Consider the following 67,517-nt stretch of genomic DNA (forward strand, 5'->3'; position numbering starts at 1 on the left):
CACTTGAGTTGAGGCAAAGGGGAATCATGCACATTGGCACACATTTTGTGATAAATAGGGATTTAATCAATTGTTGTAAATACATAAAATTGGGATTAATTCGTTATTGTAATTGCTGTAAATCAAATGTTTATATTGTATTGGGTTCATTTGATTAATTGCAGATCGAACCATCATCACACGTTGCTACAAGCAAATGGTATCGTAATAAAGGGTTGGACATCAGTAAATTTTGTCATTGGTGAAAATATTTGAGTACACAAGTCACATTAAGTTCGATAACAGCGCTATAAAGAGATCTGCAATGGAAAATCAAGAAGATGATATCAATCCAGAAGACTCGGTGAGTCAGTGCAGCGTGAGTACCACCTGCACGTCTGCAAGCAGAAAAGCCAGAATAAAAGTCATGGCAAAAAAGGCTGCACTTGCTGCAGAATACGCAGCTCTGAGTGAGCAACGACAGTTGGAGCTACAAGAGTTAAAACTCAAGCAGAAGAAGGCGGAGCTCCGACTCGGCACCAGAATCTGTTGTTATGAAGCAGAAGAAAAGGTATACGCTCAATTTGAAGATCAGAAGTCAACTATTAGCAATAGTCCTTCACTGCAAGCTCGCCAGCCACTGCAAGCTGAACATTCTTATGAAGAATCAGCAACATGCGCTACCGAACATTCTCAAGAATCACAAGAGAAGCAATCCACCTCTGAGCCCGTCATTGAATTGTTACGTCAAGCAGAAAGACAGCAGAGAAGTCTGATAGAGACATTGCAACTACCAAAGGCAGAGTTGATGTTCTACGATGGAGAACCCCTGAAGTTTTGGGAATTTTGGAGAGCCTTTGAGACAAATGTGGACAGCACGTCAGTAGCTGATGCTGCAAAGTTAAAGCCATTGGACCCTTTCGGTAAACAGTGTTGTCCATGGCCCACACTTTGTGTACCACAACTTCTATATCAAATAACAAACCTGTGAAAATTAAGGCTCAATCGGTCGTCGGAGTCGGGAGAAAACAACGGAAAAACCCACCCTTGTTTCCACGCGTTTCGCCGTGTCATGACATGTGTTTCAAATAAATCCGTAATTCTCGTTAACGAGAATTTATATTGTTTTGCTGTTTTCTCAAATAGTAAAGCATTTCATGGAATAATATTTCAAGAGAAGTCTTTCACCATTGCCTTCTGTAAACCCTGTAAGTTATTTGTAAATCTGTGAACTTTATTTTTTTTTTCTGAACCGAAAGGGTCCAATGGCTTTAACCGGGCTGTTGCACTACTGCAAGGGAGATGCACGTAAAGTTATTCAAGCATGCTCAGTGATGGATTCCACTCAGGGCTACAAGAGAGCTAAGACGCTGCTGAAGGAGCGTTTTGGAAACAAGCATAAGGTTGCAGATGCCTGGATTCAGAGGGTGACTAAAGGTGTAACCATCTCAGCTCACAACGGCACTGCTCTCAGAGAAATGGCAGACGAATTAAGAGTTTGCTATGAAACCCTACTCGCTGTGGGGTTTGAAGGTGAGATGGCACCTCAGAGTTTCTTGAAGAGCATCGTAGAACGACTGCCAAACTACCTTCGCTACAGGTGGATCCGGATAGTAAGAGAAATTCAGAAGAGGAACGATAGAATACCAGACATGAAAGACCTAGTCTCCTTCATAGAAGATGTGGCCGAAGAAGAGAATAACCCAGTTTATGGATCAGTCAGCTCGAAGAGCAACCGAGATGTGCCACAGAACAAAAGTGATAAGCAGAGGTCCAAAGGCACTTTTGCAGTTACCATGGAAACCAATGAATTTGACACCAAGAAGAATGAATTCGTCACTAGGAAGTGTCCTCTGTGCAAGGAGGAGCACACACTGTTTGGTTGTCAACAGTTTAAAGGAATGAAACCTCAAGACAGACTGAACTATGCAAAGCAGGAGAGATTATGCTTTAATTGTCTCCGCAAGGGCCATATGACAATGGCATGCAGGCTGAATAGAACATGCTCCGTCGCTGGCTGTGGAAGAAAACACACGAAATTTCTCCACATTCTGCAGCCGCAAGAAGAAACAACTCCGTCAACTACCCAACCAGAGGCCCAAGTTCAAAATGGCTATATCGACTCAGCCGAAGACACAAGCTGTAATAATATCACAGGGGCCAGTAGCAGAAGCGTCCTACCCATCGTACCTGTGAGGGTTCAAGCCGCACGAGGTTTGTGCGGACCTACGCATTATTGGACACAGGCTCTACAAACACTTTCTGCACCGAGCAGTTAGCTCAACGTGTTGGAGTGAAAGGGACCAAGCAGAAACTCAGCCTGACAACCCTTGACAAGATAGACAGTACAATCCATACGACTTTGGTGAGCTTAGTCGTAGACTCTGGTCCGACTACAGAAAGACTAGAGATGACAAAAGTGTACACGAAACCAAAGATCAACGTTCATGGTACACACATGGCAAAAATGGACGAAATATCAGGATTGCCTCACTTGAAAGGTATTGATCTGCCGTTTGCTGGAGAGAAGGAAGTTGGGCTCCTGATAGGACAAGATGTTCCAAAAGCACTGATGCCGCTCGAAATAGAGCAGGAAAAGAAGGACCATACGTGCTAAGAACAGCCCTGGGATGGTCATTGCATGGTTCAGTGAACCAAGTGAGCGGAAAATGACAAGATTTGACCGCTTGATCCAGCTTCATCCAAGGAGACATCTGCCTTGAAGAACAGTTAGATAAGTTTTGGAAACTGGAAGCATCAGATTGCATAAGTGATGAAAGAGGCATGTCAGTAAATGACCAAAGAGCGCTGAAGGTTTGGAAAGATGGAGTATGTATGGAAGGAGGACATTACCAGTTACCTGTGCCATTTAAGAAATGTCCACCCAGTTTGCCAGACAACCGATGGCTAGCTGAACAAAGGTTGCAAGGTCTCGCAAGAAAACTTGGCAAAGATGATAAGCTGCATCGTAAGTACCAAGAAGGAATCGAGGACTTACTTAAGAAGGGATATGCTGAAGAAGTGGAAGGGCAAGAATGTAAGCCCGATGACAAGCCTGTGTGGTGTCTGCCTCATCACCCTGTATTTCATCCTATGAAACCAGACAAATTGCGCATTGTGTTCGATTGCGCAGCCATAAGTGGAGGCGTGTCCCTCAATAGTGAAGTACTACAAGGACCAGACCTAACAAACAGACTGATAGGAGTCTTATTGAGATTTAGACGGGAACCAGTTGCCTTCATGGCAGATGTAGAGGCCATGTTCCATCAAGTTCGCGTGCCTGTAGAAGAGCGAGATGTGATGAGATTTCTATGGTGGCCAAACGGCAAAATGACACAACAGCCCAAGATATATCGGATGTGTGTGCACCTGTTCGGCGGGTATTGGAGTCCAAGTTGCTGCAATTTCGCTATGCGCCAGACAGCCGATGATAACCAGGATGACTTCTCCGCTGAAACTGTAGAGATTGTGAAGCGCAATTTCTACGTTGACGATTGCCTATAGTTTCAGTGGAGACCGTAGAGGAAGCTGTGAAATTGTCATCCGAGCTCAAAACTCTACTGCAAAAAGGAGGGTTCAAGTTGACCAAGTGGTTGAGTAACAGACCAAGCGTTCTGAAGTCCTTCCCCATAGAAGAAAGGGCTAAACAACTGAAAGATCTTGACCTAAACCATGATGCGCTACCAGTTGACCGAGCACTGGGTGTCAGCTGGGATGTTGAAAGAGACAGTTTAGGATACAAATTGGCAAACAAAGACAAGCCAATAACAAGGCGTGGACTACTTAGCATTGTGTCATCAATCTACGACCCCTTGGGATATGCAAATCCATTCATCCTGAGAGCGAGACTACTGCTGCAGAAACTGACTCGTCTCAAACTAGGATGGGACGAGCCGTTACCAGAAGTGCAGAAACAAGAATGGGAAAATTGGACAGAGGAGTTACCTCAAATGAAGGAATATGAGGTAAATAGATGTGTAAAGCCACACGACTTCGGAACAGTGACAGAATACAAGCTGCACCACTTCGCAGATGCCTCAGAATTGGCTTACGGGGCGGTGTCATACCTTGTCATGAAAAAATTACATAGCAGCATTGTAATGGCAAAGTCACATCTTGCACCAGTAAAAATGATGACAATCCCTCGACTCGAGCTGTGTGCTGCAACGTTAGCAGCTAAACTAGATGTCATGCTTAGGCGTGAGTTGGATCTACCCATAAGTGATTCAATATTCTGGACAGACAGCATGATTGTGCTTCAGTACATAAGAAATGAAGATGGAAGATTTCATACCTTTGTGGCTAACAGGGTAGCCAAAATCCACAATGTAACCGAACCAGCTCAGTGGCACCATGTAGACACAAGTTGAAACCCAGCCGATGAACTATCAAGAGGAATGACAGCCAGTGAGATAAAGAAAAGTTCGAGACGGCTGAAGAAGATGGCTGAAGAAGATTGGCCTAAAGAACCAAAAGTAATGGAGCCCCTGAAACAAAGTGATCCAGAGCTGAAGAAACCGAAGGAGATTGCACAGACATATGCTGTAGAGTTGGAAGAAAATAGTGCCACAGCCAAGCTGATCAAGCATTATTCATCATGGCATAAGCTAAAGAAAGCCGTATCATGGGTTTTGCGTGTGAGGAGCTATCTTTGGAACAAAGACAAGTATAAGGAAAACAACATGAAGAAACCACTAACAGTAGACGAACTCGACAAAGCAGAACAAGCAGTAATAAGATATGTGCAAGGGCAATCCTACCCAGATGAGTACAAAGCACTGCAAGTCACAGTCAACACAGTAAAGAAATCAAGCCCTCTCCATCGACTAGACCCCAAAATCAATGAAAATGGACTAATGTGTGTTGGGGGGTCGACTGAGGAATTCTACAATGCAGGCCCAACCGAAGCATCCTGTAATCCTACCACAAAATCATCACATTGTGGTACTGCGGGTGAGACATTTCCATGCCATGTCAGGTCACTCAGGAAGAGAACATGTTATGTCATTGATGAGAGAGCGATACTGGGTGATTGGAGGAAGAACAGCAGTGCGCCAGGTGTTGCGAGATTGTTTCATTTGCAAGCGTCTGTCTGCTTCTCCTAACATACAGAAAATGGCTGATCTACCAAAGGACAGGGTGACCCCTGAAAAGCCGCCGTTCAGTCACGTGGGAGTGGATTGTTTCGGCCCATTTTTGGTCAAGCAAGGCCGAAGTCAAGTCAAAAGATACGGGTGTATCTTCACCTGCTTAGTGTTGAGAGCAGTTCACATTGAAGTGATCCATTCGCTGGAGACCGACTCCTTCATTAACGCTCTGCAGTGACAACGGCACAAATTTTGTTGGTGCTGAGCGCGAGCTGAGGGAAGGAATCAATCGTTGGAACAAACAGAAGATTGAGGAATATCTACTGCAGAAAGGGATTAGATGGAAATTCAATCCACCGGCAGCATCACACATGGGAGGATCATGGGAGAGACAGATAAGAACAAGAAGAAAGATTTTGAACACATTTTTGAAACAACAAGTGCTCTATGATGAAAGTCTTTCAACTATGATGTGTATGGTTGAATCTGTGATCAACGGTCGTCCACTTACTGTAGTTTCAGATGATGTGAGGGATCCAGAACCCTCGACTCAAAATCATCTTCTTCTGTTGCGTCCGAGCAATGCTTTCCCCGCAGACGTGTTTGACAAGTGTGATCTATATAGTCGTAAACGATGGAGACAAGTCCAATATTTGGCTGACCTATTTTGGCGCAGATGGATCAGGGAATATCTACCCACCCTGCAGCAACGTCGAAAGTGGAATGAGCCAACAAGGAACATCAGAGCAGGAGATATCGTGTTGATTGTTGAAGACCTCCCCAGGAACCAGTGGACCATGGGAAGAGTCGTGGAAACCTATCCGGGTGATGACAACTTAGTCAGTACTGCTAAGGTGAAGACTAAATCATCAACACTTGTTAGACCAATTCACAAGTTGTGTCTGCTGGAGTCAGTGGAAGGTCTAGAGAGCACCAAATAGCAGTTGGATGTGAACCACAACAGGAGTGACTCAAGTCTATGGACTGCAATCTGAGGAGTGCTCATTATTTGAGCTTATTTGATATTTGGTACAATATCGTGCATTGAGGCATGATTTGAGGTGTGAGCCAAGCGCCTTCTCCTTGTGCTAGTTTAATGGAGCAGTTTAGCCAGACCTCTTGTTACCATGGCAACTACTTTGGACCGTTGCGGAATGTGAACATTTATCGTTGGACATTCTCTGCAAACATTGCATTTGTGATATGAGTTCACAGATGAACACATCTTCATGAACAGTTTATGGATTGTGAGAACACTAGCTTTGCCAAAGGTTTTGAAGCTTATTAGAGTTCAAGTTTTTTGAAGTTTGCATTATCAGTTCTTGTTACCTGTTGTTATGCGTTTTTTGCTGGTACTGCATTTTTCTGCGTTTTGGCCAAATTGGGATTTGATTGTAAAATTGAGTGTTAGGTAAATGCTCATAAGGACTATGCCCATTTAAGGGGCCGGGATGTTGCGGGCTAGGCAACGTAATTTATTCATGTGTGACGTCAGAAGCGTAGATTTTTCTTGGTCAAATGAGGGCGCTGTTTTGCATCTTTCGCCAGGATCGATCATAACATTCGTCACTAGTTAGTCATACTTTCGCCAATGTTTTGTTGATTTTGGATGCGCCCAATGAGTACAAAATTAGTTCAATCAAGTTTAAGATTATAAGTTTAAGTATACTCTGCATCATAATAAGCGGGTAATCAGTGTAAAATTTTGATTGTAAAAGTGGTTGATTTTCTAAGCATGTCGTCAGTTAGATTCACGTGGGTTGCATGTACATGTATTGTGTACGTTGGGGTATTGTGGCATACAGAACACGGTAGTGTGTGTGGATAAAGGTTAAAGGTCAAAGTTGGGATAAAGTTTTGAGATTAAGTTAAGTCACTTGAGTTGAGGCAAAGGGGAATCACGCACATTGGCACACATTTTGTGGTAAATAGAGATTTAATCAATTGTACAAAATTAGTTCAATCAAGTTTAAGATTATAAGTTTAAGTATTCTCTGCATCAGGGATTGTTGATAATAAGCGGGTAATCAGTGTAAAATTTTGATTGTAAAAGTGGTTGATTTTCTAAGCATGTCGTCAGTTAGATTCACGTGGGTTGCATGTACATGTATTGTGTACGTTGGGGTATTGTGGCATACAGAACACGGTAGTGTGTGTGGATAAAGGTTAAAGGTCAAAGTTGGGATAAAGTTTTGAGATTAAGTTAAGTCACTTGAGTTGAGGCAAAGGGGAATCACGCACATTGGCACACATTTTGTGGTAAATAGAGATTTAATCAATTGTTGTAAATACATAAAATTGGGATTAATTCGTTATTGTAATTGCTGTAAATCAAATGTTTATATTGTATTGGGTTCATTTGATTAATTGCAGATCGAACCATCATCACACGTTGCTACAAGCAAATGGTATCGTAATAAAGGGTTGGACATCAGTAAATTTTGTCATTGGAGAAAATATTTGAGTACACAAGTCACACCGGGCATTAAACATGTGATGATGTTTCTCTGATTGATAATATTATTACAAATAGAATTGATTTAGGCCAGCTTTGTTTATTGTCAAAGCTGACTTGTCTGATCATTTTATTTCTTTTTATGCTTTTGAAAATAGTCCTAATGTGCGTTATCCTACTAGCGACCAAAATTAGTCAGTATAAGAATATTTAATGAAGTCAATCGTATTGCATTCCGTAAAATACTTTCTACTTCTGATTGGCATTCAGTTTATACCACCCATCATCTTTTTGACAAGCTGTCTGTTCAATAATATTTGGCAACCAGCCTTTGATTTAGCCTTTCCTCTTGTTTTGGTAAAAAAGTTGTATGAAAATAAGATATCCCGGGATGACAACAGGTTGGCTTTTTGCCATAACAAACAGCAGTATTATGTCAGCAGGGAAAACAATAATAAAAGTCTTGTTTTCTACACAAAATATAAAAATTTATTCAATAAAATAAAACGCATTGCCGATTTTGTTTACCCCAATAAGTTAGATGAGCTTAGGGGTAACGCTAAGGAGACCTGGCGTCTTGACTATAAGAAGCCTCCTGGTAAAACTAGTAGTTTTATTTAAAGGCAGTGGACATTATTGGTAATTGTCAAAGTCTAGCCTTCACAGTTGGTGTATCTCAACATATGCATAAAATAAGAAACCTGTGAAAATTTGAGCTCAATCGGTCATCAAAGTTGCGTGATAATAATGAAAGAAGAAAACACCCTTGTCATACGAAGTTGTGTGCGTTTAGATGGTTGATTTCGAGACCTCAAGTTCTAACCTTGAGGTCTCGAAATCAAATGCGTGGAAAATTACTTCTTTCTCCAAAACTATAGCACTTCAGAAGGAGCCGTTTCTCACAATGTTTTATACCACCAACCTCTCCCCATTACTTGTCAACAAGAAAGGTTTTATGCGAATATTTATTTTGAGTAATTACCAATAGTGTCCACTGCCTTTAAAATAATGAGTTGCTTTCTAACAAGAAGGATATTGCAGAGGCTTTCAATCAACACTTTTGTTTTATAGGTGACGCAACCACTGATTCAGTTCCACGATCTAATAATGATTTTTACTATTACGTTAACTTATAGCTATACCTCGCCATCCAGTTTGTTTTATCTTACACTACTAACTCGGAGGAAATTTTTACAATTGTCAAAAGAAATATCAGAATAAGAGAGGTATAGTTCTGGTCCAGATGAAATTAGAAATATGGTATTATATTATAAGGAAGTTATTGACTGCGTTTGTGACCCCCGGCCTTATCTGATATTTTCAATGCTTCCTTTAGACAGGGTATTTTTCCTGATGTGTATAAATTGGCCAAAGTGGTACCTGTTTTTTTTAAAAAGAGACAGGGTCTATGTAACTGCCGTTCGATATCACTTTTGAATATCCTTTCTAAGTTATTCGCAATGTCTAACTTTCTTGATTCTCCACAAATTCTTTCTCCGAGTCAGTATGGTTTTCGTTCTGGTAGGTCGACGGGACACTTTGTTAGATTTTTATAATAATCTTTCAGACTCTGTTAATAAAGATCCATCTGAAATTTCTTAAGGTGTATTCTTAGACATAACGAAAGCTTTTGAAACTGTTAATCATCCTCTTTTGCCGAGTAAATTAAAGTACTATGCAGAGATACCAACATACACGATTTGGGCGTAGCAAATACGATTTCGAGCCGTGACTACGACGCTACGATAATACTCAATAAAACACGCTAAACAAGCCGCCCAATATAATTTTATTACATCGTACAATACATGCAAACAACTAATGAACTATTAAGTGGAAATAAAAATTAAGAAAAATATCAAAACAATTGTAACAGAAAAGAAATAAACACTTTTAATTTTAGAACGCAGTGTTGAATAATAGCGGCGAATTCACTCGAACAATGTACTCGACATAATGATTGTTGCGTGCCCTCCCCCGCTGGCTGGCCGGCTGAGTGTGCATTTTTTACGCTAGTGCATTTCTGCAAGATCGTACCCATTGATCTCTATTACACGATGGGGAATAGTGCACACGTGCGTGGGGAATGAGGTTGTGTGTGAGCTAACGTGTCACAGTAACCTCATTCCTCATGTATCCACTATTATTGTGCCCACGCTGGCTGTACATGTACTTCATCGAAGCTTGGCAAAAAAAGTACGAAATAATGGCGACAAAAAAAGGAGACCATCTGAACAAAAATACCTTCAACTGAGTGGCCTGTGAGGTCTAAGCTAGACAGTTTCCATGTTTTCCTACCAGTAATTGTAGCGTCGATGTCCAGACAATGCCCAAAATACGGACACGTATTTTTTGCCCAAAATCCGGACACGTTTTTTTTTTTTTTTTTTTCTCTCTCTCCCAATAGCTTGTTGTGGCGTTTCTGATCATTAAAACAAAAACATTTAAGGAAGACCACCCTTTTTTATGTTACATTTAAGTAAGGCCACCTTTTTTAATGACACATTTATTTTTGAAACATAGTCAGAAGATGAGGGAAATCAGGGTTTTTTCAATTTTTTTTTCACTGGCCACTACATGATGCATACAGGTAATTGTTATTTCACAACAATGCCTGAAAATGAGCTAATTAGCATTGTAGAGAGTAATAGAAAGATCGGTATAGGGAGCCCAAGCTGCGCTCGCCCTAAACATTTGGGAGATGCTACTCTTTTTTTAAAATCAATGTTGGCATCTCTGTACTATGGTATTCATTGAATTGCGCATGCTCGGTTTGCTAGTCATTTAAAAGACCATACAAAGTATGTAGTTTTTGGTGGAGTTAAATCTAGTTGTCAAGAAATCTATTGTGGTGTTCCACACAGGGGTCATATTTCAGGCCCTTGTTATTTTTTATGTACAGTATATAAATGATGTGCCCATGTGTTGTACCAGCATGCTTTAACCATGAAGGTAAACCAATCTTTTATGCTGATGACACTACTTTGATTGCTTCTGATGGGTTTAATACCTTAGCTGAAGTTGTTAATTCTGAACTGTATAGCAAATATTGTTCTTAGAAAAGTTCCTTCCACTGTGTTTCTTGGACTTGAAACTGATAAAAATATGCTATGGAAGGAGCAAGGTGTGTAAACAAAATTCTAAAGCTAACAATTAATTATCAATAGGACGAAACATTATTTGAGGCTGAGAGATAGTTAAGCAATTTATAATACTTTGGTTAACTCTCATTTAAATTATGGAATTTTTGCGTGGGGTGGCATGATTAAAATTTACCCCTCATAAATATAGAAGGCTTATCACACAAAAAGAGTGCATTCGCAATGCTGGTCATGTCAAGTATAATGCTCACACTACACCTCTGTGTTATAAGCATAATATTCTGAAACTGGAAGATTTTTACAATGTTCAAGTACCAACTAATTATTTTGATTATCTGCACAAGTTACTTCCAGAAAATTTAAGCAATCCCGACATTTTTTATATGAATCAAGATTATCATTCTTGCTCCACTAGACAAGACAGTCTTCCTCATGCTTTTTACATTAGTAGTTGAGCAGAGATTTCTTCATCCAAATCGCTTTTCTCTTCCAATCATTTATAAATTATCTCCTATTGAACTTAGAGAAGGTTTTTTAATGTTCCTAGGAAGCGCTTGGTAAAGAACTGTGAAAGACTTGTATTTAATTAAGTATACCCAAAAGATTGTTTACAAATTTGACATGCCACACATAAAACAAGTGTGTACAATTTCATAAAGGAACATGTTGCCTTGATTGGCCGAGTTGAAGCGTTTGCAACCGTTTGTTATAAAATGCAAATGGTTGGAAAGATGTTTATTTTTTTTAGTTTATTTTTTATGCAAGTCGCACAAAACAAGGCTTAAAGCCACCCTTGGTTAAGGGCTACAAGGAAGAAAACATAGACATGCAGAAACTCAGTGGAGCTAAAGGTAGGAATTGACATTTCTCTTAAAAGATGGCAGATCATAGGATGAGGGGAAACGTGCACCAGGCAAGGAGTTCCAAAGAGATGCAGATACGAGGGAAAAAGCTACTGGAGTAGCTCTTTAATTGTTCTACATCTCGGCACAGCCACAGTATATAAGGATGAGAACAAGCAGAAAGCCTGGTCTCGCGCTCAAAAACCCTGATGACAGGAGGAACAAAGTTGGATAGACTGGTGGAACATTTACCATGGAAATATCTGTAAAACAGGCAAAGGCTGGCTACAGACCTTCGGTGAGAAAGGGGTTGCAGTGTAGTTCCTAACTCTTTTCCAAACAGGTTTATAATACGCTTCTGCACTCGATCCAGTAAAGATAGAAGGCAGGCAGAAGCTCCAGCCCAAAAATGGCAACAGTACTCCATGAGGGGACGTATAGTTGTCTTATATACAGGTAGAGAGTAGGCTCAGGAGGTAAGAACTTCCGAACTCGATACAGACAACCTACTCCCATGGAAGCACTCTTGGTGTCAAGTCCAAGCAGGCACAAGTGCGAAACCTCAGGTAGAGGAACCCATACGAATGGAGGGAAATGTACCATCTTTTGAGCGAGAAAGGGACAGTAGTTTAGTTTTCTTTGAATTGAAGGTTACCAGCCAGTTGTTTCCCCACTTCAGTGCATTCTCTAAATCATTATTGAGTGAGGCACTCACCCCACCACGAGAAGTGCTAGAAGAGTTTGAGGAAACACAGTAGAGGGTTGAATAATCAGCATACATGGCTAGCTGAGACAAAATTATATCAGGTAAATCGTTTATGTACACAAGAAAGAGAGAAGGACCCAGGACCGGGCCCAGAAAGAAAGAAGGACCAAACACGCGCCCTGGGGAACACCTGTATTGATAGAGCGAGTAGGAGAAGATTGACCCTGAAGCACAACCTGACACACCATAATAATACTAATAATAATAAGACTTGTAATGGGCACATATCCACCCTGCTGGGTGTTCATGGAGATGGTGGAGCAGGCCATTGTGCCAAACTTTGTCGAAGGCATTTGAGATACACAGTAGTACAGTTAACCATGATCATACTTAAAAAGCAGGACAGTTCTTTTCGGAACTGAGAAGTCTCCTGAACCCCCGAACATCTGCTCCGCAGTAGTAGAATATAGCAAGACAGTTGTCTAATGAACAAACTCTACCTGGCAAGTAGATACACACATTGTGTTACTGCAAACCAAATGTACAATCTTGACATAACAATAGGCATTTCATCTGGAAAGCCGAAACCCCTAAAACAAAATTGACAAGAAAGTAAATCAGTGTACACTTGGTTTTAATATATGAATTACATTAAAAGAACAAAAATTAAAGTTTAGGCTTCATTCAAATCTTAAATGGTTAAACACAAAGCAAAAAAACAAACCCCGATACATTTCACTTTGAAGATGCTAGATCCGACTCTTGGCTGATTGAACCCGAAAATTCTGATTTAAATTCCAAGTAGCTATTTTGCAAGAACATTAAAACCTTTCAAATGCATTACTTGAAGACCATCCACCAATGGTAAGTGGTAATTTATTTAAAATAAACACAAATGAATTATTGATGACGGATCCTGATGGTGTTATCTCACAGCAATCAGCCCTACAATTTTGCAAATTCCATGATTTTGTTCATTGCTCGTGTGACAAGTGCATATGTTAGTGTCTTTTTCCTTTTTAATAAGTATGATCTGTCAATATGTATTTAACACAAATTTATTTGTAAAAAGATAAATATTCTAAATAATCATTTGGCGAACAATAACTTGGCCATGCAACTTTAAACAATAATATTTTTATTTTATTTGACACTATTGGTAACTACTCAAAACAATTGTTAGCATAAAACGGGCAATGGAGAGCTGTTGATAGTAAACTATTGTGAGTCGCGGCTCCCTCTGAAGTGCATGGTTTTTGAGACAGGGATTTTTTTTCCTCAAATTATAACACACTTCAGACCTGAAGCCTCTTTAGGCATGACTGTGAAAGCACACCAATTCGAGCAACAAGGGTGTTTTTACTATGATTATTTTCTTGCTGCTTCAATGACCAAATTGAGTTCAAATTTTCACAGGTTTGTTGTTTTATGCATATGTTGGGATACACCAGATGAGAAGACTGGTCTTTGACAATTGCCAAACGTGTTCAAACGCCATTAAGACTTCTTGTCAAAATTACATAATGCATACTTTTATACATCTAAGAAACGATAAAAGAAAAGAACCAAAATGGCAGGGGAAAATTAAAAACGGGGATCTTTACGGAGAACATTAAAAAGGTACTTCAATGATTTTTTTTAAAGACACTGGACACTACTGGTAATTGTTAAAGACTAACCTTCACAGTTGGTGTATCTCAACATATGCTTGGAATAACAAACCTGTGAAAATATTAGCTCAATCGGTCGTTGAAGTTGCGAGATACTATGAAAGGAAAAAACACCAATGTCGCACCATGGTCACACGAAGTTGTGTGCTTTCAGATGCTTGATTTTGAGACCTCAAATTCTAAATCTGAGGTCTCGAAATCAAATTGTGGAAAATTACTTCTTTCTTGAAAACTACGTCACTTCAGAGGGAGCTGTTTCTCACAATGTTTTATACTATCAACCTCTCCATTACCCGTAATCAAGAAAGGTTTTAAGATAATAATTATTTTGAGTAATAACCAGTAAGTGTCCCCTGCCCTAAGAGAGAATGCTATTTTAACTTGTTTACAATGTGTAATATTGATTTGTACACTGTCATAATTGTCGATCAAAAAATGAGACACCAACTTCAAGGTTTTGAAAAACTAGAAACACTTCTGCCGTTGACGGCATGCCTCAAAACTACAATACTTTGACGTTGTGTGGGAGTTTGCTTTGCTTTACCTCCATGCTGCAACAAACGGCTTTACAAATTGGAGCTCCCATATAATGACTTTTTAATCTACTTAAAACTGCACTCTACAAACATATTCAAAAAAAATTGAATACATTTTTTTATATAAACACAAATAACATGTATAATTATAAATAAGTTGGAAGATGCTGCATAATATCAGCTACGATTACTGCAACAATTTTATGCCAATAAACTGTGTAAGACTCGCGCACAATCGAATTGAGTTAACAGATCAAACAAAGAATAAAGGTTTGTTTTCTGTAATAAAATCTTTGTTTTAAAATTGTTAAAAAAAAAAAAAAAAAATGATAAAATGTTTTTTTTTTTTTAGTCATTACAAATAATCTAGCAACTATTATTTGAGTTTAAGACTCGGGCACAATCTAACTGACAAAACAGATCAAACAAAGATCATAGGTTTGTTTTCTATAATCAGACCTTTTTTCCCAAAATTCATATTTCAGAAAGAATTCTAATGTTGAAAACACTTTTGATAAAATGTTTTTTTTTCTTCTTTTTTTCGTCAATACAAATAATTTATAAACTATTATTTGAAACAACATTAAACCTCTGGAATAAGGATGCTTATTTCATCGTAACTTGTTAGAAACAACTTTTGAACAATCCACACATGAACTTGTCCAACCATTGCAATAGTCTTGTCGATAAGGTGTGAATTTGACCATGACACAGTTTATAAAGGACACTGATGCCCCAGCAACCATGGATGTAATGAAAGGCAATAACAGCGATTGACGATTATCATAGGGTGACCAAAGAGAGTGTTAACAAGTTTCATGATCAGGAAGGTTCAAAATTAAAAAAAATTTTCAAGCAACCGAAAGCCTGTTTCAAGATTGATTCTTGATTTTCTTTTGTTATTTCGTGAAGTGATTTTACTACTAATATTTTCTATCACAGGATGATCCATCAAGGTTACATGTGCTAGGTACTGTTTCTTCTTATTTTCTTTTGCCATGGAAATTACACAGTTTATCTAATTTCAATGGCAAAACAAAAACATTAAGAAACGGTACCTTGCCCACGTAAACTCCATATGGATGGGGGAATAACCAGGCAGTTCAAACATGCGCAAGACTTACACAGTCTATAAAACAAACTAACTGTCTCTTTTGTTTCTAGGGGTGAAAATTATGTAAGAATACGAATGATAACTACACATTGAACAAACTCTAGGTGTGCGGTTCCGGGAGTAAAAAACAAATGCACCTTGCTTTGTTCTCAAGATTTGTAATAATGATCAAAATTGCAAAAATTGTAAAAACAACATGATGACGTTATGACGTCATTTCGAGTTCAAGAAGTTTAAGTTAATATTTCGTCAACCATATCAGCCATTTAGACAATCTATACATTTGGTGAACTTTTCTTGACTTTTTTGACCTGTTTAAACCGGAAGTTACTGTAAAATGATTTGAAAAGGCCAAACCGATTGCTTGCTTTGATTGGTACTTGTTTTATTGTGACTAGTAAGTGTACACACTTGTCAAACAACCCCTTTCACACATCCGTTCCTGAACACCTACACTTTGTTTTACAAACTCTAAATTTGGAGTTTATTTGTTGTTTCATTTGACCATTTCCTTTGTTATTATTATATTTAGTGTTATTTTTGTTTCACTATCTATTCATTCTGGGTGTTTTTATATATTTGTATCTAATTTGTTTTAATTATTGTTATTACTTTACTTTATTTATTTTTTATTCATTGATTTATTTATTGTTACTTTATTTATTTATTATTATTATTTTTTTTTTCTTCTTTTGTTTATGAGGGCGCATATTGCAATTTCAAAACAAGAACGTTTCGACACCACTTTCCCCCACTTTGCTTGCAATATCCTCACATACAAACTGCTAGAAAATCAACTATGATATGCACTAAAAGTATCAGATACATGATAATTCTGAATTTTTACAGATACGCGACTCCAAATTTAAAGTTTTAAACCTGGCTAAAAAGAGTTTATCAACACTTGATTTATTGTTTTACATAATATTGCAATTCTGCATATTTTAACTAATCTTCTTGATGTTTTAACGTATCTCCTTCATGTTTTATTTGATGAAAACCATCAATGATATCCCTTTCCACACAAATCTTAACAATGAAACAGTAGAAAGACCTGGTGGTCTTGTTCCATGGCATTTATATGCCAGGTTGTAACACATAGGAATATGCCTTCAACAAAACATGTAAAATGCATTAATAGAGTGTGACCCTTCTTACCCTTCAAAAATAGTATTTGTTTTTAAATAAAATACTTTCATATTTCATATTTACAAAAATATCAAATTCTGTGTTACCTTATACCAACATACAAGTACCTATAAAGCATTGAAAGAGAGAAACCTCCTTTACATATTGATGCAGTTACAATGAACAGGTTGCCACAATAACATCTAATCCAATGGAGGTGCTCGAGGTGATGGGCCTGGATCCTATAAGATAACAATCAAATAAATGATGTTTAAAGCTTTGCAGGTCATGGATAATAAGAAGTAATTAGTGTAAGTCAAGTTAAGGATACAACCATGTTAAGTACCAATCTCTTTTGGGAGAAATGTTTACTTTGAGAAGAGCCAGTGGTCAGACAGGCTATTCTCAGAACAAACACTCTCCCCAATAGTTTACTATTTATAGGTACTTCTAACAATCAAATATTAAAACAGAACATTTATCTCATGATGACAAATAGGAATTTTTGTCTGAGTGGCATTTGTTTAAGGGTCTTATTTCATCTGAAAATCTGTCTCTTTTTAAAGCGACAGATACTTTCAAAGGTGTGTTTGTTGTTCTTGTACAGATGACTTGATAATGGGAAGGCAAGTATGGTACAAGCAACCTTTATTTGTCAATAAAACTGGCAAATTCATCCAGATTGATGTTGTGAATGGGCAATTTCAAAAGAAGGTTCATTTGTAGGAAAATATGATAGCAGTCATAACAGGCAATCAAACCCACACTGTGATGACTCAAGGTAGCAGTTCTTTCTTGCTGTGACCGCACATTGTTTTCATCTTCTCTACAATTGGCATCACTCACTGACACTGCATACTGTAATACGCATTCAACAAATGCCAAAATATCAATATAAACCACAAGGGAAACTGACTGGGTAAATTTGTAAATGATTTTTAAATGCCAAAATAGTCAAATTAACCAACTATATGCATCCAATTATCGTGTAAAACCTATTTTTCTTTTCTTTTTTTATTCGGCCGCATTATGATTACACATTGTGCTTATAATTTTCACTACAAAGGCTGTGATAAACAAGTCCACGTGCTGAGTATGCAGTGAAAATGAGTATGAACCAGCCTTGGGTCACTAATTCTCTGCAATCAACCACAACACTCTAATTAGAGAGATGTACTGTTTGTGTATTGGACCTAAGCCTGTGACAGTTAAACGTTTAAATGCTTAACCGTTTACAAAAGCACTATCCCCAGACTCTGACTCCCTAGTCAAGATTATCCGTGTTCTGGATCAAATTTTCAACCATACACTATAGACTCATTGCTTGCTATATTGATATTGCTAAGCCACTACCAGTTATGAAGACCCTTACATCCAGGAAGTTCCAATCTCTAAATGTCCTTCCCGGATGATCTTCTAACCTCAGAGCTCATAGCGTCTCCTGCCTCTAATGTGTGTGATGCTGTTGAGCAGTAAAACACTGTTGTCACCAACCTGTTAGACAAATATGCACCTGCATCCACTAGGTCAGTGCCAGTTTGTCCGAAGCAAACCTGCTACTCAGATTCTCTGTATCTGGCCAAACGTATTTGCAGAAAAGCTGAAAGAAAATGGCTACTTACTCAATCCAATGATGACCTCTGTCATTACAAGGAAGTAAAGAATACCTAGAGTACTACAACATCCAAATGTAGCTTCTTCAATGACAAGATTATCAACTGTGGTAATGACTCGAAGCAGCTATTTGGCATCATCAATACATAGTTGACGCTACTCGGGCCTAACTCGGCTCGAGACATTGTGACCACGGGTTTGTCCAATGTTAGAAATTCGTCTCTGCCTTCCAGGCCGATCCAGCGCAGCTTGAACAGCTTGATCGTGTTTTAGGCCGATGGCGTTGAGGTCGTCTATAAGCTGTGATATGTAGGTGCAGCGGAGTCTTCCACCCTGTCGAAAGAGTTCAGATGGCTGGTTTTGTGGATTTACGAAGGTAGCGAGAGGCACCTCAGGTCTCCGAAGAGCATGGCCGATCAAACGAAGACGAGTTCTCAGCAGGGTTGTTGTGGCAGGTGTTATGCAAGTGTGAGAGTACAAGACTTTGTTGGACATCCATACTGGAAAGTGCACACCGAGACTGTGGTGTCGGTGATCGCTAGAGCTTCACAGCTGTACAAAAGCATTTTCTCAACTGTGGACTTGAAGAGCTGCATTTTGGCTTTGTCACTGGCTACTCCATCCCACACAGGTGTGAGTTTCCGAGCGGCGACCCATGCCAGCTGCCGTCGTCACTGAATGGCACTTCGGCTATCTGCAACGTTGCATCCCAGGTAGCAAAAGTCGTCAATGACATCCTTCATAAGAAGAAACCATCTAAGCTCCCAGATCATGTCTGTCCTGAGGAATGGCAGAACGATTCTCATCATTCTTCAGTGCAAAATTCAGTCTATCAGAGACGGCCTCTCTTCTGCTTCATCTGTTAGTCCTTGGACTCCTTCACTACAACTTGCGAAGAAGATAGAAGTGGGTGAGATTATTTCAAAGGCACCTAGCCCATCTTGCGGCTGGTCCTAGACCCAGTACGATCTTGACTGGTTGAGCAGTTTTTGGACACTCTGCTACCTTGTTAACTCATCCCTCAAATCAGGTGTGAGTTCCATGTTGTCTTAATTCTGATTTTTTATTTCTCATCAAATATGACATTTCAGACAGAAATATTGCATGAGATGTTTTCTACTACATGTATCACCATCATTAGACCGTGTAAGTTTTATGTAAATCTGTGATCTTCACGATTTTTGTTTCTTACCAATTCTGTAACGTTCCTTTAAAATCGACAGGGTAGTGGCCAGGCAACAAAGGCTGGGCAACAGTCGAATAATATGAGACAAATGAGCTCGCTTACGACAGCGGCGACGAAAAGAGAATCCCCAGAGCAGCAAGGAAGATCAAAAGCACAACCAAGACCAACCCCTCCAAGAGGTTCAGGGGTTCGTTCAACCAAGCCAGGCCTACTGCTACCTGCTACTATGGGTCAACATCAGCTTTTTCGTGCCCAACGATACCCCAACGTACGAGACACCTGTTACGCTTGTGGAGGCCAAGGACACTGGCCCTACATTGGAAAGCGTCAAGGTCAAGCCGTCACTACCAAAGGTGTCAGCACTTAAACCGAAGGAGGACATCGGTCGAGGACAACACACAGTAAATAAAGTTGAGTTAAAATCTGTAGAATGTGTTAATGATGTACAAGATGACCAATTATTTACTGGATACGAGTATGAGGAAAATTCAACCTCTAGTAGCCATAAAGTGGCCGGGCCGGTAGTTGAAAATTTCATAAAATCTTATCGTATTCATGTTTTTAAAACTACTGATCATTTCAACGTAATTTTTGTTTCAGATTGTAAAACAGCAATCCCGCTCAATCTTTTGCACAGAAATAACAAAATTTGGACCTTTACATCATTCGAAAAGGGACGTCAAAGCACCTGTTGACCCACGCGTTTACCCCATTTTGATCAACAATGCACGCTATGTACGCTATGCAGTGCAAGCGCCGAGTTTTTTGGGGGAATTCCCAAAAGTGCTCTCTTTAGTCCAGCGAAAGAGGGCGCTGTAACATTTTTAGTAACATCGAGCGCTGAGTGAACCGCGGTGAATCGCAATAGTTGAGTAATAATGAACAACGTCTCGCACCAAAACTACAAGTAGGAATACATTTGCATTGATGTTATAAGATACATTATACACCTTCAGATAGTCCATCACATAATTATAAAATGTTTACAAGTCAAACATCAGCTGAAAGGTTTTAATGAACTAGTCAGGATCGACACAAATGAAATCAGTTTAAACTTGGCTTCTTGTTCAAACCAGAGGTTGAAAATAATTGGTCAAAGAAAAATAATATCACAACCACACATTTGATTTTTTATATATTTATACGTCATTGGGTAGGTATGTAACAACTTAAGAAACGATACACAACATTGACTATTAAACCTTGACCTCCAGTTAAACAGGAAGATGCAATTAATTATTTGAAAAAAATATTCAGATAAGGCTTTGAAAAACATTACTAACGCTATAATTTGTGACCTGAAAAAATTGTCTTCCGGTTCAAACCGGATGTTTAAATTTTATATTTGAAAAAAATCATAACATCTGAACCATACATTGGATTTTCTCAATCTATGCATCATCTGAAAGGTCTTAATAGACTTATCACGTGCTATACAATATGCGACCCTGTTTGACCTTGACTTCCAGTTAAAGTTGGATATTGATATATAATGTTTGAAAAATAAAAAAATCCTAAACCACATGATTTGATTTTTATCATCTATACGTCAAAAGAAAGAACTCAAAAGACATCACCAACGCTACCAAGTGTGACCTCATTTGACAGTACCTTCTGGTTCAAAACGGAAGTTTAAACTTTATATTTGAAAAAATCATAACTTCTAAACCAAATATTGGATTTTTACAACCCATCCATCATTTAAAAGGTCTTAATAAACTTATCACGCGCTACATAAAAAGTAACCCCTATATGACCTTTTATCCGATGCAAACCGGAAGTTGGTGTTTAATTTGTAAAAAAATCATAACTCCTTAACCAGTCATTGGATTGATGGGGTAAATGTTGTCACCAATTCATTCACTCACTCACCACGAACACCTTGTTTTTGTAGTAAACAAAAACTGTACATGTACCTCCAGTTGAGTTTGGTTATGCTCTTCCCTTTTACCAAACACCTCCTCCTACTCCGATTTTGGATCCAAATGTTAGAAGACTAATTAACAATGCTTCTGCACACAATCACACACACTTTGTTTCATCTGCAATCTCAGATCTTTTAGATGCATGTTGCATAAAATTGTGTGCCAATCAACCATACATTGTAAATCCTCTGTCAGTTTCAGTGCAAAAATCTGGTAAACGTCGACTTATTTTAGATCTGAGGAACACAAACAAGTTTTTTTGGAAACAGTCCGTAAAATACGAAGACCTACGTACAGCCCTTTTGTTTCTAAAACCTCATGGCTCTACATGTATGTATCAGTTGGATTTGAAATCGCGTTACCACCATATCAGTATTCTCCCTGAACATCGACAGTATTTAGGTTTTAGCTGGGTTTTCAGAGGTGTATTTTCATTCTTTGAGTTCATGGTGCTCCCATTCGGTTTATCAACCACTCCCTATGTATTTACTAAGGTACTAAGGCCCCTCGTACAGAAATGGCGTAGTGAAGGGAAACAGATTGTAGTTTTTCTAGATGATGGTTTGGGCTACGAAGAGTCTTCAGAAAGCCACCAAACACAGTACTGAAGTCTTAAAAGACTTGGTAAACGCAGGCTTTGTGCCTAATGCACAGAAAAGCAAGTGGAACCCAGTCTCAGATACAGAGTGGTTGGGATTTTAAATTAATCTTACTGATGGCTTATTGATTTTGCCAGAAAGAGAGTCGTAGCCATCAAAAACGACATACAGGCCATCTTGGCAAAAACTAGACAGTCAAATGGGGTTACTGCTAGAACACTAGCCAGTGTGACTGGGAAGATTATTTCCGCTTACTTAGCAGTTGGTTCAATGACTAGAATCATGACTAAGGCCATCCACTGTGCCATCGAATCCAAAAGTTCATGGAATTCCAATGTATTGCTCTCAGCTCAAGCACAAGAAGAATTTACTTTCTGGCTGCAAAATATAGAACAGTTAAAAGCTAAACCGATTAACTACGTTGCCAGTTGTTCTAAAGTAGTTTATTCAGATGCTAGCACTCATGGTTTTGCAGGATATGTAGTAGATGCAGATGACTCCATCAGTCATGTGCACTGGGCATCAACATAAATAAGTCAAAGTTCGACTTGGAGGGAATTAAAGGCAGTAGAATTAGTCCTGATTTCCCAGATATACATAACTTCCAGCACAACCGGGTAAAATGGTTTACTGATAATCAAGCCATAGTTAAGATTATTGATCGCGGTAGTATGAAACAGGATTTACAAGATATTGCCCTTAATATTTGTTGTTCATGCATACGACATGGTGTTTATCTTGAGATGGAATGGATCCCAAGATCATTAAATGACAAAGCATATTTTCTTAGCAAAATTGTTGATACAGATGATTGGAAGTGTTCCGATGAAATTTTCACAATGCTCCACAATGTTTTGGGCCCTTACACGGTTGATCGTTTCGCTAGTTACTATAACACTAAACTGCCAAGGTTTAATTCGAGATTCTGGAACCCAGGTTCTGAAGCGATCGATACCTTTACAGAGAATTGGTCAATTCCCAGAGCCATCCTCCATTTATTGGCTTCCAAAGCTCAGAGCACATTGATTTGCCCTGCCTGGAAGTCTGCACCCTTTTGGGTGATTTTGTTTCAAGATGGGTATTCACCAAGATTTGAAATTTCTGACATATGGGAGTTTACAAGTCCTTTTCCTCAGCTGAAAGAGGGACGTGGAGGAAACTCCAAGTTTGTTCAGAACATGAAACGCAGTACTATTTTAGCAGTACGTTTCCAGAGGTTCTTCAGTAGAACGTAAGTTGAGGCAGTTAAGACCTCGTTCCACTCAGAGTGTGCAATTTCAAATCGAAGAAATTATGAAAAAGACTGCCGTAATTTGATTTTATTTGCATTCAGAACGCAAGTCAGGCCAGAGATGTGAAAAGTCATGTAGGGGATAGACAGTTAATTTGCATATCTAACGCTATAATTAAAAAGTATGATTGAATGTATTTGATACTTGTATAACCAATACTATTCTGTTATTTATACTTTCTTTACTTAAGCTAATATTCAGCAGTGAAAATTGGATCGGAAGTTTTGCTAAAACAACAGACAACCAAGAACTGAACCAACTTGCAAGTCAACTACCCGCCATAGTCACCAAGTCAAGGGCCCCTTCAACAGTGGCTCAGTACAGTTCATACTTTACTAGATGGCAACAGTGGTCAGAGTCACACGGCAAATCTCCACTGCCGGCAGACCCACACATAGTTTCATTATATTTAGTTCACCTCGGTAATTCGGTGAGTTCACCAGCTCCTATCATAAGCACAGTAGTCTCAACTTCATGGGCTCATCGTATGGCGAACATTAAAGATCCCACAAAAGACACTCTAGTGGCAAACACAGCAGAGGGGCTAAAAAGGTCCCTTTCGAAACCCAAGGTACGAAAAGAGCCAATAACACCAGAGCTCCTCTCTGATATGGTAATTAAATATGGAGAAGACAAATCAATTCTCAATTTATTGCACATTAGAACATTGGCAATGTCCCTGATTTCATTTGCTGGTTTCTTAAGATTTAACGAGTTAGCCCAAATAAAAATGGGTTATCTAGCGTTCACTAGTACACACTTGTCCATCCAAATCAAGTCAAGTAAGACGGATATTTACCGTCAGGGTGATGCAGTTATCATAGCCAGATCAGGTTTACCAACTTGTCCAGTTGCCATGTTCGAATTATATCTTAAATTAGCTGTTATTTCACCCACAGACAAAAATGCATTCGTTTTCAGAAGTTTAACTAAAGTTAGCACGGGTTATGTACTTAGAAAAGCGAACAATCCAATGTCATATACTCGAGTAAGAGAACTAATTGTAGATGCCGTATCACCCTTAGTTGATGATGTAAGCAAATTTTCTCTGCACAGTTTAAGAGCAGGGGGAGCCTCAGCGGCTGCAAACTCGGGGGTGTCCGACAGGCTGTTTTATGGCGCTGGAAGACGGACACAGCAAAGGAAACTTATGTCCAGGACAATTTTTCTAGTTAAATTTCTGTTTCAAAATCCTTGGGCATTTAAGCCACCAGCCCGTTCTTCGTAGTCATCCGGTTGCAGCATAGCTTGCAGACATACCATATTTGAGTAATAATATGACCTTTATTAAAGTAGTGTAATTAATGTTTAAAGTATAAATATTGATTTATTTGGTTGAGTCCCGAAGCGAATTAGAATAAATCTGCTTTATACTCGTTATGTAAAGAGTTACACGGTTCAATGGTTCGGCGGGAACATTGAATAGGACTGGGTGCGGTACCCAGGGTAAGGGTTTAAGGTAGACACTTCTTGCTTGCTATGCTTTCAATATACACGTTAAAATTTTGTTAATTTAGTGTTTTGTTAGTCGTTATAGTTTAAGTATCATCGGCAACAGTAACAGCTACCATAGCTGAGCAGGGAGGTCAGTACTAGCTTGAGCCTGATTTGCATAGATCAGGTGTACGTTTCCAATATCGGTTGGTTTTTTGTATCTGGCGGTCAACACAGCATTGATGCTCCATGGCAGCAACACCTTGTGTCGTTAAACTACCGGGCAAAAATCCTGTCTTGAAGACAAATTTAGCAAATGTCGGTACAAAATGTAACGAACATTGTATACGGGCTAAAACATTAAGCTTATGTATATGAAAAGCTTATGTATATGAAAAGGATCAGTTGATGCGGTTAGTCAAGCTACACGGTGTAATTAATGTATTATCAGTAAGAAAAAAAATTCGTAAAGTAGCTACAAAAAGAAGCAACCATTATAATGTTGGACTAAAACGTAACAGAGTATGTATATGAAAAGAGAAGACGCATGAGTAAAAAGGATCAGTTCATGATCCGATGTGGCGGTTTCAGTCTTCCGCCGTGTTCAGTTTTCCGGGTGACGTAGTCGGACATATCAAAACGCTGTTCGAACGGTTTTAGCTTTCCGGCGTGTTCAGTTTTCCGGGTGACCTGTCAGATACCGCCGCGAGTACCCTGGCGAGTACTGTAGTTCTCCCAGCAGTGACCCCCAAATTATTTATATTACTATTCTTTTCTGTGTAGTCACATAATCTCTTGCCCCATCTTTACATGTATTCATTGGTACAACTTTAGGCAGGTCACACTCTGCTTGCATAAAAAACAACTCATACGATCCACGCGTTTGCCGCTAGTTGTACTCGACTCGTGGACGCCGCCATGACAGCTACCGGAGGGTAATGGATAACTCAATACGGCACTAAAAATGGACTACTTTCGCTTGCTGTGCGCAGACATTGCATGACGTAATGCTACCGTATTTGGTCATTCGGAAAACTGAACACGGCGGAAGTCTGAAACCGCCACACCGGCTTGAAGTATTGTTTTGGTGTTTTTTTTAATGTTTTCTGTCACAAATTTGTTGCCTGTGCGTTTATACATTTGATATTATATTCTTTCTTTTTTGTTATATAGTAATAGTTTTAATGACTATTTTTGTAAACTGTATAAGAGATTCGGAATAAGGAAAGTATTTTGTTTTGTTCACTAAATACACTGCGTCGTCATCTAAGCTGAGTGTTACAATTTCCTACCCATGAGAGTCATTGTCATAGTATCGCAGCAAGTGCATTGCCTGGTTGTGTATTGGAAGGAGGAGGATCAACCTCATGTGGCCTGCTGTGGGAAACATTTTCAAATCGTTTTGATTATGTTCTTAAATAATCCAATGGTGGCTGATTCTTTTGTCTTTATTTGTTCTATGTTATATGTATGATTTAATAATTATAAGGAATACATGTAGATGTCAACCTAAGTGTAAAACTTAAGGAATTTTGGTGGCAAGCAAGGAGAAAAATGTACATAGGCCAATTAAAAACTCAGGTAAAATCCCATTTGTTTTCTATTGCCTATTGTTCAGCTTAATCCTTTGGTTTGCCTACATTGTTAATTTGTTGCTCTTTGCCTTATGTTTTTTTTGGAAAGTGCATTGGTATTTCTTTCAGTTATCTAATGCACTATATAAGAATATAAGCTATTATTATTATTATTGTAATTATTACGTCTTCTGCGCCTTGAACACCCAGCAGGGTGGATACGGGTGCATTACAAGTCTTATTATTATTATTATTATTAAGTGCACCTCCACTAACGGACACATGATGGGGGTAAAAAAATGGCGCCCTGTAACATTGAGCTGCTGTTAGTGTAATTATGTTTACAGAGCCGAGATCAATTCTTTTTATGGTTGAATGGTTAGCCGTTTAGAAAGGTTTTGTTTAAACGGATAGTAAATTGATTTTTGGGGTTGAACAAAGAATTGACTAGAGTGGGATTCGAACCAACGATCTCCGGATTAACGTGCCGGCGCTCTACCAACTGAGCTATCTAGACCTATATTGGCGGTGTCCCTATTTTGTCAATATCTTTGTTCGGGGGTGCCAATTAACGTAAAGTGAAGAACATCTTCATGTCAATGATTAATTTTTGTAAATCACACTTTCTTCTTCAAATCAAATTGTATGATGTGGGAGTGATACTTCACCACAATAATATAAAAGAAGTGCATGTCAGAGGGTAGTTTTTGTTTTGACTACATATTGTATGTACATGGTGTATATGTGCCTCTGTGTCATGCAGATGATGATTCTTTACATAATATTGTATTGCATTAAAAAAAAAAACTGATCTGACACCTACTATAATTGATACTATTTATTATTATTTATAACAATAATAATAAAAGAAGAAGACTGGACAATTGCCATTACCTGATTTCCTGGTCTGGGCTTCTGATCTCCATTCCCTCTTATTGAAGCTGGTCTAAACAAGTAGAGTACAACGACAAGAACAATCCAACCAACCATCATCATGAACATCGAGTAATTGAAGCCATCGCTACCTCCGTTTGTTCCTGGAACTATATATGTGACACAAACACAAAATCCCACTGATTGTATGTCATTGATGGAACAAAAAAGATATCAAAGTGAGACAATCTTGCCAGTAACCCTGCACAGTGCTTCAGTCGCTTTGGTTGAGTCTGCCTAAGTCACTTCTTTAAATATGAATTTGAGTGCGTGAATTTTTCTGAATTGAACACTAGTGCTATCCAACTGACACTGAAAATCAGAACTGGGAAAAAAAAGTATCATTGCTTTTTAAAGGGTATGGTATTTTTTTGTAAGACACAAAACACATTGTACACAGATTTACATTAAATTTACATGGTTTGAAGATAATGATATTCATAAAAATAATACAAATAATAATAATATTTATTTTTGATAAACAGCGTCTTACATTAAAAAAATCTCATATTATAAACGTGAAGCTAGAAGCAAAAGTAACAAAGGCATGTTTAAGTTTCTCAGTACTAGATTCGTCCAACAATTTCCGCAATCTACCAATCTGCCAGAGGGAGTTAGAAGCAACCCTACATACATACCTATGTATGTATGTAGGGTTGCTTCTCACTCCCTCTGGCAGATTGGTAGAATACATAGAATACATATAGGGCATTTATATAGCGCCACTACGTCAAGAACGCAGCGCATTAGATAGGGTATAGAAAATGTTTGATACACTTCTTAAATGTTCGAAGAGAGTAGGATTTCCTGATTGAGGTGGAGAGTGCATTCCAGGTGTGTGGAGCAAAATGTGAGAATGTGCGACTTGAGGCCGACTTAAGAAGCTTGATTGAGTTAGGTTCCATGAAGCGAGTAGTGTGGGGTGTAGACTTGAGTGGCCAGGCCGATGGAGAGACAGGCAAGAGGATAAATAGCCAGGAGCTGTGTTGTTGAGGCATTTATACACATAAACCAAGATCTTGAAGGTTATCCTCTCCCTAATCGGCAGCCAGTGAAGATCTTGTAAGTATGGTGTGGCGTGGTCATGCTTTTGGGCACGACAGACAAGTTTAGCTTAGTCAAGCCTGGTAAGAATCAGAGCACGGACAACAAGATGACAGGTGTCCTTATCGAGGAATCTTCTGATTCTAGAGATATTGCGCATCTGGTAATTGAGACCTTTGCACAGGGATGTTACTTGAGCATTCATACTCAAGGAAGTGTCAAACCCAATACCAAGATTGCGCACACTCTCAGAGGGCTGGATGATCTTGGTACCGATACGGAGAGTCACTGCAGGCAGGAGGTGCTCAAGGTGATCAGAGATTACCACAAGGAACTCGGTCTTCTCCTCGTTGAGCTTGAGCCTGTTGACAATCATCCAAGACATGATCTCATCAATGCATGTCGACATCTGTGAGAGTGCATATATCATGGAATTGTGGTTGCCGGGGTCGAAAGAAGAATACACTTGTATATCATCTGCGTAGATGTGAAACTGAAGGTTGTGCCTATGCAGGATGTTGCCAATTGGAGTGGTGTAGATGTTGAACTGTTGGGGGCCCACTATCGATCCTTGTGGTATGCCATATTTCAAGTCAAGACGTTGAGAAAACGAGCCGTCAATACATAAACTGGTTGTTCTTCCAGAAACACATCAGATGTATGAGCATTCATGGTGCCACTCGAGTCCAGTACCACACCTAGATCACGAACTGTATTTGCTTGTCGACGTTGCGAGATGATAATAAAAGAAAAAACACCCTTGTCACACGAAGTTGTGTGCTTTCAGACGCTTGATTTCGAGACCTCAAATACTAAATCTGAGGTCTCAAAATCAAGTTTGTGAAAAATTAATTCTTTCTCAAAAACTAAATAACTTAAGAGGGAGCCGCTTCTCACAATGTTATAAATTACCAACAGCTCCCCATTACTCGTTACCAAGTACGGTTTTATGCTAATAATTATTTTGAGTAATTACCAAATATTTAGTGTCCACTGCCTTTAAAGGTAGTGGACACTACTGAACAAAAAAAATTATTCGGCAGCCGTTTCAAAAGTGTATATCTGACCATGAACTTCAAGCTTCGTATGCAACCATTTCCGTTCAAGACTTCTTAACAATCTGCGTTCTTCCATAACGTTCCAATAAGAGCCACACAGCCCGAGAAAGCTTCCCTTAAAATATTGCTTGCCGAGTTGCTGTATTTTTTGAGAAATGCGTTAAACAAGTCACAAAAATTATTTCAAGCACATAAGATGTATACCATAACTGGTAAATATGTTTTACATAGTATTCATTCAGTCGATGCGGAGCATCGAATGATGGCCCTCCAAACACGTTGGTCCTCCATTGCTGTACGCAGCTCTTCCCGACGCAGTCCAGAGTCCCGGCACAAGGTGTCCACATAGGTGGTTTGTGGTCTACCTCGGGAACAGTGACCTTGAGTAGGGGCCCAAAGCACAAGCTTGCTCGCTGCCAGCTCAGCATGTCTGAGACAGTGACCTGCTAGTCTCAGCCTTCTTGCCCTAATCTTGGTGCTAACTCTCGGTAGCCCATCGTAGAGCTCCAGGTTTGTGACATGCCTCTCCCAATGAATCTGTTTAACACAGCGAAGCATTCTCGTATAGCATAGTAAGCTTGGGCGATATCTCGATATAATTGAAAAACGCAATACCATTTCTTAAACGATAACCATATCGTCTTGATTTGTTGTCAATCAAATTATCAGCAAATCATGGTTTTGACATTTGTCTTCTCTATTTGAGCATCTTGCAACCACAAAGGGCTGTTTAAAAAAATATAAAGTCCCAGACCCAACCGCAAGATTCCCCAATTGATCCTGCAATAATAGGGTTCCTTTGAAAAAAAAACATCAAAGACTTTAGCAACCAGGTGGTCTCACACAGACTACAGAAGTAACACATTGTATCATTTACCTCCCCTGTGTATGGAGATTGTGCGCTGCGAAATGCACACAGCATTGGGATCTACACGAAGTCACCTCATGTGCATTATGGATGCTTATTGGTTTGCTAGAATGAAATGGGCGGGATAGCTTAATATGCACACATGTAAGAACAGTCATGTGCAGTAGACACTTTAAAAGACACTTTGTGAATGTGTAACTGAAAGGCCCAGATTTTCACACCATGGGTACACTTGACAGATTCATACCACGATTTCATACCACAAATTGCGATATACTTGAATATCGCGATAGTTTTTGAGGAGTCATTGTGGGATAATAAAAGCAATATCGCCCAAGCTTATTTACATGCTAAAACTGAAACCAAAATTCTTTTTGTGACTTTGTTTTACTAATTTGTTTTTTACTTTTTTAAAAAAATACAGCACCTTAGCAAGTAATATTTTAAGGGAAGCTTTCCACCATCTTTATCTACAAACTTTGAACGTTTAATGTAAATCTTTTTTCTTTTGGTCCACTTTTAAGTGTCACAAACTATTTAATAAGTGCCTCATAAATTATTCAACATATTTGTAATGTGAAAACTGTCCATGCATTAATGTATGACACACAGTCTATTTCTTCAATGTACAATGCAGAAATGTAACTTACATTCAAGGTCACACTGTGAATCTGAACATGTCTGCTGTGAATCTCTCAACTAGTAGGAAAAGAAGAACATGCATCTTAATATTACCATTACACATCATAATGTCAGGGACAAGATTCTGATAAATAAAAAAGACTGAAGTTTGTTTGTCGCAAGAGGTGAACAACAAACGTAAACAATAATTGATTTCCATAAACTTTTTTGTAGTTGCCAACCGAACGAGCCAATTTAAATGTAAGGCGCCTGCAACATGTGAAAATGCAAACAATTTTCCAAACGTGAAAACATAACAAATAGACCGTGCAAGTCTCGACCGTATCCTAACTTGCAGGACCATTATGGTCCCAACCTTAAGGAGTAATGTTTTGTTCAGACACAACAACAATAGTTTTCACTGGGCTATGATGTGTCAGCATCCTCTCTCAACTGCATCACACGTTAATTTTATGCCCTCGCGACCACCGTGTGTCCACATACAAACAAGCTTCGAGTAGTTTCACATTCGTGCGTTGATTAACAAAAGGGGTTTTAAAAAATTTAAGATCAAAGAATCATCCTTGTCCCAGAGCTTTATTTTTATTTACATACAGTACATGTAATGTTTAACAAATTAATTAGCTGTTTCGTAGCGCAGCGCAGCACAACAGCTCTTGTTTTTTTATTAGACTGTTTCAGTACTCACGAGTTTTTGCATACTTCCTAAAGAGCAATTGCAATGTAACTTTCAGTGATGAAAGTTATTGGTCCTATGATGATCCTAAAAAAAGGATGTCATGATGACGTCATCACCTGTCATGTGACGTCATCTTAAAGGTGTTTACTTTCAATGTTTGAAATTCTATATCAAATCAGCCACAAGAGACTGTAGGTTGCTGTTTGCGAGATTGGGTAGGGACAAATTAGGTCTTCATTTTGTTTTGTGTGCGTGACCTCACATGACCTCTACTTCCGGTCAAAACCGGAATGCCTTTAATTCAAAAATGACAAAAGTTATGAAGTTGCTTTCAACGATGTTAATGTCTGGCAAGGGCGGGCAGTTCAAAACAAATACCAATGACGTCACAAAATGCAACAGCGCCCTCTAGCGACAGGTTGAAGATGGACTTTTTGAAGATGTGTGTGGTGAAGTTTCGTGTACTCAATTCAAAATTTACACACACATTTACTGTCATATGCATCATATGTGTGAATTTTCAGATCAATGACGCCATTGGGGTCACGTGACATGGCATACAAGGTGCACTTTTTGAAGCCGCGTAACTCCTGAAGTAATAATGCGATCATGTTGAAACTTAGTAGGTTGTTGGATATTGGCAAGTTCTTGCGAATATTTTCAACGATTTTTTTAATTTTTCCGTCTTTAAATCTTAAATTCCTAACTGAACATGGTATAATCTGAATAGACTAGATATGTCATAACTGTTTTGAATACAACAAGAATTTAAATTCAGTTGATTAACTTGAAAATGTTATTAACGAAACAGCTATGCATTTGTGCACAATGCAACCATGTCTAGTTGTTTTACATGTTTGATGTGCTTTCTCAATCCGATATGTATGCAAGACTTGCACAGTCTATTCTTTTTTCATCCTCAACCATTTTCATGGGTTCGAGATTTTAGGATCAGTTATATGAAGAACTTCTTTTGTAGCCAAGTTTTTGTTATTAACAATCTGTCGGTGACACACATTGGGGAAAAATTATGCAAGGTTATAATTAAGCATAGATTACATAGCCCTACATGTAGTAACTGGAAAGAAGTTGAGATTAGACCCTACAGCATATCTTCCATCCCCGGAAACACAAATTATGTTTCCCCACTTTTACTGTTTCCCTGAAATAATCAACCGCAGCCACATTCAGTCTAGCGCATATCAAGACTTGTCAAACCATTTTACTGACTTATATTGGGGTAAAATCTTTTAAAAGTTTAGACAAGTCATTTTGCAAGCGCTACACTTTGTGGTTACTCACCATACTAAGTAGTCTCCTCATAGCACCCTCATGTGAACAAACACACTCACATGGATCATAGCCTCCCTCTGCCATTGTAAGTATTTAAAGTATGATAAACGCTTCAACTGCAATAATGATACCAAAAAAAAAAACATCATAAAATGACAATCAATGTTGCAGAGCTGGAAAACTCTGGTAATAACTAGAATAACAACTAAAGCTGCCAAGTGACAGCTGCTAATAATCACCAAATAGAATAACAATGACTAAAATAGACAAACCGATTATTTCGGACAAACAAATATGCAATGGACCACTGTCTACTTGTTTTGAAATGGGATTGACAAAAAAAGGCTCCGGATGGAGCTGACTAAGGTGATAGGTAAAGTATTTAATATCACCCATAGCATCCACAGCTGCCTCACATAATACTCCCAACTGCCCTCCAAGTTGTATTTTGAGTTTTACACATAATCCAATGACATGCAGAAAAAGGCAGATGGCTCCCCCATTACAAAAATGTCCAGCTCAATTGAGCTCAATTGGTCCTCGAAGTTAAGAGATAACAATGAAAGAAAAAACAACCTTGTCACAAGAAGTTGTGTGCTTTCAGATGCTTGATTTTGAGACCTCAAGTTCTAAATCTGAGGTTTCGAAATCAAATTCGTAGAAAATTACTCTTTCTCAAAAACTACTCCACTTCAGAGGGAGCCGTTTCTCACAAAATAGTGTCCACTGCCTTTGTGGACACTATTGGTAATTACTCAAAATAATTATTAGCATAGATTTTGAGGTCTCGAAATCAAGCAACTGAAAGCACACAACTTCATATTGATAAGGGTGTTTTTCTTTTCAGCGCAATCTCCCGAGTAATTACGTTTCCAATCTAAGGTTTTTAAAGGATTTGGGTACTTTCTCAAAATGTCCACAGATTAACATTAAACTTACAGGGTTTTAAGACGATGATAGTGGAAAGCTTCCCTTCAAATAGTACTAACTGAGGTTCTGTATTTTTTTTTAAATTAGTAAAAAAAGTCACAAAATAATTTTCGTCTCACATGAAACAAACATTATTTTTTTAGCATGTAAAATCTCATTAATCAGGGATGGTTTATAGCATAACCATGTACGTTTTTACATGCTAAAACTAAGACGAAAATTATTTGTTTTACTCATTTCACAAAAAACTACAGCACCTAAGTAAGTAAAATTTCAAGTGAAGCTTTCTACTGTCATAATCTTCGCACTGTGTAAGTTTAATGTAAATCTGTGGGCATTGTGTTTTGTGTGAAAAAAAAGTACATAGACCCTGCATAAATTAACATCAATGGACGAGGATACAATCTGACACAGTAACATGGCGTCGCAGTTTTACCAACCTCGTTCGCAGGGGTGATCGATCTCACCGCTATTTTTGCCCAGCATGCCTTGCTCGTTCATAACCCCTGGAATTGGCAAATTTAAATGTGCTAAGGCTAGCATGTATTTAAATGAGCCATGAATGAGCCTACGTTCAATCTTTTCTACGCACGCATGCATGTGTTTCGTCTTGAAAAATGTTTGGGTTTTTTAGGTTTTTTTTAAAGGCAGTGGACACTATTGGTAATTGTCAAAGACTAGCCTTCACAGTTGGTGTATCTCAACATAAGCATAAAATAACAAACCTGTGAAAATTTTAGCTCAATCGGTCATCGAACTTGCGAGATAATAATGAAAGAAAAAAACACCCTTGTCACACGAAGTTGTGTGCGTTTAGATGGTTGATTTCGAGACCTCAAGTTCTAAATAAGAGGTCTCGAAATCAAATTCATGGAAAATTACGTCTTTCTCTAAAACTATGGCACTTCAGAAGGAGCCGTTTCTCACAATGTTTTATACCATCATCCTCTCCCTATTACTCGTCACCAAGTAAGATTTTATGCCAATAATTAATTTGAGTAATTACCAATAGTGTCCACTGCCTTTAATGGTGTTAGTGTCACAAAAAACGCGGGCGTGATCAACATGCAAATATCTTAAAACTACAAGCATGTATACGCACTTGACATCTAATGCATTTATTGGTTATAACCAATTTTACTGCGGTTCAGTGCTTGGTGACCAAAAAACAAATCGTTGAACATATCGGAAAGTCACAAAATGGCAATGCGACAGGTTCAAAATAGAACCTGGGAAATTTGTGACCGTTTCATCTGGGATCTGGTAAGTTTTTGTCCTTTTTGTTCAACATATTTTCTCTAAAATACGTTTTCAAGTGTTATTCATTAGACATTGAGGATTAAGTTTGTGTTCCTAGAATTTGTGTCATGAGTTTTGAAAGTTGTAAAAATTGAGCAAATCTGCTGACTAGACCATTTGTTTTTTACAATCCGAGCATGCTTCATAATCCTCCAGCTACGCTGGTTACATTATTGCAACTAGAGGGTGACTAGTCAATATAAGCTCCCAAGGTATTGGCGCCTCGGGAACTAGTTTGACAACATCCAATACCAAGAGGGAGGAGGGTTACGTTATCGCAACTAGAGGGTGACTAGTCGATATTAAGCTCCCCTAAGTATTGGAAGTTGACAGAGGCGAAGCCGAGGGAACTAGTTTGACAACTTCCAATACCGAGGGGAGCTCATCGACTGGTCACCCGCAATAAACCATGTTATATATTTGTTTTACTTTACTTCATACATTCAGTTACCGGAACATGGGTTTTGATTTGAGCAAGAGAAATGATGACTGTGATTAGTGAAACAAAATGCACAATGATAAGTTTGTACGCTCATCAGCAGATTGTGCGTTCACATTTGCTGCATTTTTTTGTTCGATGACAAATAGAAAAGAACAAACGCACTATGCAATGGCAAAATAGCCGTACAAATACAATTGCCATACAAAAATTCAAGCTTTTGTATTGGTTTGTATTTTTGTATCATACATTATCATGGATGCGCTCACAGTCACACTCCCACAGGGCTTCAAAACCTTAGTAATAATAATAATATTTCCGTATGGCGCCACCACTTTTTCACTAATTTTTACAAAAAGGGATATCTCATTGAGGTAAATTAGATACTATATTATTATTATTTCATATCGAATGAAAAAGTGGTGGCGCCATACGGAAACTTTTCCTCTCAAATTCACAGCTTACATCATGTAGGTATGCAGCAGAAGCAAGATCGGGACTCATGTCAGTGACAGCGTGTAAACACACTCATCATCCCGTCCCAGCGGGTACCGCAGAGTAGCTTTAGTCGGTAGTCTAGCTGACAAGAAAAACAGAAATAGTTTTGTTTTTGATGTGATGATGATGAGAGATACTCTAGCCGCAGATTAATGCCCGGCTGTTGTCCGGCCGGCTAGGCTAGGATAGCTGCTATGCTGGTGTGTGTACATAGAGTGGTAGCCTTTAGTCAAGGCGCACGCGGCACCCCAAAGATGTCAAGCACGACGCCCCAGCACGCGAACGAAAAATTAACAAAGACCAGCGCGAGAAAAGCGCGCGCGGCCATGCGCGGCGAAGGAAAGAAGTCGCGAAACGGTCTTTGCCACAGCTTAACTTTCGGTGGGAGAAATTGCATGAGCGTGAAGAGAATGTTGGCAAATAAAGTTGCTAAAATTGCCGCTCGCGATGTTCTTTTTTTCGTGCGTGTATCTGGGGGGCCTAGGCACAGCTCCATATCTCATCAAGACGGGCTTGATTTATCTTGCTAGTTCGACTGTGGCTGTGAGTTTCTGCTCCGCTCTATCTCTATGGTTTCTGCTGTTTTATCCCCACTTTAAATTGTCATTTTTTGTTATATTATGTACACTTCTTGTTTTACCTCTCTGTGCGCGATGTAATAGTACCTACAATCTAGGTACAAACTTTTATCTAGACTAGATAAAATTGTTGTGGTTTTAGTTGCTAAGCAAATAGTCTCCTCTTAGAAACACGTAAAGCTCCACTGCTCATTTAAACTTGTAAACACAAGGTACAGAATAATGTCATATTAAACAAAATGTTGAGGCCATATACAAAAAAAATGCCCACCGAAAAAGTTTCATCAATACTATGTCAGTTCACAATTCACGACAAATCATGTTACTGAAAATTCTGCTGAACATTTTTTGAAAAATATACAGAGGCTTAAACTTAATTAAATAAGCCATGGACCTTATATTATGATTTTTCTAATATTTGTTTATATTTTTTTTAAATATATCATTTCATTATTAATGTTAATATAGGTTTTCCCGGCCAATTTCAGCAAAAAAAATCATTCAATTTCATTAACATGCATTCAAATTCACGCAGTTTCCCCTAATCCTCTCAAGCTAGGGTTTCTTTGTAGCTCTTAAAACATTCAATTTCGTTTTCCGTGCACACATGATTGCATTTTTCTCGTTCAGATTCGCTTCAGTCATTCTATTTCACTTATAGGTATTCAAGACTACACTTTGACCATTCTTAAGTTGACTTTCTACTACCTATTTGCAATTGATGTATTCAAATTAAGACCCACCGAAGCGAAAATGATTTTGCTGCTAGTTTGAGTTTTCTTTTTTATTTATGTGCAACGAATTTCAACTTCTTTGCATTTATGACATGAGTAAACTGGATATTAGAGCTCACTAACACAGATGTTTTCCTAGGTGTTCCATCTTTACATTATTACCATCATTTTGTTTTCTTAATTGTAATAATTGTTCCCTTTGCTTGCCTTGTTTCCCCGTTAAGTTAAAGCCTGTATCCGATAACATTGAAATGAAAACTTTTTTTTTGCTTTAGCCTTGTTGTCTTTGCTTTTGCTATGTCCAGAACTTGTCAAACAAGTTAGAAATTAACGAGTCTTTTTTAGGGAAACACAAAGATTAAAATCATAAGGGTTTGTTCTCAAATTTACAAATAAGTTAAACTCAATGTTACCCTGGTTTTTTTTTTACTCGGGTTCTTTTCTTTGTTAACAAGTTTTGTTTACGGAAACACAAAGCTGAAAATTATAAGGGCTCGTTCTCAAATCTACAAATAAGTTAAACTCAATGTTAACCTGTTTTTTTCACAGGTTCTCTCTTTGTTTGTTATATATTTGTTCTATTTGTGTTATTTTTCTGGGTTATGTTTGTCTCCATCTTCTTCTTCTTAAACCTTCAATGATCTGACGTGCAAGACATCTTGGCATGTAGGTCTGGCTAGGGTTATACCATCTGACGCATTTTTCATGAGTTATTTGTCCAACATATTTGGCAGCAACGAATGAGTATAAGCACAGGCCCAACGAAGAATTTTATTTTGAATGCAAACATTTGGAAAATGTTTGCCAATTAATGAAAATGAATGGTTGACCAGCTCTAGCTGCTGGCTTTAACGAAATTGAATGAGTCTTGCGGCCTGATGAAATTGAATGATGTAAGTTGACCAGTGAATGCTTAACTGTTGAAATTGAATAACTCATTTTGACTCTTGAATGCTGATTCAAAGTGCATTCATTTTCAAAACGAAATTGATTGAGCAAGGAGTTAAAATGAATGGATTTTTGCTGAAATTGGCCGGGAAAACCTATAATAATAATAATAATTTATTTTTAATATAGCGTCTTACATTTAAAAAAATCTCAAAACGCTGTACAGTATTTGACATATAGGTTTTCACGGTCAATTTCGGAAAATGAGCAGCCAATTTAACCACCAGCTTATTCTATTTGGCACGAAATTGAATGCTACTGAAAAGGGTCATTCGATTTCGTTTGAAGACTAGTCAAAATGTACTTTTACGTTATTCGATTTAACAAAATAATAATTCATTTAACAGTTCACCAAAGCAGCATTCAAATTCACAGACGCTTCTTGAGGCGTGTGTGTCACGAAAAAGAATGACGATACGCTAAATTGAACAGAGTGCTAAAGTAATTTGACTCGACTCAAAACGAAATTGAATGGCCGAATTCTGAATTTGAAACGCAGTAACAACTGGAGAGGCAAAACAGTTAAATTCGAACGCATGACAATGAAATTGGCTGCTCACTGCCGAATTTGACCGAGAATACCTATATTATAAACATTAAGCTTAAAAGAGTAAGCAAAACACAGCAAAATTACAATGTACAATTAGAACGACAAAAACAAACAATGACAAACACCAATACGCGACATCAACCAACAATATAAAACCACAGAAAAGGCAATGAACAAGTCAAAGATAATATCTTTTAAAATGAAATGTTTTGAGATAGGTTTTAAAAATATCAAAGGTTGGTGATAATCCTCAAATTAATGGGAAAATTATTCCAAAGGGTGGGAGCATAAATAGAAAAAGCCCGATCCCCATAAGATTTGCAAGGCTTTGGGCCAACTATATAAGGAAAAATTAAGTTTGACACCAACACAACTTCTAGTACGAATATGAGAAACAGAAATTGAAATTAATTCTGACAGATAGCAAGGGGCCGATTTACCGTGATGAATAAGTTTAAAAATAACACAGACGATTTTATACTCAACACGAACTTTTACTGGAAGCCAGTGTAAATCAAAAAGAATTGGTGTACCAGCAGGAAGCTCGGGTAGTGCCCTCCTCAGAGTCCGTTTTAAATATATCAACGAAGTAGACACTTGCTCTTAGCTACTTCTTCAGTATGGAACAAACGACTTCACGTGCAAAACACATCACTAAAATTCGCCTTCCATCTGGCGAAATTACTGAAAATCGTAGTGAAATAAATGCACACATCCACCATTTTTACACTGACTTGTATTGCCGCACTAACACCGATGAGGAGGCGTGCGAGCGACTGCTTCAATCCATACCCACGCTTGACCCCGGCGACGCGGAGGACTGCAACACTAGGCCGATCTCAGCCGAAGAGTTAGATGTTGCAGTCAATCAACTTGGTCGTAATAGATCCCCAGGCTTGGACGGCCTTACGTCTGAATTTTATCAACATTTCTGGCCCATTCTCAAAGGTGACATTACTTCCTTATTCAACTCAATTGCAACGGGCTTCTTATATACCGGTTTCCTGCAGGAGAGCTGCAATCACCCTCCTCCCAAAAAGGGGCGATTTGCTGAATATTACAGACTACAAACTTTTCGCAAGGTTGAAAATAATGTGATCGACCAAGTAGTACACCCAGACCAAAGCTATTCGGTGCCAGGGCGCTCTATCCACAACAATATCAATCTCATCAGAGACAGTATTATGTTTTATAATTCCAAAAATGTGCCTCTTGCTCTTTTAAGCTTAGACCAGAAAAAGGCTTTTGACAATGTCGACCACGGTTCAAAACCATGAAAGCGATGGGTTTTGGTCAAAACTTCATCTCTTATGTCAAATTGATGTACACAGAGACTGAGAGTATGGTGAAAGTGGGCGGGTCACTCACTGCCCCTTTTCCTTCTTTTCCTTTTGAAAAGGGAATCAGGCAGGGGTGCCCACTTTCAGGCCTTTTGGTTTCGATTGCTATCGAACCTCTCTTGCATACCCTACGTAACACACTAGACGACGGTGGCCTCAAACTGCCATAACAAAGTGGTAACAATCTTGTCGTCTCAGCGTAGGCAGACGACGTCACCGTATTTTGTCACCAGAGACCGTGGCTTTGACATTGTCAAAGGCGTTGACGATTTGTACAGCCAAGCCTCTGCTGCTCGTTTGAATCTGATTAAATCAGGGACTATGGGTCGGTTCGCGGGTTGACAGTATAGACCAACCATTTGATTTTGAACAACGACGGCTTGTGTTTTTCTTGGAGTTCTATAGGTAATTCAAATGCATATGTTCAAAAAAACTGGTCTATGTGTTGCCAGAGAGGCGACGGGTCCTGGTGGCAAATCAACTCGCCGCATCCAAACTGATCCATGTTCTGGCAACACTTTCCCCACCCGAAGGACTCATTGATGAACTCCAAGAAAAACTGATCGATTTTGTGTGGGCCGGTAAAAGGCGCTGGCTTAAGAAGAGCATATTATTTTTGGACCAGGACAGAGGGGGTTTGGGTCTTACTTGTCTTCGGGCACGCATTCTCACTTTCTGTTTCAATTTAATTCGTACTTTCCTGTTGAAACCCAACGACATTCCATGCTTTGATTTCATGAGTTACTATTTTTAGGCAGTACTCAAGCTTGGGCTCGATTTTGAATTGTTTTCCACCGAAATTGACCCAAAGTTTTCTCCGCATCGTCCCACCTTCCACAGTGAGCTAATGCATGCCTGGTTAAAGATAGGAGCTCGAGTTGCAACACTTCCCACTGATTTAATTGCTTTTGTTAATTTATCAATTAATAGTGTACTTAAAAAGGTAGATGGCAGAGACGGGAGCGGCCTCGCTCGGCGACTTGCGACTTGTGGGATCCGCCTCATCAAGGACCTTCTTGACATAGACTATTTGATCCAGTAGGCTCCGCCCACGACGCACGTGTGAGCAAGAACACGTGTGTACTCCTATGCCTTTCTGCACAACTCTGCCGCGCGCGCCAAGATACGCGCACGCAAGTCGGACCTTATTTTGTGGACCCAAAGATCGTATACGGTTGGTACATAGATATAGAATTAAATAACTAGATCGGCCGCGCGTACATACGCGGGTTCTGGCATGGGGGCAGCCATTAGCCTATCTCCAACGTGTATCTTCCACCAGCACGTGACTTTTAGCGCGTCCATAGTGTGTGGTAAAGTCCTATCTCTCATGTTCATTTTCTGCGCGTTGCCACCAGCACGTTACTTTTTAGCACGTCCATGAAAAATTAGAAATGTTTGAGTACGGTTTAGGGCGCGTATGTACGCGCGGCCGATCTAGGTATTATATTCTATATATGGGTTGGTAACATAGAGCTATATATATATATACAGCTCTATTGTTGGTAATGACAGGCGCGCACCAGGCGCGCAAATGTTGAGCACCGCGGCCATTGCTGAGGTAACATGTGCCTAGTTTTGTGCACAGAGACATAAGGAAATCATGTTTCTTTTATCTTTTTATGGAAATTTAATGTATTTTTTGACAATCTATGCGATTTCTCTGACATGGCTGCATGATATGACGATTTACTACATTCTTGCTGTTTTTTTTTAAATTAAGCACAAAGGAAAATACTGAAATTCTGACAAAATCTCATTTTAGTGACTATTTTATTCAGTTTCCGCGTCTTTTCCCCCCTAATTCACCTAAGACAAGCACCGTTTTCAAGGTGATTCGGTTTTTATTCAGTTGCAAATGTTGTAGTCAGTAATCTTCATTAGTATATCATGATGTCCTGATAAGGAAAATGTGATAGTCGTTGCGGAAAACATATCATGTCCATAAAGAGTGAAAAGAAACATGATTCTCTCATGTCTGTGCACAAAACTAAGCATGATGTACACCTCAACAATGGCGCACGGTGCTCAACACTGCGCGCCTGAATGTGTGTATAAACGTAGCTGCGTATGGAACATAAGCGTAGCTTGACTCGGGCTTGAAAACGTACCTTTTGATATTATAGCGTAACTTGAAGGAACGTAAGCAAAACTTGGAATGTAAGCGTAGCTTGGAACGTAAGCATATCCTGGAAGGTAAGCGTAGCTGGGTATCTTAGAACGGAACCGTAGCTGTGCATGTAGCTTGACTCGGGGTTGAAAACGTACGTGTTGATATTATAGCGTAACTTTAAGGAAAGTAATTGCACAGCTGAGTAGCTGCGTAGCTTGGAACGTAACCAAATAATACCTCAACAAAATTATGCTTTGAGGGAATTTTGTTTTATCATTATTTTTGTTTCAACCTTTTATACAAAATTCTTATTCACCGGTTCTATTCACGATCGGGGGCTCCGTTTTTTGTTTTCCTTTTTTTCTTTTTCATAAAATATTTTTTAAGCTACTCACACAAAAACACTGTCAATGTAACAAAATGCGGTATTCCTACGTTTTGACATCATCAGTCTTTGTAAATTACCTGAAAACTCCTAACAAAAAGAAATTAGGAGCCATGAAACAAAACAGAGCTTTACATTGGAATGTTGCGATCATAAGAAATAACGGAATTGACACGAGGTGTACCGACTGACAAACCCACGATGACAAACATGTACTTTGATGTCTGGCTCCCAACCCCTCCCAAGCTCACGGCGAGACCCGCAAGCTGGGAGTTCATAACGCCCGGGATTACACCTCCAGCCCCCCACGAGACACGTCATGTGCGGTACATGATATGCCCCAAGGCTTACGTTCCGATTGCTCCCATGCCGAGGCGCTGTAAACCACGCTTCCGTTGCACGGACTCTCTGAATTAGAATCCTACGTCCCTTTTTTCATAATTATTTACAGTTTTTACCCACAATCTGTATACATAGTCTCTTTTGTCAAATATTCATGAATAATTTAAAAAAAGAATTAGAAAATTTGGTTTAGTAATTTATTTTTAATTTATTTTTATAGACCTTTCTTAGTGCAACGTCACAGCCCGAGTTTTTGCCAACCCAGATTGGAAAACTATGGAAAGCCGTAAGTGCAAATCAAGAAAAGATCGCTATTTTTGGTAACAATGTAACCAAATTTGTTGATTTTGTTTAAAATAAAACAGCTAATTATAAGAGATATTTTGTTTAATTGAAAGTTAGCAGAAATGGTTGAATTTTGTTAAAACATCTGTTGATACGATTGAATGCTTTACTAACATTCGGCCGACCATGCCAACCAAGGCGGTTTGTTTATCAACAAATAAAAGGTCTATACGGCTGGAAGTAAAACTATCTCCGAAGGTCACGTGGGTTATCCAAACCAAAAAAGCATCACCTCCACGCTAAACCTCAGCCGCCAATTAAATCTGCGGCTAGCTTGGTTTTTGGTACGGTTATGATCGGGATGGTGATGTGGACTGATATGAGTGGTCACAGGTGGTTCATAAGTCACCGGTCCTGACCTCTACCTACCTGGGGACGAGCGAAACGGTGGAACAAGGTTGTGACGCGACGTCACCCTCTCTACTCACGCAACACCCGGTTGGTTTCGTACAGACGGATATTGGGATGGAACGGCTCAGGACTTTTGATGACATTAGCAACACATTATATTATTCCGTAAACGAGGATTACTATCTTGCTGTTCACAAATTGTTGTCGATATTCGTGAAGGCACGCCCAGACATGTATCAACAATGATGAAGGGAAAAGGTAGGTAGGAGTTTTAAATACAAACTATTGACTGTTACTGAGTATGACACTTGACTTGACAGACATGACAGAGGAGTCCAACACAACCATGGACGATTGATGATGGTCCAACCTGGGCTAGCTGCAGCTGCCAGCAGAGGTAGCGTAGGACTAGCCCACCTTGTTGAGCTGTTAATGGCTCCGCTTTTAACATCGGTCTCATCACTGTAATGGTGACAGTGATGAGACCGATTTTAAAAGCGGAGCCATTAACACACAGCTCAACAAGGTGGGCTAGCGTAGGACTACCATAGCTGCCAGAGGTACAACAGCGTAGGACTACCAGAACTATGCGTATTCGTTTCGCTATCGTCTCCACTATAAATACGGGAGACAATAGCGAAACAACACTGCATCGTTCTACTCTAGGCATGCTAGGTAGGAGGAGTAGCGTAGCCGTAGGAAAATACCAGACACTTGCCAAATACCAGCAAACTCGGCACCTTCAAACTCGGCACCTTGTAAACTCTGCACCTTGCAAACTCGCCACCTACTCGACACCAATGTCGGCACCATCGGCACCTACTTCACGACTTCTAGTACCTATAATAAGGCTCCTACTTGAGCATTTAAGGGGTCTAATATTTTTGGCCTCCTTAACGTTATACGTTTTTACAATCGGCGTTGATAGATGAAAGTTTTCTGACCGTTAGCCACCAAGCAATAACTGAAGTTTCTTTTGAACTACACAACCAAAACTTGTCCAAAACACTCAATATATCAGTCTGCGCAAAGTGCAGATAATGCAACGTTGCATTATTGTGCAACGTTGAGTAGCAGAATTGAGAAACGTTGACGAATTGCACTACCTCAAAGCTGTCACTATTCTGCAACTCTTGCATTCAAAAAGGGAATCGAAAAAGGCTTTGTTGGAACAGTTACAATCATATAATAGTATCGTTAAGTTCCTTACCCAACTTTCCATCTGTGCAAACCAAAAAATTATCTGTGCGTTTTCGCGCAAATGGCTTTTGAAAATCATCACTCCACACTTGCCGTTCAGGAAAACCGCGACGCCATTTACTGTGTCAGATTGTATCCTCGTCCAGTGTTATTAACTTGTAAAAGTTTAAAAACGACTATCATATTAAAAATTCGTTTAGAGTCAATACAAAAATAATGCTACAATTTTTAATTATACTTAATATTTTTTTAATGTTAAAATATAATAAAATATAAACTTTATTGATGTTAAGTTTTGAAATGTATTGACGTGCTTGACCATTAATGAATTGCGCGAAACATAAACAGATAGCGGGAAACTTGGAAGAGCCTAGTAAATAATAACCGTTTTAGTAACTTGCTCCTTTTCTGAAGTAGTTTGGGTAACAAATTTTGTATGTAGATTCTGAGCATTTTACATTAAAGCAGGGAACCTTAGTAAATACAGTGACAACTTTGGCAAGGGTAGGCCGGTCTATGTTCAAAGGTACACTGTGGTTTGAAACTTAAAATCGGCCAATGCCACACCAACCCAACACTCTAGGCAGCAGTAGGCTAGTCCACCGTACGGAATTTTTCACCTCATCGCCTGGCAAGACAATGGGTCATGTGCCTAAGAAGATTAGAAATGTAATCTCTCGGGAGACGCTGCTGGTACAAAGGTAGTGGCCAGGGGTGTGTTGTTTTCACTGGGGAGATGATTTACGCCGGACAAGTTCGTTGTGCATGGTATACACAAAATATTTTGGAGGTTGTGAGAGGGGGACATGTGCAGGCGGGTCTCTAAGCGAAATTAATCCCGGCCCGTCCCATTGACATAATTGATTTAAAACAGTAGACTGCAACCAAATATAAACAAGTAAAAAGGAACTACAGTAATTATTTCGGAAATAAATAATTATTAATAAGTAATTATTTAAATTGTGCAATCTTTGTTTAAAATTGCTACAAATTAAACATCAGTGATATAAATAAATAATTTTGTGCAATCTTTATTAATTAGGGAAGCAAACTGAACTTGGGATAATATCCACTTTTCAACAAAAACTATTTGGCACTCCATCAACAGGAAGTTATGTACTAATTAGATGTCCTATTCAACAAAATTTCCCGCCTCTATTTCCCGCCTTCATGCATCACCAAGCTAATCCACCTCCACAGTACTTAAGCAGCATGCAGCATCAGAGTCCAGCTTTCTCCAGAAGACGATCAGAGCATACTGATCGAAACGTCGAGTTGAAACCAACGGTTCTTTTCAGAACCACCCCAACTCATTAGAGATAGTCCTCATTATATGGTGTTACCGCAAACAAAGATTCTGTGTTTGAGCTTGCGACTGTTGCTGAGATTCAAAGGGTTATTATGAAATCTCCTTCAAAATCCTGTGAGCTGGATCCAGTGTCAACGTCCATGATAAAGCAAAACATTGATATATTTGTACCATACATCACTAAGCTTGTAAAGGAATCTCTTGTGTAGTTCCGGTTGTTTCCCCGATAGCCTCAAAGTTTCCTACATCAGGCCGCTCATCAAGAAACAAAACCGGGACAAGGAGGTATTAAAAAACTACAGACCGGTTGCAAACTTAAAATATCTTGGAAAAGTCATCAAACGAGCAGTTTCATCACGTATTTCTGATCACATTCATACTTTCAACCTGTCCGACGTGTTCAAGTCAGCATACAAGCCTTTCGATGGGACCAAGGCTGCACTAGTCCGTGTGAGCAACGTTATTCTCTCTGTAATGGACAATGGTAACCTTACAGCACTAGTCCTGCTAGACTTGAGTGCTGCTTTTGACACTGTTGATCACAACATCCTTCTCTCTCGGCTCCAGAATCACCTAGGCATAGAAGACACAGCCCTAGCATGGTGCAAATAGTATCTCTACATGTACAATAGAACTCAGCATGTATGTATTGGCACTGCGATATCCGACCCTGTTGTTTTGAACTACTCTGTGCCACAGGGGTTGGTACTCGGCCCGCAGTGGTTTACGCTGTACACTTTACTGATTCGTGACATCATCCTGAAATTTGATCTGAATAACCATGTGTACGCAGACGTCACTCGGCTATACATCACGTTTAAATCTTCTCAAGAAAACACCAATGCATCTATTGCAAGACTTGAGAAATGCATCCAAGAGATTCGACGTTGGACACAACAAAACTTCCTGAAGTTAAATGATGATAAGACAGAGTTCCTTCTATTTGGGTCACGTCAACAGTTAACTAAGGTTTCAGTGCCATACATCTAAATCGGTGATCGCTAAAAGCTCGGAACTTAGGTGTTATTTTTTATTCATTGATGACATTTCAGCCACACATCAACAACATTGTTCGTTTATCATCATATCACATCAGGATTATAGGTAAGATTCGCAAGTACTTGGACAAAAGTGCCACTGAAAAGGTCATTCACGCATTTGTTACTTCTCGTCTTGACAACGGCAATGCTCTTCTCTACAGTCTTTCTAACAACCAGATTTCCCGACTTCAAAGGCTCTAAAATACTGCTGCCCGCATTGTGACACTGTCTAGAAAATCCTGTTCTATCACCCCCATTCTGAAACAACTACACTGGCTCCCTATCTCTCAACGAATCATCTTCAAGCTGATGCTCATTGTCCACAAAGCTCTTAATGGCAAGGCTCCCCACTATATTTCTGAACTGCTTCAAGTTTACACTCCATCAAGGAATCTTCGATCAAGTTCTATGCTTCTCCTCATTGAACCCAAGTCTCGACACTCATGGGGTGACAGGTCTTTTTCTTCAGCCGCGCCACGCATCTGGGACTCTCTACCACTTAATCTTCGATCTTGTCTTTGTACCGCAAAATTCAAGTCTCTTCTCAAAACAAATCTTACATTATGTCACAGGTTTTCAAGGATTAATTTTGTTGTGTCTGTTTTTCTTTGTGTTGTGTGTTGTTTTTGTTTTGTTTTTGGTTTTACTAAACCTTGAACACCCAGCAGGGTGGATATGTGCGAATTACAAGTCTTATTATTAATATTATATTAAATTGTTATAATTGCTGCCTTTCATTTGATTTGAAAGTCACATTTTTTGTTAATTTTTAAAGATTTATAAAATTTTTGTTCAAGAAATGTTTTTCACTTTGATTCACTAAACTTGTGCAATCTTGATTAATCATTACCATAAACGAAACTTGATTTGCTCAGTTAGGCAATTTTATTCAAGTGTTTTTGTATTTAAGACAAATTTTGAATTATTTTTAGTGACCATGCAGTTTGCAATTTGTCATTTTTTTATTTTAATTAAATTATTCAATCACTGTCAGTAAATTTGTCTAGAAATAACTTTACTTTAAACACAAGTTATAGTTTATAATTACTATTATATTATTGCTCTTTCAATGTTGAAACATAGAAAATGTACACTTTTGAAATCTCAGACTAAGAAAAAAATAAACAATTTGAGGGTTGATAATAATAATAAAAATACAGGTATTTGTATATAGCGCCTTAAACAAAGATCAAAGTGCTGAACAATAAACAAGAACAATGCAAAGAAACCAGAAACACAAAACAACAAAGGATTAATGACGGGGCTGACAGAAAAAGTAGGTTTGAGGTTTTTCTTGAAAATGGGAGTAGAAGATGATTCCCTGATGATCAGTTTAGGTAACTTGTTCCATTCATTCGGCCTAGCCAGAGGAAAACAAACTTGGAGCCGGCAGATCAAGAAGGCCTGTGCTCACAGAGATGGGATTAAATCATCATAATAAATATAAATACAAAAAAGAATATAATTATGAAGCTTAAAAAATTTAATAAATAAACCTTTAAACAAGACTCTATTCTCCCGTGTAGTATAAGCTCCGCCCCCAAACACCACCCCCTCCTCCACCCAACCCCATCCCCAACCAGCCCAACTATCCTAAAACAACAATAAAGATGTTTTATTTTACACTCGGACCATAAGCGGTTAGACATTGACAGTATTTCACCTAGTTTTCAACATAGCTTCAATTTTGCTACTTTTACACTGGAAGTTGCATTATTGCGCTACTGGTTGCACAATAATGCAACGTTGCATTATCTGCACTTTGTGCGGACTGATATAGTATGATGCTTGTATTGCCTTTTTGTTGAGTTAAACTAAAAAACATCTTTAAAAAAATTTTCTGCTCTGTTCTCACTGTTGTTTTTTCTTGCGTATCGCACGTTTTTTGACTTCTCAATATGCTCAACGCTTTATTTTTTTGGTCACCAGTTTACAGGGCAATGGGGAGGAGCCTGAAAGTGCTTTAGCTGATTTAAGACTATCAGAATACCTGCCAATGTGAGGGCCATTAAAACTGATTGAGAACCCAAATGTAAACCCATGTTTTAAAGTGAACCTGCAGCAGAAACGTTGGGATACTCATTTTAAGCATAGACGGTGCCAGTCTCGCACACACAGGAGCGAGAAAACATGACAGACGATAAACTTGTTTGATATCAAATCCAAATCTTTGCTTTAAATTTTTCTAAATACCGAATTTGAACACCAAAAATACTCATTAGAGCTTGTTAGGTGTTCCGGTAACAGCCCGAACAACTCTTTTTTAGGTGTTCGGGCAACAGCCCGAACAACTCTTTGATTTTGTTCCGTTGTTTTTTTAGGTGTTCGGGCAACAGCCCGAACAACTCATTGATTTTGTTCGTTTTTAGGTGTTCGGGCAACAGCCCGAACAACTCATTGTTTTTGTTCGTTTTTTTTTTTTATTAGGTGTTCGGCCAACAGCCGAACAACTATTGTTATTAGGTGTTCGGCCATCAGCTGAAAACCTCTTGTTATTGTTCGAGTTTTTTAGGTGTTCGGCCATCAGCCGAAAACCTCTTGTTATTGTTCGAGTTTTTTTTTTTTTTACTTTTACTTCTTCTTCTTCCCAGGAACTTATATCCAAAAGATAACTCAAGATTGAAATTGAATTGAACCTTGAAACTTGGCACATACTTGAACCTTAACTTGAAGACGGCACTTGAACAATGACGTCATCATGACGTCATCTGGTGTCGAATTACGTTAAATCAAAGTTTAATAATTAAAAAAATCATAACCCCTGAAGTACACAATGGATTTTTACAATCTATACCTCATCGGAAAGGTCTTTGAAAAATAATTAAATGTCTCACAGAGATGACCCCAATTTGACCTTGTCTTCCGGTTCAAACCGGACGTTGAAGCCAAAAATGCTTAAAAAGTCACAATTTAAGCTGTGGAGTCAATATGAAACAGAGTTTGGACATGGTTTTAGTGTACGAAATGAAGTGTAATTCATGACCTTCGAAATTATTACATTAATGACGTCATAAAAATGTTACAGTTTGTTACGACGACGAGTTAAAATTTCAAATTTCTTTTGAGCAAACTTCATGTTGAATTTTTTTTAAATAGATAACGACTATAAAAGCCTAATTGTGAAAGTTGAACAAAATCGGCCGTTGCATAACGAAGTTATATTAACGTGCAAAGTGCCGTTTTTAGTTCAATTGGCGATAAAGTCTGTACAGTTCCCTCACTGTATTGCGCAACTTGCGTGTGCACTCAAGGTTTTGACTGCATGCTACGTGTATACATACACGCGACAAGCCAGGTCTTGTCACAGTTCATCGAACTTTGCGGTTTGTTGTTAAGCTCTATGTATGTGCGTGTGTGTGTGTGTGTAAATTGAAAAGGTTACTGTCTTTCCTTCATTGCTTGCAACTGGTATAGACCATGTTACCTGTGACATCACATGTTTACAAAAGAGCCACAGAACCTGGACTTCCTGCAGGCAGGATTTGTACACGGCTCAATGGGAAAATACTTTAAATCTTTCATTTTATGGAGATTGCACTGTCCGATTGTCATCAACTTTGGATATAAAGGAAAGGGGCACATCTCACAACTAGTTCAGCTCTCATTTTAATAGCCATTGAATTTATGTGGAAATTATGATACAAAATGTAAAATTTCTCATATGTCCCATGCAGTATCTTGCCTGCCAGTAATTGCCCTGGAATGTACAAGGTCACTCTTTTGTAAACAAGGGTCACATGGTCTATACCCCGTAAAGAACGATGTAGCCACTGCACATGGACGTGTTGTTATCTGCCGCCAGAAGTGTGAAGTTGTTTTCTGTAACAGCGCCCTCTTACGGTGAAAAGTTTTGAAAGAAAAATTGTAAACATCTTGCGAGTTTTCGCAGAATTTGTAGAAATGAATGACAACTCATTTACATTGACAAAAGTTGAGTTACAGTGTATTTAAATTTTTAGGTAATTCGTGTTAGTGAATTTGCAGTTATTGGGGAAAATAGCAAGTTAATGTAAATTTTATGTTAGGGGGAAGTTTATTGTTCGATGAGTTTGGCGAGTTTTTGAGGTAGGAGCGAACTTATGTTATGAAAATAAAAGGAGTATGCCTGTGAATTCATTTGTTATTGTTTGCAAACAACTGACATTTATATTAGTTTTGTTCCCCCGTTTGAATTTTCTTTTTCCATGGGCAAAATATATAAAATACGAGAACTTTGGGAGCAGTCGCAGTGAGTAAATCTAACTTTATAGTAAAACTTCAGTCAGAAACAATTTCTGCAATTATTTTACTTGTATACAAGTCTTTATTTCAACATATTCTTTAAAGAACAAACAAACTGAACAATCTTTAAGAATTTCTTATAAATGATGACAATATTATTATATGATTCGAAAGAGTACAATATCTTTAAACCCTGGGTGATTTTTTTGCATGTGAAAAGACTTATGTACAACAACAGACTTATGTATAATTGTTTATAACGTATACAAAAGAGTTTGTGTTAGAGATTAACCAACATTACTGCAACTACAAGAAATTACACATTGAAGAATGTGGATTTTGCACTCATTGCTGACACACTGTAGATGTGTTTTGGTTCCAATAGTTAATGCAACCACTGTAAGATGTGACCAAGATGTAAAATACATTATAATTTACATTTGTAATACTCAAGCTCCTGTTGGTAAGCAGTTTGCATCAGCTAACTATTTTTCTCACATTGATTATATTCATACGAAACTTGTGGCAAAGAAACAAAATTATCATAAATTGTTATTGACACTGTCTGTGGTCCAGCCCAACAGTAAAAGGAAACTAGACATTAAGTGTTTGTGAACAAACACGAAGCTGTTCCGTGATGTTTTGCTTGGATTATGTGCTTCATTGCCCAAGGAATATATAACTGGAAAAAAAAGTTTCAAAAAAGTTGTGTAGCTCTTGGTATTAGGTCACACTTCCCGGTTGACCCACAAGTAAAGGTCAAAATGGGCCCACAGCTACCAAAGACTAATCTGCAATGCCAAGGAGTCTATAACTGAAAAAGTTTAAGCAATCTGTTGTGAAGATCTTGATATATAGTCCCACTTCCGGTTGCCCAGAAGTAGAGGTCAACATAGGGTCACAGTTTTTCAAAGTTAATATTTATTGCCTTAGAGTCTATAACTGAAGTTTGAACAATGGCTTTGTACTTCTTGAGATATGGGCCCACTTCCGGTCGACCCGGAAGTAAAGGTGAACATGGGGTCAAATGTGTTTCAAACTAATCTTGAATGTCCAAGGAGTCTATAACTGAAAAAAGTTTGAAAATCGGTTGTATATTTCTTGAGATATGGTCCCACTTCCGGTTGACCCGGAAGTAGAGGTCAACTTGAGGTCACGGTTTGTCAAAAGTTATATTTTTATGCCTAAGGAGTTTATAACTGCAAAAAGTTTTATAATCTGTTGTATAGTTCTTGAGATATGGTCCCACTTCCGGCCGACCCGGAAGTAGGGGTCAACTTGAGGTCACGATTTTTCAAAATTAATCTCCAATCCCACCAGAGTCTTTAGCAACAAACAGTCTTAAAATCGGCTGTATACTTCTTGAGATATGGTGCTGCAAAGATTTTCTGATTGAATATGCAAATCAGGGTCATGTGGTTAATTAGTTACCAGTTGCCATTTTTCAAAAACAAATTAAAGATGCAAACATCACGACATCGTCTTCTCAGACTCTCTCCAAGAGTCCTCAACCCATACAGGTCCGCAGTGTGTTGCAAGAGCCATAGAGATGTTTAAACATTGCAGTGAAAGTGACTGCACCCAATTTATGAAGTACTACGTTGTACCCATGATGCCAAGATTCTAATTGATTAATTAATTAATAGACGAACATTGATTGCTTTTATGGACTGAAACAAATCTTATTAGAATCGGTGTATTTTTCTACACATAATATGATATTTAGGAAACTAACGAATAAATTATTTAGAAGTAATTGTGTTTTTGACCAGTTTAAAGTATAGATTTGAAGAGCCATTGTGTTTGTGCACAGACACAAAACATGCATTAGGCCTACATGACGTCATGGTGACGTCGTCCAGAATTTTATGTCGGAAATCACATTAACAGGACCTGACTAGTGTATAGCTGAAAAAAGTTTCAGGATCGGCGGTCTAATTTTTGAGATATGGTGTTAACTAGGTTTGCTAATTAAATATTCACAAGCTTAATTAAGGCTTATTAATTAAATTTTTTTACATTTTTTACGATAAGAATTAAGCTTATGTTCTAAGCTTCAATTTGGTATAATAAACTCACTCTTTCGTATTATGGTTTAGGAGATTAGGCTGCCGCAAAAACGTGTACAAACACTATGGGATTTAGGGAGAAACAAAGAATAACTAGACATTAAGTGTTTGTGAACAAACACGAAGCTGTTCCGTGATGTTTTGCTTTGATTATGTGCTTCATTGCCCAAGGAATATATAACTGGAAAAAAAGTTTCAAAAAAGTTGTGTAGCTCTTGGTATTAGGTCACACTTCCCGGTTGACCCACAAGTAAAGGTGAAAATGGGCCCACAGCTACCAAAGACTAATCTGCAATGCCAAGGAGTCTATAACTGAAAAAGTTTAAGCAATCGGTTGTGAAGATCTTGATATATAGTCCCACTTCCGGTTGCCCAGAAGTAGAGGTCAACATAGGGTCACAGTTTTTCAAAGTTAATATTTATTGCCTTAGAGTCTATAACTGAAGTTTGAACATTGGCTTTGTACTTCTTGAGATATTGGCCCACTTCCGGTCGACCCGGAAGTAAAGGTCAATATGGGGTCAAATGTGTTTCAAACTAATCTTGAATGTCCAAGGAGTCTATAACTGAAAAAAGTTTGAAAATCGGTTGTATATTTCATGAGATATGGTCCCACTTCCGGTTGACCCGGAATTAGAGGTCAACTTGAGGTCACGGTTTGTCAAAAGTTATATTTTATGCCTAAGGAGTTTATAACTGAAAAAAGTTTTATAATCTGTTGTATAGTTCTTGAGATATGGTCCCACTTCCGGTTGACCCGGAAGTAGAGGTCAACTTGAGGTCACGATTTTTCAAAATTAATCTCCAATCCCCAAAGAGTCTTTAGCAACAAACAGTCTTAAAATCGGCTGTATACTTCTTGAGATATGGTGCTGCAAAGATTTTCTGATTGAATATGCAAATGAGGGTCATGTGGTTAATTAGTTACTAGTTGCCATTTTTCAAAAACAAATTAAAGATGCAAACATCACGACATCGTCTTCTCAGACTCTCCCCAAGAGTCCTCAACCCATCATAGAGATGTTTAAACATTGCAATGAAAGTGACTGCACCCAATTTATGAAGTACTACGTTGTACCCATGATGCCAAGATTCTAATTGATTAATTAATTAATAGACGAACATTGATTGCTTTTATGGACTGAAACAAATCTTATTAGAATCAGTGTATTTTTCTACACATAATATGATATTTAGGAAACTAACAAATAAATTATTTAGAAGTTATTGTGTTTTTGACCAGTTTAAAGAATAGATTTGAAGAGCCATTGTGTTTGTGCACAGACACAAAACGTGCATTACATGACGTCATGGTGACGTCGTCCAGAATTTTATGTCGGAAATCACATTAACAGGACCTGACTAGTGTATAGCTGAAAAAAGTTTCAGGATCGGCGGTCTAATTTTTGAGATATGGTGTTAACTAGGTTTGCTAATTAAATATTCACAAGCTTAATTAAGGCTTATTAATTAAATTTTTTTACATTTTTTACGATAAGAATTAAGCTTATGTTCTAAGCTTCAATTTGGTATAATAAACTCACTCTTTCGTATTATGGTTTAGGAGATTAGGCTGCCGCAAAAACGTGTACAAACACTATGGGATTAAGGGAGAAACAAAGAATAATAATAATAATAATAAAAATAATAAAAATCTCGACGAAAACAATAGCTGTTCCGACTGGATCGGAACAGCTAACTAGACATTAAGTGTTTGTGAACAAACACGAAGCTGTTCCTTGTTGTTTTGCTTGGATTATGTGCTTCATTGCCCAAGGAATATATAACTGAAAAAAAGGTTTCAAAAAAGTTGTGTAGCTCTTGTTAAAAGGTTTTACTTCCCGGTTGACCCGTAAGTAAAGGTCAACATGGGCCCACAGCTACCAAAGATTAAAGGAACACGTTGCCTTCAGATTTCACAAAATTTCACGTTTGAGGGTGTTCCTTATACTTATTAAGAGTTGTTCTTGCAATAAAACACATTTAATGTGTTGTAATTAGTGAATGGTAATTAAAAAAAACAAACACTGACCTCTGACCCCGAAACATGGCCCGCGAAATATATACGTTTTTCAAGCCGTCAAAACGATCGTCCGTTTATGCGCGATGCACACAGCAGTTAGGCTGGCGCCGTAGCCAATGGCCTGGCAAACCTACCAGAAGAACACGAGGTAATATACCGTTCTCTACCATACGACGTTGTGTGAAATGTAAACACACCATTTTGCTGTCAAAATGGATCGCCGAAAAACACAGATTCAGCTCATTGCTCTACGCAAAGAGATGATTGAAGACACGTCCAAAAAGAAGGAAAGGACACCTCGCCAATCAGGGTAAGAATAATGTAGTGGGACATGGACTAGCCGACGAGAGAGAGAGAACGGACCGTGATTGTTTATACCCAATGCAATGTTATTGTTAGTTATTATTGTGGACATGACACGTAAATTCACAGCCATGAGACAGCCGCAGCACTGAGTTGTGAGAGAGTACATAATGTACATGTACTATGACTAGTTTACATGTAATTTTGTAGATCTATTCACTCGGTGCATAGATGGGGGTGGGGATTCGAATCGAGTGCCCAGCGTACTAATGACTTGGCATAATTTACCCTAATTTACTTTGATGCTACATAGTACAATTAAAAGAGTCGTTTATCTGGCTGGGAAGGGGAGGGCTTTTGTAAAAATTGTAGAAGTACATTTAAAAATAGTACAGATTTATGAAATGTTTTTTGTATATTTTTAACAGTTTACCCAAAATATTGTACCCAAGTCAACTCGTACCCAAGTCAACCCGAATTCTTTCAAAGAAGTGTGACCTGTCAAACAATAAAAAATAAAATTTTTGAGAACTAATATAATAAGTTATATCAATGGTTTTCAATTTCTTGTTGAAGGTACTATGTGAGCAGATGCCAGGACTTGGCGTAAACATCTTGGAGACCTCGTCAAACCCGGCACCTCCAAGTCCACATCATCCACCTCCGCAAAGCTCTTGCCAAGCTGGTGGGTTTGTACCAACTGTAGGGAGATGCCAACACAACAGGACAGGTCATGCTGCAAACAAAGGCCGGATGAATGCTTCTCAAACTTGGCAGTAAGAGACTGATTATTTCATACTGTCAATGGCATGTGCATGTATAACAATATACACATGTACTGTCAAAGCAGTCCAGTTTTGTTACATGATATTTTGATCTGTGTCCCCCCCCCAAAAAAAAAGGAAACAAAGTAAATGTGTAAACAAACATTTAATAAGGAAACACAAATTTAAGCTTTCATTGATTGTAGTTACTTGTAAACAGCCTCCTTCGCCAACGTTGCATTACCAAAATACTTCACACTGAACAGCCACATCCTAATAACATCATGTCTTTGACCAGCAGCCGATTTCACGAAACTTTACGCAACTGCGTAAGTCCACTTGTGCAACGTTTATGGAGCAACTTGCGCCATTAAAATTGCGCAAGTGGACTCACGCAGTTGCGTAAAGTTTCGTGAAATCGGCTGCAGGGAGGTAGTATTTGCTAAAATGTCACTTTAATGAATCAACATCAAGTGCATGGGTTTTATATTCCATATACATGTACAAATAACCAATTTTTATTTTGTTAATTGTTGCAAAAATTTTTGTGTTTATATTTGAAAAGATCTTGAGGCACCTTGTTCTGGACCACCATTAGAGTTGGCACGACATCACAGGAATGACATGTACACCAGAGCAGCATGATGTACACAACAAATGACTTTGCCACCCAGCCAGCCTTCACAGACAACATGTGTCATGTCAGAATGGTACTGGAAATAGAGTAACACTACCTGGTTACTGTGTTTGTAAAATCAGGGGTATATTTCCAGATAGTTTCAACTTTCATTTACACATGATTTATGCAAAACAGGTTTAACAAATGGCAATATTTCCCGTTGTCAACAAGTAGATTCTTATTCCTAAATTAACACATGTCAATACTTAAACTTATTATTATTTTTTTTTTTGCACATTACTTATGTCAACAAATCATTGAATGTGATGTGAGCAGAGTTTGTTTTCATCACAACGACATATGATTAAGTTTAATTTGAAGTACATGGCCAATTGTTTATACAATCATATTTATTGTATTATTTGAGATTTCGATATTTTGTAACAAAAAACACACAAGAACAACAAAATGCAAAAACATAAACAATCTGTATTCAAATAAATTTATCTGAAATATCTTTATTCTGTATTCATAAAGAGACATGGATCATAGATGCAACAAGTTTGATAAACACAGTGCCATTTCAATTTTTTAACCTTAACCCTTGCAAGTGTATTTTGATTTCAAACCACATGCCTGTTATGAAATGCTGTTTTAGAATGATGTTTTAGAACTAGTCATATTGTTGACTAGCAGACCATGTTAGTGCGAATAAGTAAAAGTTTTAAAGGAAAACCACCCAATTTCAAGTCATACTTGTGTTGATCATTCTATTCTACTTTTAAAACATCCTTTCTAACCATACAATGCATTTTACAACCAAATCACTCGATTTAAGGCATTGGTCTTTCTAAAGGGACTTTATACCTTAGATGTTGGTAATTACTAATTTGTGATCATAAAACTCACTTGATAAAGTCTACATGATGAGAGGCATGTCAAAGGACTTGTTTCTATACTGCAATGGTGTTTTTCTTTCACTGTTTCTTGCAGCTTTTATTGCAAAATTTAGCCCAAATTGTCACAGGTTTATTATTTTTATGCATAAACATTGAGGAGATACACCAACTATTACTAAGGATACTGCATGGGACTATAGTGTTCTTTGACAAAGGACAAATTTAATTAATGTTTGCAAATACATCGTGTACTGCTGTGAATTGTAAAAACATGTCTCAATAAATTGACCATATTGTTTTATAAAGTTCCTATAAATTTGTGACAAAGATTCTATTTGATTACATACAAACTCTAGAACTTGCCAATAATGCTAATAATGCACTGACCTTTATGTCTTATGCACACCTGTACAGACATTTTTGTAGCCAAATTGTGGAAATTAAATTTAAGAAGTGGAAAATCTGGATTTGTGTTTTGCTACAAGTTCTTCTGTTGGTAGTAGTGGTGGTGGTATTAGGGGGGGGGGATGGCGGCTGTGGGTAGAAGCCATCCTTGCACCATTAGCGGTAAGCCTGGGCGACTAGTGTCGGACTCCAACTATTGAATCCTTAGTCGAGTCGCGACTATTGTTTTCAACTATCCGGTTAAACGTGCTACAAAAATAGTTTAAAAAAAATTGTGTCTACCTGTTTGGTGAACCAATTTAGTCGCTCATTACTATTCATGACAACATAATTTACTTACAGAACACAGACATCAGTGACACAAATCTTCAATCTTTTCCGCTTGAATTAGACTATATTGTGCTTGCGGCACACATTGCCACAGTGCATCGTGATAATTAAAAATTTGTCGCGACTAGTGTCGTAGTCGCAACTATTGGATGGAGGTGCGACTAGTCGATTAGTAATTTTCACTGGTCGCCCAGGCCTAATTAGCAGAGTTTTCCTGCCCAGCGAAGAAGCTGGTTGTCATCTAACCGTGCTTGGAAAACTTCTTTGATGTACGTGTACTCTTTCTTGTCCATACTGGCTTCAATAATCACATCACCACCCAACTTTCACTGTGACCTGGCAATCAAGTATCAATACAAAAATGTTACAAAATAATAAAATTGTTCCCCGTTTCTGATTTTGTTTTGTAATTTTTGAAAAGAGTTCTTCTAGACTATGGCCCTTTTTGAAACCACGGCTTTGGCTTTGGATTCAGCTCGGGCTAGCTTGGCCCCGCAGATGTTTGGACAATACTGAGCGTGCTTTGCGTAGGGATTCAGACAAGAGGACGGAGTCTGAAGCCGAATCCAAAGCCGAAGCCGTGGTTTCGAAAAGGGCCTATGGAAGCTTCATTTTTGTGGACAAGAGTATAACTTTATTTTAGCTTTCCTTGCCAACTACCATTTCCAGTATGTGCTCCCTGTTCAGATGCATCGCACAGTAAATTTTGCTGTCAAATGATTCTGAGCAATGTAAACAGGAGCTACCTCAAATATAGTACCGTCCAAGACCAAGGTCAAGGAATTACATCCCCATAATAGACATAAACATTATTTTATAAAACAATGAATGTATACCCCGAAGAAAGGATCATGTTGGCAAATAAGACAAGTGACATCTATCCTATGGCGATGGACTAGTATTAGATAGACACCACTGTCCTGTTGCCCTGTGACTCTACATGTACATGCAAACAGCATAGAGAAAGGACAGAGAAGTAAAGTCCCTGTAATTTTGTATCTAAAAACGAACTGTGGGGTATATGTGACTCGCAATTGCATACTATACTTACGCGGTAAACACGGTAAACGCCTCTCCGACATGTCTGAGCAGATGTTTTATGAGAGGATGAATTCTCTAGCTGTAGTTTTGTTTCAACTCCACTCGCTAGTTGGTATTAAATAATCTCGTCTTTTTGCTGCAAAGGCCCGAGGCAAAAAGAGACACACGACTACAGAATCACATGCACTATTAGTATTAGTAAAACGGGTACTAGACATTCTTTCGTGTACAAAGTATTCGCATTACTAGACTGGCCCCGCTAAAATCCTACATCGTACGAGCAAGAACGGGGAGTTCAGTGCGTCTGGGGAGGTCTGGCCGCGGGGGATGATGGCCCGCTGGACGGCAGCCGCTCGGCCCCGGGACGTGGGCTGAACTTGCTGCTTAGATAGATTTATAAAAAGTTAATTCAACGTAGGCCCTTTTATTTTTGTTCATGAACTGTTTTTTGTTGTTGGTAACCATGGAGGAAGAGATAGACACAAATGGGGTTCGTAAAATGGTTAATAATTGCTCAGTCGTATAGTTCAAAGGCTGCGACTGGAAATAAGACTAGTGAATTTGGCGGCCATTTATGGGAGTCAAAATCTTGACCCCCATAAATGGCGGAGCGTTTTGTTTCGAGAAAGTTAGCAAAAGCGAAACATTTCTAAGGCATGTTTGTGTAGATCATTATATTCTACTTTTTTAACATCTTTCCAACCGTAATCATTTTACATCAAACGCTTGTCATAGCCCAAAAACGCCCACTAAAGCGCAACCCGAAGCCAACGTGTCCCTTTAATCTGCAATGCCAAGGAGTCTATAAAATCGGTTGTGTAGATCTTGATATATAGTCCCACTTCCGGTTGACCCAGAAGTAGAGGTCAACATAGGGTCACAGTTTTCCAAAGTTAATATTTATTGCCTTAGAGTCTATAACTGAAGTTTGAACAATGGCTTTGTACTTCTTGAGATATGGGCCCACTTCCGGTCGACCCGGAAGTAAAGGTCAACATGGGGTCAAATGTGTTTCAAACTAATCTTGAATGTCCAAGGAGTCTATAACTGAAAAAAAGTTTGAAAATCGGTTGTATATTTCTTGAGATATGGTCCCACTTTCGGTTGACCCGGAAGTAGAGGTCAACTTGAGGTCACGGTTTGTCAAAAGTTATATTTTATGCCTAAGGAGTTTATAACTTAAAAAAGTTTTATAATCTGTTGTATAGTTCTTGAGATATGGTCCCACTTCCGGTCGACCCGGAAGTAGGGGTCAACTTGAGGTCACGATTTTTCAAAATTAATCTCCAATCCCCAAAGAGTCTTTAGCAACAAACAGTCTTAAAATCGGCTGTATACTTCTTGAGATATGGTGCTGCAAAGATTTTCAAATTTAATATGCAAATGAGGGTCATGTGGTTAATTAGTTACTAGTTGCCATTTTTCAAAAACAAATTAAAGATGCAAACATCACGACATCGTCTTCTCAGACTCTCCCCGAGAGTCCTCAACCCATACAGGTCCGCAGTGTGTTGCAAGAGCCATAGAGATGTTTAAACATTACAATGAAAGTGACTGCACCCAATTCATGAAGTACTACGTTGTACCCATGATGCCAAGATTCTAATTGATTAATTAATTAATAGACGAACATTGATTGCTTTTATGGACTGAAACAAATCTTATTAGAATCAGTGTATTTTTCTACACATAATATGGTATTTAGGAAACTAACAAATAAATTATTTAGAAGTTATTGTGTTTTTGACCAGTTTAAAGTATAGATTTGAAGAGCCATTGTGTTTGTGCACAGACACAAAACGTGCATTACATGACGTCATGGTGACGTCGTCCAGAATTTTATGTCGGAAATCACATTAACAGGACCTGACTAGTGTATAGCTGAAAAAAGTTTCAGGATCGGCGGTCTACTTTTTGAGATATGGTGTTAACAAGGTTTGCTAATTAAATATTCATAAGCTTAATTGGGGATTATTAATTAACAATTTTAACATTTTTTACGATAAGAATTAAGCTTATGTTCTAAGCTTCAATTTGGTATAATAAACTCACTCTTTCGTATTATGGTTTAGGAGATTAGGCTGCTGCAAAAACGTGTACAAACACTATGGGATTTAGGGAGAAACAAAGAATAATAATAACTAGACATTAAGTGTTTGTGAACAAACACAAAGCTGTTCCTTGTTGTTTTGCTTGGATTATGTTCTTCATTGCCCAAGGAATATATAACTGAAAAAAAGGTTTCAAAAAAGTTGTGTAGCTCTTGGTATTAGGTCACACTTCCCGGTTGACCCGCAAGTAAAGGTCAAAATGGGCCCACAGCTACCAAAGACTAATCTGCAATGCCAAGGAGTCTATAACTGAAAAAGTTAAAGCAATCGGTTGTGAAGATCTTGATATATACAGTCGACTCCCGTTATAACGAGGTCCGCCGGACTGGCCCATTTTCCTCGTCTTATCCGAATCTCGTTATAAACGCAGCGCGCTAAATATAGATACATACGTCATCATTGTGCATGCACACAACACGTGTACGTGCATATACACACTTGTACACAACACGTGTACGTGCATATACACTTGTGTTAGCCTGCACGGAGCTGTTTGCTTATCAGAACAGCTATTACGAGCATCTTGTACACAAGAATATCATTGCTAAATGTCTTTTATTGAGTGATTAATCAGGGAAATGTAATATTTTGTACAATTTATGATAACAATATAGCAAAGAGATGTCAACTTGCCGTTCAGAGCGAGTGGATTCTGCCGCGTAGCGCATGGTATGAACATGATGCATGCACTGAACGTTCATTTTCGTTGGTGACCGACATGGAGTATCATGATAACAGCATGTCAAGCGTGGGACACCAGCGAGATGTTTCTGGAGTTAGTTCCGTTGCACATGGACTGAAGGGAGTGATGATTGTATAAAGGAGCTTGTTTCAGTTGTTTGCCGTTTCCTTTTTTAGCTGTTCCGATCCAGTTGTTTTGTTTCATTTTTCAATTTCTCCTTTTAATTCTTATAACAGTATTTAATTCATTAAATCTTTGTGTATCTGTGTCTTTTAAAATAATTTTCTTTTTGATTTATATTATTGATTTAATAAAATCTTTGCGTATCTGTGTCTTTTAAACCATCTCTATCTTTTGATGTGTTTGAATTGAATATTCCGGACGGGCAACCTTTGTTTTTTTCTTTCTTTTCTTAAAAAAAACATTTTTGGAAACGGGGGAATCTTCATTCATTGAATTGTTATTATTGAGTTAATAATAATATTTTTAATTGAAAAAGGGGCTCTACTAAAAAAAAAAAACTCGAACAGCGGTGACGTTTTTGAAGTTTTGCATGGATGATACGAGCAAGGAATAATCATTAGAACCCCCAAATACTGCCGAGTGCGTTCGCCGACATGAATTTATTAAGTAAGCGGCATGTTTTTGAAATTGAGAAGGATTGTCGTCAGTGACTAAACCGTTGGTGGTTTTGAGCCACGCGCATGATTTAAGCCCTCTATTGTCTGCTTGGGTAAACCAGTCCGTTGAATAGACTGGTGGCACTCTACGAGCACCATGCAATTATCACCTCTATTGTATTGATCATGGGGTTTAAGGGCTTCATGTCATTTCTCAACCTTACGAAGGTAAGCTTTTTTTACACACTTATTCCAGGCCCTCGCTACAAACGTCTGAAAACAATACATTTTGTCTCCAAGGGACCGCAAAATTACCTCGTTATAACCGTGTTCTCGCTACTTCCGTGCTCGTATAATCCATATTTTAATGCATTGAAACACGCACGGGGCAGTTCGGGACCGGCAAAAAACCTCGTAATAACCGGAACCTCGTTACATGCGAGCTCGTAATAACGGGAGTCGACTGTAGTCCCACTTCCGGTTGACCTAGAAGTAGAGGTCAACATAGGGTCACAGTTTTCCAAAGTTAATATTAATTGCCTTAGAGTCTATAACTGAAGTTTGAACATTGGCTTTGTACTTCTTGAGATATGGGCCCACTTCCGGTCGACCCGGAAGTAAAGGTGAACATGGGGTCAAATGTGTTTCAAACTAATCTTGAATGTCCAAGGAGTCTATAACTGAAAAAGTTTGAAAATCGATTGTATATTTCTTGAGATATGGTCCCACTTCCGGTTGACCCGGAAATAGAGGTCAACTTGAGGTCACGGTTTGTCAAAAGTTATATTTTATGCCTAAGGAGTTTATAACTGAAAAAAGTTTTATAATCTGTTGTATAGTTCTTGAGATATATACCCACTTCCGGTCGACCCGGAAGTAGGGGTCAACTTGAGGTCACAATTTTTCAAAATTAATCTACAATCCCCAGAGAGTCTTTAGCAACAAACAGTCTTAAAATCGGCTGTATACTTCTTGAGATATGGTGCTGCAAAGATTTTCTAATTTAATATGCAAATGAGGGCCATGTGGTTAACTAATTACTAGTTGCCATTTTTGAACAACAAATTAAAGATGTAAACATCACAACATCGTCTTCTCAGACTCTCACCGAGAGTCCTCAACCCATACAGGTCTGCAGTGTGTTGCAAGAGCCATAGAGATGTCTAACCATTGCAATGAAAGTGACTGCACCCAATTTATGAAGTACTACGTTGTACCCATGATGCCATGATTATAATTGATTAATTAATTAATAGACTAACATTGATTGCTTTTATGGACTGAAACAAATCTTATTAGAATCAGTGTATTTTTCTACACATAATATGATATTTAGGAAACTAACAAATAAATTATTTAGAAGTTATTGTGTTTTTGACCAGTTTAAAGTATAGATTTGAAGAGCCATTGTGTTTGTGCACAGACACAAAACGTGCATAACATGACGTCATGGTGACGTCGTCCAGAATTTTATGTCGGAAACGACATTTACAGGACCTGACTAGTGTATAGCTGAAAAAAGTTTCAGGATCGGCGGTCTACTTTTTGAGATATGGTGTTAACAAGGTTTGCTAATTAAATATTCACAAGCTTAATTAAGGCTTATTAATTAACAATTTTTACATTTTTTACGATAAGAATTAAGCTTATGTTCTAAGCTTCAATTTGGTATAATAAACTCACTCTTTCGTATTATGGTTTAGGAGATTAGGCTGCCACGAAAACGTGTACAAACACTATGGGATTTAGGGAGAAACAAAGAATAATAATAATAATAAAAATAACTAGACATTAAGTGTTTGTGAACAAACACGAAGCTGTTCCGTGATGTTTTGCTTTGATTATGTGCTTCATTGCCCAAGGAATATATAACTGGAAAAAAAGTTTCAAAAAAGTTGTGTAGCTCTTGGTATTAGGTCACACTTCCCGGTTGACCCACAAGTAAAGGTCAAAATGGGCCCACAGCTACCAAAGACTAATCTGCAATGCCAAGGAGTCTATAACTGAAAAAGTTTAAGCAATCGGTTGTGAAGATCTTGATATATAGTCCCACTTCCGGTTGCCCAGAAGTAGAGGTCAACATAGGGTCACAGTTTTTCAAAGTTAATATTTATTGCCTTAGAGTCTATAACTGAAGTTTGAACATTGGCTTTGTACTTCTTGAGATATTGGCCAACTTCCGGTCGACCCGGAAGTAAAGGTCAATATGGGGTCAAATGTGTTTCAAACTAATCTTGAATGTCCAAGGAGTCTATAACTGAAAAAAGTTTGAAAATCGGTTGTATATTTCATGAGATATGGTCCCACTTCCGGTTGACCCGGAAGTAGAGGTCAACTTGAGGTCACGGTTTGTCAAAAGTTATATTTTATGCCTAAGGAGTTTATAACTGAAAAAAGTTTTATAATCTGTTGTATAGTTCTTGAGATATGGTCCCACTTCCGGTTGACCCGGAAGTAGAGGTCAACTTGAGGTCACGATTTTTCAAAATTAATCTCCAATCCCCAAAGAGTCTTTAGCAACAAACAGTCTTAAAATCGGCTGTATACTTCTTGAGATATGGTGCTGCAAAGATTTTCTGATTGAATATGCAAATGAGGGTCATGTGGTTAATTAGTTACTAGTTGCCATTTTTCAAAAACAAATTAAAGATGAAACATCACGACATCGTCTTCTCAGACTCTCCCCAAGAGTCCTCAACCCATCATAGAAATGTTTAAACATTGCAATGAAAGTGACTGCACCCAATTTATGAAGTACTACGTTGTACCCATGATGCCAAGATTCTAATTGATTAATTAATTAATAGACGAACATTGATTGCTTTTATGGACTGAAACAAATCTTATTAGAATCCGTGTATTTTTCTACACATAATATGATATTTAGGAAACTAACAAATAAATTATTTAGAAGTTATTGTGTTTTTGACCAGTTTAAAGTATAGATTTGAAGAGCCATTGTGTTTGTGCACAGACACAAAACGTGCATTACATGACGTCATGGTGACGTCGTCCAGAATTTTATGTCGGAAATCACATCAACAGGACCTGACTAGTGTATAGCTGAAAAAAGTTTCAGGATCGGCGGTCTAATTTTTGAGATATGGTGTTAACTAGGTTTGCTAATTAAATATTCACAAGCTTAATTAAGGCTTATTAATTAAAATTTTTTACATTTTTTACGATAAGAATTAAGCTTATGTTCTAAGCTTCAATTTGGTATAATAAACTTACTCTTTCGTATTATGGTTTAGGAGATTAGGCTGCCGCAAAAACGTGTACAAACACTATGGGATTTAGGGAGAAACAAAGAATAATAATAATAATAATAATAATAAAAATAATAAAAATCTCGACGAAAACAATAGCTGTTCCGACTGGATCGGAACAGCTAATAAAAATCTCGACGAAAACAATAGCTGTTCCGACTGGATCGGAACAGCTAAATAAAAACAATAAAAATCTAGACGAAAACAATACCTGTTCCGACGGACGGTCGGAACAGCTAATAATAATAATAATAAAAATAATAAAAATCTCGACGAAAACAATAGCTGTTCCGACTAGATCGGAACAGCTAAAAAGGTACGGAATTTTGTACAAACTGTTTTTGAAAAAAGAAAACACATTACATTGAAGACAAAAAAAAGCAGAAACGCCTCCATACAACAGAAATGCCTGCATTTTTGTTGAACCTCCATATACTTGAACCTAAATATGAAGACGTGACTTGAACAATAAAATCATCCATAACTCCAGAACACAATACAATGTATACACTACATCATCGCAAAGGTCTTTGAAAGCATATTAAATGTCCCTCTCAAATGATCCCAATTTGACCTTGTCTTGCGGCTCCAACGGGGAGTTTAAGGAACAAATATGACATAGCCATAATGTTTACTTTTGTGGTCACTATAGAGCAACTGTTAGACATGGTTTCAGTTTGTCAATATTGAAAACTACGTTTTTCCAGTTTAAACCTAATGATTACATTTTCGCGCCCGCTGCTAACAAGTTTCAAAAAATGATGCTACAACACTAACTGTAAACTGTGTCATGTACATTGTTGTGTATATTCACTCATCGATGTTTACAAGCAATCATTACTTCTTTCCCAACACCCAGTTTTTGTAGTGATACAAAATCTGAATTTCTAGTTGTTCTGTTTTTTTTTTTTCCTCGCGTTCTTCTTTCCCTGCGAACCTTCTCCAGCAATTTTAAACAAAAGTAAAGCTTGTACAAACTTAAAACTTACTATGTACATAGG

General features: G+C 38.3%; 1 protein-coding gene and 1 long non-coding RNA gene across 2 annotated transcripts; one reads left to right on the forward strand and one right to left on the reverse strand.

Annotated features, from left to right (window-relative positions):
- Window positions 1–16,113: 16,113 nt before the first annotated feature.
- LOC117290276 (small integral membrane protein 14-like) lies at window positions 16,114–36,082 on the reverse strand. Its single transcript, XM_033771585.1, has 5 exons — window positions 35,893–36,082; window positions 32,769–32,875; window positions 30,796–30,844; window positions 27,137–27,285; window positions 16,114–16,860 (listed from the first exon to the last, which is right to left on the reverse strand). The coding sequence occupies exons 2-5, from the start codon at window positions 32,841–32,843 to the stop codon at window positions 16,822–16,824; spliced, it is 312 nt and encodes a 103-aa protein (XP_033627476.1). The 5' UTR covers window positions 32,844–32,875; window positions 35,893–36,082; the 3' UTR covers window positions 16,114–16,821.
- A 19,660-nt stretch (window positions 36,083–55,742) lies between these two features.
- Window positions 55,743–57,145, forward strand: LOC117290856. Its single transcript, XR_004519092.1, has 3 exons — window positions 55,743–55,783; window positions 56,353–56,552; window positions 57,106–57,145. It is a non-coding gene; the product is annotated as an uncharacterized LOC117290856 (long non-coding RNA).
- The last annotated feature ends 10,372 nt before the right edge of the window (window positions 57,146–67,517 follow it).

Source organism: Asterias rubens, chromosome 5 (assembly GCF_902459465.1).
Source record: "Asterias rubens chromosome 5, eAstRub1.3, whole genome shotgun sequence".
In the NCBI taxonomy this organism is placed as follows: Eukaryota; Metazoa; Echinodermata; class Asteroidea; order Forcipulatida; family Asteriidae; genus Asterias; species Asterias rubens.

Excerpts from the sequence above, each read along its gene's own strand:
- LOC117290276 (XM_033771585.1), bottom strand. The coding sequence starts at position 32,843 with ATGGCAGAGGGAGGCTATGATCCATGTGAGTGTGTTTGTTCACATGAG. Across the intron at positions 27,286-30,795 it reads TTCACAGTGTGACCTTGAAT|TTCCAGGAACAAACGGAGGT; the intron begins GTAAGTTACATT and ends TCACATATATAG. Across the intron at positions 16,861-27,136 it reads AGCCCAGACCAGGAAATCAG|GATCCAGGCCCATCACCTCG; the intron begins GTAATGGCAATT and ends GTTATCTTATAG.